Source organism: Coptis chinensis, chromosome 2 (assembly GCF_015680905.1).
Source record: "Coptis chinensis isolate HL-2020 chromosome 2, ASM1568090v1, whole genome shotgun sequence".
In the NCBI taxonomy this organism is placed as follows: domain Eukaryota; kingdom Viridiplantae; phylum Streptophyta; class Magnoliopsida; order Ranunculales; family Ranunculaceae; genus Coptis; species Coptis chinensis.
Genome location: NC_141457.1, coordinates 64,834,179 through 64,906,267, shown reverse-complemented (window position 1 = coordinate 64,906,267; position 72,089 = coordinate 64,834,179). Strand labels below are relative to the sequence as shown.

General features: G+C 36.6%; 4 protein-coding genes and 2 long non-coding RNA genes across 6 annotated transcripts; 3 read left to right on the top strand and 3 right to left on the bottom strand.

Moving 5' to 3' along the window:
• Window positions 1-3,450: 3,450 nt before the first annotated feature.
• On the top strand, window positions 3,451-4,709 carry LOC147517176 (uncharacterized). Its single transcript, XM_086593505.1, has 4 exons — window positions 3,451-3,876; window positions 4,157-4,252; window positions 4,547-4,576; window positions 4,662-4,709. The coding sequence occupies exons 1-4, from the start codon at window positions 3,451-3,453 to the stop codon at window positions 4,707-4,709; spliced, it is 600 nt and encodes a 199-aa protein (XP_086449631.1).
• An 18,102-nt stretch (window positions 4,710-22,811) lies between these two features.
• Window positions 22,812-24,040, bottom strand: LOC147517175 (14-3-3 protein 7-like). Its single transcript, XM_086594655.1, has 3 exons — window positions 23,736-24,040; window positions 23,166-23,253; window positions 22,812-23,061 (listed from the first exon to the last, which is right to left on the bottom strand). The coding sequence occupies exons 1-3, from the start codon at window positions 24,038-24,040 to the stop codon at window positions 22,948-22,950; spliced, it is 507 nt and encodes a 168-aa protein (XP_086450781.1). The 3' UTR covers window positions 22,812-22,947.
• Window positions 24,041-49,082: 25,042 nt separating this feature from the next.
• Window positions 49,083-51,880, top strand: LOC147517174 (uncharacterized). Its single transcript, XR_015211361.1, has 2 exons — window positions 49,083-50,340; window positions 50,440-51,880. It is a non-coding gene; the product is annotated as an uncharacterized LOC147517174 (long non-coding RNA).
• Window positions 50,631-53,843, bottom strand: LOC147517173 (uncharacterized). Its single transcript, XR_015211362.1, has 2 exons — window positions 53,677-53,843; window positions 50,631-53,429 (listed from the first exon to the last, which is right to left on the bottom strand). It is a non-coding gene; the product is annotated as an uncharacterized LOC147517173 (long non-coding RNA).
• A 1,796-nt stretch (window positions 53,844-55,639) lies between these two features.
• Window positions 55,640-56,290, bottom strand: LOC147517172 (uncharacterized). The gene is made up of 2 exons (XM_086593503.1): window positions 56,143-56,290; window positions 55,640-56,055 (listed from the first exon to the last, which is right to left on the bottom strand). The coding sequence occupies exons 1-2, from the start codon at window positions 56,288-56,290 to the stop codon at window positions 55,640-55,642; spliced, it is 564 nt and encodes a 187-aa protein (XP_086449629.1).
• Window positions 56,291-59,684: 3,394 nt separating this feature from the next.
• On the top strand, window positions 59,685-63,035 carry LOC147517171 (uncharacterized). Its single transcript, XM_086593502.1, has 4 exons — window positions 59,685-59,787; window positions 59,895-60,163; window positions 60,290-61,123; window positions 62,742-63,035. Exons 1-4 carry the CDS (start codon window positions 59,685-59,687, stop codon window positions 63,033-63,035), a joined length of 1,500 nt encoding a protein of 499 aa, XP_086449628.1.
• Window positions 63,036-72,089: the final 9,054 nt, after the last annotated feature.

Here is a 72,089-nt window from a genome sequence, read left to right as displayed (position 1 = left end):
ACGTCCACTTGCTTGATCACTATGCCATATCCTAAGCGAGAATTTAGGCCCTTTTTGGATCGATATAGCCAGAAATTCAAACCTATGAATTATTTTCCGCTAGTCGCCCCTTTGAGCCTTTCTTTAGCCTTCCATAAACCACAATTCCTTTACCCTATGACAAAAACAAAAACAAAATAAAAAAAAAAAAAAAATCAACCTACCCAATTTAGAATAAGTCTGAGAATAGAATGAGTGAAGAAAGAAGAAGAGAAAAACCTGTGTAAACAAAAATTAGTTAGTTGCTTCAGAAAAAGAAAAGAAGTTTCCATCCAAGGAAAAGAAAAAAAATATAGAAATAAATAAAAACTCCAAAAATAAAATAAAAGGGAGTCAAAAGCCAAATAAAAGAAAAAGAAAAATATGGCTAAGGATGGAAACAAAGTATAGAAGCAAAAAGAAAATAACAAGGTTTTCTAAGTTACATAATATGAAGACTCTATTATCTCGGACTTGTCCTTTTGAATATCCATTTCCTTCCTTCTTAAACCATCTCCTAATCCCATGAACACCTAATAAAGACCTCTAGCTCAATTAGGAATAGGTTAGTGTGATAGTAAGTGGCAGATGTGTTTGATCGCCTCCCAGCTTCCTTGTTGTCATTGAGATTGTAAGGTAAAGTGTGCCCAATGCACACCGGAGTAGCTTAAACTTGAGTGGAAAAATCGAGTGGTTTTGTCTTGACATTTATGTGAGGACCTACTTAAGGACGCTTATTCGAAGTTTTTAAACTAACACGCTAGGCATTTCATAGTATTACTCATAGTATATATAGTTGTATCATAGATGATTGATTATTATGCATATATTAGCTTAGGTTTTGACTTGGTTATTCTTATTCATTTGCTAGTGAGATGTATAGATAGTTGGGACATGAATGAGGAAACAATAGTTTTATTTCTTAGTCGTTGTAGTATAGTTGAAGTTTGTGAGTACCTTCATCGAAAAACTCTCACGAGGCTATAACTCGGCCCACTTAGGGAATTCCTAGTGGTTTAAGGCCTTGCCTTGCATATGGTCAATGCAATCGCGACTCAAATAAACGGTGAGTAGATAGAACTCCATTTTGGTCACTTATTCTAATTTCTCATCTTTGCTTGAGGACAAAGCAAAATGCTGTTTGGGGGTGGTTTGATAAGAGCCCAAAACTGTAGTTTTAACCCTTTAACAAATCATACTTTTGGACCAATTATGTGAGTAATAATTAAGAGTTAACACTGATTATGTGTTTTTATGCATTTCAGGCTTCAAAGTCCATTATGTGCAGAAATGTGCCACTTTAGTGAGATAAAGGAGAAAAGGTCGGTTACTAAGGAGTTCCGTGATTAAAGGCCAAGATTCAAGGAGATAAAGCCTTCCTAAAGCCCGGTCAAAAGCTGAAAAGTCGACACGGGCTGAAACAGATACAAGTCAGCAGAACTTCCGAAAGCCGTATCTTTGGACTCAGACCTCGGAATTGGGCCTACCTTATGTCAAAACGACCGGCTCGGAAAGAACTTTGCAATGGTCTAAGCCTTGACCCAATCAGAGGAGCAGAAGTGGTCGAAAGCCAACTGCAGCTGAAGAGGCCTTTTTGGACTGAAAGAATTGGGTTTTGGGCCTGATTCTCTGGCCCAAAACATGGCTCCAAGCCCATGCACGATTTTTGGATCTGAAAGTATAAAAACTAAAGTTGAGCTCTTTGTTAATGGTAGCTAGTTAGACCTAAAATAATATAGATAATTCTAGATCTGTTTTCATTAATTAAATTAAGCTTTAGTTCCATTTTCAATTCTTGTTTTAGATTAAGTCTTTGAATCATTGTTCTTGATTGATTAGATAAATAAAATAGTTGTTTTATCAATTTCTAATTGTGTTATTTCAATCTATTAGATCTAGTTTTAATTATTGTTGGTTACCATCTCTTAGTTGTTAATTAGAATTTTAATCATTGTTTAGTTTAGATTAGTAATTTTCGAATCTTGATAATATGTTTAGTTTAGATTCATATGGAAATGATTGTGGAATGATTCAAGGCTAAAACCTCCATTAGAGGGGTTGATGAAGCCTTGATGAAAACTTGGTGGTATAGTGTAGAAACATTGTAGAATCTATTCCAATCTAGAAGGTCGTGATTCGCCATGAGAATGGGTGGACGACCTCACATGCTATTTAGTACTCGGTAGAAATGCCATGAACACTAGGGATTATAACTCGAATTTCTTGCCGTAAGAACGTAAGAATCGAGATACAAGAATCTATGTTAGGCTATTAAGTTGGATTCGAGGTGGATTCAATTCCCCTCTAATCCTTTATCTAGATTCAAAACAATCATATTTCCATAGCATTAGTAGTTTAAAAGTCAATTAATCAAATTCAGTAAGTATCGTAGCATATCACCTTCGTAAAGCTCTCATTGACTTAAGACCGACTAATTAGATTAGAAAACATTCCATGCTAGAGCACTAGGAGTGGAACGAACTTCCTACTCCACTATATCTCATAGACTTGAGAGTAGGAAACTTTGATAAATATAAGCATCATAAGATAGTTTTAGTTTACTTACGTTTTGAGTTTCATCGTTCATTTCGTAGGTAAGCTATTCAATTTTATCATTTATCAATGCTGATGGTGATGAGGAAGGGGAAGGGGAAGGGGAAGGGGAAGAGGAGGATGCTGATGGTGATAAAGAAGAGGAAGGGGAAGGGGAAGAGGAGGATGGTGAAAGTCTAGTGATGACGATGAGGAGGGGGACAAAAAGGATGATGATCTGGAGGAGGTTGACGACGATTTGGAGGAGGATGACAATGAGGAAGAGGATGATGATGATGATGATGAGGAGGAGGAGGAAGTGGTGGAGGAAACAATGGAGGCACCGGTGGTATGTCCTGTTCAAAATTTTGTGAGAAAATTGAAGAAAGACAAGGAGTACCAACTAGGCACATATGGTGGTGCCCCGACTAGAGTGCTAGGATGTGTCAAGGACCAGTTGTTGTATGACTATGTTGTGCACGTTGCTCGCGATGTTTAGGAGGGGCAGATAATATTAAAATTAATTAGTACTTTAACTTTATTTTTTTTACGAAATTAAATCTTCTCCTCATTGACTCTTTGTTATCTTTATTGTTTTAGGAGCGCGGAGTTTTGAAGTGTGGTCATTACCTAACCAAGTTAAATCAATGGAATCTGGAGTCAGAATTTAAAAACTCTCCTAGATTTGAAAACGAGCTCAGAAGGACGGGTTTGTATGATCTTGTTATGGGAGTATACGAGCATCAGGATTCAGTGTTGGTCTCTGTGTTTGTGGAGAGGTGGCATCCAAAGACCAACACATTTCATATGCCATTTGGGGAGATGACTATCACTTTGGATGATGTCTACCAACTCCTAGGAGTCTCGATAAAAGGAAGAGTCGTGTAAGGGAACATTGATATGAAGTTGGAACAAACTCAGAATATTCTTAACCGTGCTCTTAATATATCGTTAGGAGTGATTAAGGAGGAGTTGGAAGCCACCCACTTCATATCAAAAGTAAGGTTACAATTCCTGAAGCATCACATGGTTGGGAAGGTGCATGATAGTGTAATTAAAGTAAAAGGGGGTGTGAAGCAGCCGTCGACTTTGGTTGAGGTACATCGTGCTATCAGAGGTTATGTGTTATTCTTTTTTGGATGTACTCTCTTCCCCGACAAGTCTGGGACTGCAGTGCATGTTTGTTACTTGAGGTTTCTATTGAAGTTTAGCGAGATCAAAGACTATGCGTGGGGTGCAGCAATACTTGCATACTTGTATCGTGGTCTTGGGGCTGCCACAGGTGGCAAAGTCAAAGGCATTTCAGGCTATTTCAATCTCTTACAAGTTTAATTGTGTGTGTATTTTCTCATCTAGGCATGGATCTATGAGTACTTCCCGTGCTTCAGGCCAATCCCAAACCTGGAGTATGAGCTAGCCTTGATGTCGTAGGCACTCAATTGCCGCTCCGCATTATGTTAACACAAAACATGCATTGCAGTGTTTTCGAAAATTTCTTAATGAGACAACTTGTTTGATGGTAAGTATATGGGCTTGTTTAATATTTATTGATTAATTGATGGTTGGAGTATGTGATTACTGATTTATTCAACTTCTCATATGACAGGTTGAATGGTGGCCCTACAACAATGTTAGAGCTTTATGCCCGGTGGATGATATTGTTTATTTTGAGGGCTTTATATGCTTTTTTGGTGTCGTGGAGGTTTATGCTATTTGTAGGGCGGTCCGTCAGTTGGGTCACCTACAACTTATACTTGCCAATCCTCCATAGCCAAATGTCGCGACGAGAACTACCAACGGACGCGTGTATGAGGTCAAATGGAATCTTGCTTCAGCATATTGGACCACATGGGAGAATCACATGATCCAACCACAAAATCGAGGACCCCCGGCAGGTTATCCATGGGAGTGTGAGTTTGGCTACATGGAATGGTATGAAATGAATACTCACATTCGAATGATAAATCCTTAGCTTCCTATTCATTTCTCCCTGCAGACATTTCCTAGTTCCCTAGGAACTCGACTGGTAAGTTTTGTGCTTTTAGAATTGTAGTTCCACTCTTTTAAAACTGTAAATGCTAAATTAGGTTTGCATTTAATTCTTTTTACAGATCAACGTTCTCGACGAAACTACTCTCATGCTTGAGAAAGGTCTGTAATTGGGTGGGCCTGAGATTCCCGAGTAAGCAAGGAGATTGTTCCATGAAGCGGAAAACTTGACTCAGTGCAAGTTTATTGGTGGGCGTTATTGTCATGATCGTGTCTAAAGTTGGAGCTTTGAAGTTGGATTAGGGTTTTGTATATAGATTAGGGTTTAGTAGGATTAGGGTTTGGTTAGGGATTAGGGTTTGAAGTTGGATTAGGGTTTGGTTGGATTAAGGTTTGAAGTTGGAATTTGAAGTTTGAATTTATATGTTTGAAGTTATTTTATATGAATTTCGAATGTGAAGTGATGTATATGAATTTGAATATGAAAATGTGTGTTTGAATTTGAAGTTAAATTTGAATATGAATTTGAACTTGAATTTGAGTTTGAGTTGGAATATGGTTTGATGTATATGAATATGGTTTGATTTTGAATGTGAATTTGAGTTTAAATTTGAATATGATTGTATGTATATGAATATGAAGTTGATGTTATGATATGAATTTGGTTTGGATATGAAATGAACTAAATAAAATAGTAAATTTGCTTTGATTTTGGTCCAAACGACCCACCTAGGTTGTACATCACTATAGAAAACGACCCCCACATATCGTTCATAGACGAAACTGGTCTTAACGACCTCTTCAGATCGCTAGTCTATAGAGCCAAACGATCTGCTGGGGTCGTATAGCTCAACTTGAAGCGGTCTGAAGAGGTTGTTTAGAGTGACTCCGAGTGGTCTGCCAAGATCGTTTAGAATGATTATGAGCGGTCTGCCAAGATTGTTTAGAGTGAAATTCGAATTCAACGTCAAATGTCAAATGTCAAATTCAACGTCAAATTCAAATTCAAATTCAAATTCAATGTCAAAGGTCAAATTCAAATTCTACTTCAAATTCAAATTTGAATTCAATGTCAAATTCAAATTCAACGTCAAATGCCAAATTCAAATTCAATGTCAAATTCCAATTCAACGTCAAATTTAAATTCAACGTCAAATTCAAATTCAAATTCAACGTCAAATATCAAATTCAAATTCAACGTCAAATGTTAAATTCAAATTCAACATCAAATTCAGATTCAAATTCAAATTCAACATCAATGTCAAATTCAAATTCAACATCAAATTCAACGTCAAATTCAAATTCAAATTCAAATTCCAATGTCAAAATTCAAATTCAACGACAAATTCAAATTCAACGTCAAAGTCAAATTCAAATATCAATGCCCACACCAATAGAATTTCCTATAGAACTTAAAGATTAAAACATGCATAAATCAACATTAGATAACATTACGCAACAAAATACGTAAAATCACTAAATACAAAACACATCAGAAGATGTCTTACTTACATGAACAAACAACATTAGACATCTTTTACATGAATAGACAAAATGGAGATCTCTTACATGAACAGACAAAATAGAGATCTCTTACATCAACAGACAACATAATTTACATACATCAAACACCTAATTAAGGGTAATTAAACCAAAACCATCCAGCCAATGCCCACACCAACCAACAAACTCACAATTGAGAACAACACAATTTTGGCAGTAAAAATATTTTTTTTCATTGAATCATTTTTCTTCTTCAATTCTTCAATACTTTTTAAAAGTTTTTTTTTTCCGTTCTCCGAATACAACTAATATTTCCCTGATATCGGTCATTAAGTATCTCCAACGTTTCATTGCGACGTTGAAAATAACTCAATGTATTAGTGCGACTCGGCACATTAGTGAAGCGCAGCTCATCAAGATGATCCCAAGATTCAAGTGAGATGTGGCCACGATCTTGAGATGATCTCGCGAGGTGATGGGGTCGTCTATGGCAAATGTTTACGGCATGGCGGGGTCACTTGGCTTCAATACCTACATGATCTGATGGGGTCGTTTAGGTCTAAAGACTAGCGATCTGCATGGGTTGTCAAGGGCAAATATGTTTGGAAACAATTTCTTCAGATCGTTTTGAACACTTTTATACGACATGACTGGGTTGTTTGGAGCAAAAACTTGCAATTTTCAACTTCAACTCAAATGAATATGGATTGAATGTGAATTTGAACGTGAATTTGAACCAATTTCCAAATTCATTTGGGGACCCAATTCATATACATAACTTGAAATTCCAAGTTTATATTAAAATAACTTCAAATTCCATACATTCGTATACATCAAATTTTATACCAAAACCAAAACCCTAATCCATATACAAATAGGAGCTTCCCCCTTCTTTTTTTATTTTTCTCTACTATCTCTAAATCACCTACACCTACTACATTACTCTAATCGGCATAATCCGCTTGTCGTGTCCATCCCCTCTACGGATAGATGTCGAGGTTCCCCTTCCTTTTTTTTCTCAGGCAGGTCGCCTCGATCTGAGCTACTACTCCCGCCACTAAACAATTTCTTCGCACTTGTGTAGATGATTTTCGCTACAAAACAAAATCATAAACAAGTATTAGTAACTAAAAGTTTCAATCTAATAATATGAAAACAAGCTTCATCGATAAAACGAATACGAAAACAAAACATAATCAATTAGAGAGAGTTTCAAATATTAACAGGAACGACGAAACAAAACAAGACGGGTTTCAATGGAACTTTCAGATATTAAGAACATCACCAATGGGATTGTGTAAAGCATTTTTAGTGTAAATCTAACATCGGCCCACACTTTTAGTTTAAAAATGTGTAAAAATGAAAATAGTTTTACACATTTTAACTCAATTAGTTCTAACTACCCACTACTTAAAAAATGGCCCCTTAAGTTTGGGACATTCTCATTATTTTAAACCAATAGGAAGCCAACAACACTTCTTTTTACACATTTTGCAAAAAGTTACATTTCATTGTGTAAATCTCTTTTAAAAACGCATGTGGCTCCTATGTGGAGCCTATATGGCTATGTAAATTTACACAACCCATTGGTGATGCTCTAACAAAAGAAATTTAACAATACGTCATTCTAATTTTATAAAATTTTCAGCAGAGTTTCCTTTGTAATTTCAACATTTCAAATACCTGACCCTGTCATAACCTGAAAATCAAAATAATATAATCCTCATAGATCAACCCTTCCAAGCTATATATCTAACCTAACTTTATACATGACAGTGATAACATATAACAACTATATATAGTTTTCTTTTCAAAATGTTGATCATGTATGTGTTGAGTTTCCAAATTTCCAACTAATCAAAACAACAACCTATGCTCCCAATCGGGCACAAGGAACTATGTATAAAAGACTTGGACCTCTGCTCTTGAATGATTTCTACTCATTGTGGGCCAAGATAACACAAAATTGATGAACTAATATCTCTTCCAAAAAAGTTAAAATGTTGTGTAATGAAGTGGACACATTGTACCCATGAAGGCATGTACTTTGGCAATTCTCAGCCGATATGGTTTGACGATATCGTCAACTCATCTCGTTCATTGACATAGCACAAGGGTATAACTAGGGTATGATCTAATCACTCTCTGTCTATAATTAGTCTTTTGATGCCCCACTAACAATAGCTATGTAACTTGTTGTTTGGTTTTTATCAAGGTGATGCACTTATGACAATATATTATGTGGCAGTGTGCAGGTAATGGGCAGTCAAAGGTTTGGAAATCCATACTTCAATGACATATTAAGATCAGCCAAAACACCATTGGCCAATAGCTTTAAAATGAGATAAATCCAAAAAATGCCAAGCAATCTATAACTAATAATAAAACGTGTACCTTCTTCTGTTTGCACAGTAACATCATTGTTCAATATCTTATTTGCCTGAATCGAATTCTCAATCTGCGTGATCTCATTTTTAATAGTAACAAACCTCTCTAGCACTTTCAGCGTACTAACAAACTGTACAAATCTACACCAAAAAATACATATTCAAAACTTCCCATTCTTTTTTCAAATACATTAAATCATTACAAACAATTTTAAAAAAAAATTACCTTTCCAAAGTGCCTTTAGTAAACCAAGATGAATCAGGTAAAGGTGGTCGTAAAGTAATGGAATAGCCTCCCTTGGGGATCTGTTCTTTTGCATATTTAAGATGTGTAATGAATGGTTCAAATAGTCCAGAAGCTATTTTCTCTTTCTTATTACTTCCAGTAAACACAACAAGATCACACCTACATAGTACAATACCACAACATAAACAAGCGTAACTACACATGCACTGGATCAAAGAATGTAAGTAAGTACCTGGTTCTGGTTGGTGTAAGTTGAAACAGAACATAGGCAAGACGAGTTGATGAATCCATAGTTGTGTAAAGAAAGAGAAAGTGGGAGCATCACCAATGAATCCATAGTTGGTTTTGGTTATGGTTTGAGTATCGCAAGTTTGAGAATTTCGATTTGGAGTACGTACAGTGGGAGCGAAGGTTTCGATTTAGTTTCTTGATTTTGGTTTGTTTTTGGGAGCGAAGGGTTTGAGGGTTTTTGTTTTTGTTTTAATTTCGACCTTAGATTTTGAGATGATCTCGCGTAATTGAGTGGGTACGATTTGGAGGGAGTGGAGGGCTTAAACCGGGAGTGGTCATATCCCCAAAAAGCACAAAATCGTAAAAATTTGATTCTATTGGTTGAAAATAAAAAGATCGATTAAAAAAGACACTCACACATTTTCAAGAAAGTAAAATAATAATAAAACTAGATGAGTGAGAACTTACCCTAACTAACTAATCTTATTGAGAGAGAACGATATCTAAATCATAGAAAAATCACATTTTTTTATTCTTTTTTGAGAGAGATATTGAAAATAAAGTAATGGCGCATGCAAAATAAATAAGGGACATTAAGGGAGATCAATGAGTGTGTGTATACATAGCAACTCATCGAATTGGGGTTAGATCTTGGCTCTACCTTGGATCCATCCTCTTCTTGTAAGTTATATAATTTTTATACATATATAGATATATAGGGTTGCACTAGATATGATGGCTTGATTTAAATGATGAACATGTTATATTTGATCTTAAAATGGAGGTATATCTATTTGTTAGGAGTTGAATAACAAATAACAGCTATGATAAATAATATTAGTAGAAGTAACTCCAGAACAACTCTCTTGTCACTCTAGCCTTAACATAGAATATTCTTACAATGAACTTTAGTCATGCTACAACACAACTCTTTTGAATTCTCCCAACCTCTATGCTTGAAAGAAACTATGGAACGTTTTCATTCCTATTCCCATAATTGTTGTTGTTGTCGTTGTTGTTGTTGTTGTTGTTGTTGTTGTTGCTTTTTTTTTGGAAGATGTTACCCAGTAACAAATTATGGTTATGACAAAGTTACGAGTTAAAGGTAACTTCAATTTAGCTCTATTGTCACTCTAGCTCTTCCTCTGCTTTTCGTTAATTCTCTAAAACAAATTAACAAACTATCTTTTTCACTACAAATAAAATTTCATCTTGCTTACTAGCACGCCATACTTCTCTTATGGATGAAGTTTAAGTCCAAACTTTTTTTTTTTATGTATTTTTCTCCCTAATCTTTTGTCTGCTCTATTTTTCATCAACATTTCCACATTTCTTCTGTTAGAGATCTATGTAAAAAGGTATCTTGGAAGGTTTGATAGTATTGAGACTTGCTTGTCCTTTGTATGCGCTTACTTCCAGCTTCAGCCTTAGTTTGTTCTTGATCTTTCTTCTTCTAGTATTGTTGCTACAGTTCTGGTGTTCTTGGCGGCGATGCCTTGGTTTTGGCATCCTACTTTTATTTTTTATTTATTTTTTCAAATGGAAATTTTACTGATAATGATAACGAATTTTATAAATAATTAGGACAAACGTGCAACAAGCTGCACCACAAGTCCTTTCTGAATGACAAATCCTAGGGGTGTGCATAAATCTGCAATAACCGACAAAACTGACCGACCTGACCCGAACCGAGTCAAACGAGTTGGTTATCCATTTAGCATCGGATTGAATCAATTTAAAAATATGAAAAATCGACTATGTCGGTTCAGTTGTCGGTTATTATTTGTAAAATCCAAAAGTAACCGACCCGACCCGCCATCTGCTATCTGCTGGATACATGGAATAATATATATTCTCTTATAGTACACCACACATCAGTAAAGTAATAAACTAATACGGGACCCAACTAAGGTTAGCACGTTCGATGGGTATACAATATATACAACCCTTATCAACCCCAACTAATAAAGTAGATAGAGACAAAAAAGTGAGAAAACTAGAAAAGTACTGAGAGAGAAAACTGTATGAACACCATTGACCATTCCATTCTCAATTCTTCAGTTCTTCCATACGCCCATACCCAAATACCAACTAAACAATTCAAGGTTAAGTATCTTAAGCAAAACAAATCGTATGAACAAAACATTGCTGCTCCATCAACCTTCTCTCCAAAGGAAACTAGTAATTTTCAGTATTTGATTTGAATTACAAAGTGATTGCAGCTGATTTCTAAAATTTTCAATGAAACAATAATTCTTTCAATTCTATTAAAAAGCAACAAATTGGTCTAGACTTCAGAGAGAAGAAGATGTATTTATTGGCTTTTGGAGAGTTGGTTTTTATTGATTTTAATGGAGTCAACATCTGAAGAGAAGAATAGACTATCATTTTGGAGTTTTCTAACTTTTCATTGTCGGTTTAGATCGGAAATCAGTTAGGTTGGAGATTGGTCGGGTTGGTTTCGTATCAGTTAAGTCATGGGTATCGGTTCAGTTCGGTTAATGTTGTATATAAACCAACAGGGTCGGGTTTTACCCAAACCCTACCCGAACCAACCCGTGCACACCTCTAGCAAATCCTATCCTCCTAAATACAAACTCGTTAGAACTAGTTGTCATTATGTTGCAGTCCATAACTTTCTGCAATCTCTTAAGGAGCTCAACAGATTGTTGTGCCAAGAAACCAAAAGTGTCGAAACTGAACGGAATGAAACAATGTTGGCTCTACAAATCTCCTCGTGTTTCTCAATCTTCCCTGCCGCTGCTCTATTAGCTGCTTCTCCTACCTCAAAGACTCCATTGCCAACCCCTACCAACAGAGAGGCTCCAGTTACATCAACACATGCATGCCTCCCCTCAAACCAACTGCAGATCAATACATCCATAGGCCAAAGTGTCGATCTTCCCTTATTCAGATCAATGAGAAAATTCACGGGAGCCTCTTTTTTTCACTTGTACTCCAGCCTTCCAAACTGCATCACATAAAATATCTCTGACATGATCATGTCGGTATTTGAAACCTGGAAAATGTCTACAATGTGCTGCATGGTCCCCGAAAGAATCTAGTATATTCTTTTTTGCAAACAGAGAATAGACCACCATCAGAGTATAAAGGAATCATGAGATGGTACCGAATAATAGAACGATACTCCACCGGCGACATACACTATCCAAGTCCCTCCATCGGAATAGCAAGTAGAAAATCCTTTGCGTGTTCTGAATGCAAGCATCCAATGACTGCTATCTGACGAGCAAATAACACAAACTCCCTCTCAAGACCAACAACAATCTTACTATAGAACGCTTCTGCCAAAACTTTTTGTGGTTTTGAGGGGACGGTAGCATTCATAGCCATAGAACTGTGGTCAAAATTGGGTAGATAGAGACTCAATGTATTGCTAGCAACACCAAGAATCTCATCCAAAGGAACTGGGCCACAACTCTTAAGAATATGGTTATGAAGCTCAGAAGTCTGACAACGGGAGGCCACAAAAGCAAAAATAGAGACATCACCAAGACATAATGGGAGTGTCGATAAACGCCATTGCAAATCACCGAAGTCAAGACCATCAGAAACCACAATACTTTGGAGAACACTGCGGAGATGCCGATCAAAAGTCTTAGCTGCCTCTCTGGAAAGAGATAATAGACAAGTATGAATCGCAAAGACCAACTTAGAGAGCCCATCCCAAGCAGGTAAAAGCGCTAACTTACATTATGGATCTTCTAATACAACTAAACGGTCCATCAAAGTCATAACATTTTCAACATGCTTGCGAGCAAGGCCCATGACAAAGGATGAATTAGTGCTGACTGCACCTCCAAGCAACCTGACCCCCTACTGAGGACGGGACAAATCTAAAGGAAAGAGACCCAGAGTGGAGCAACGTGGATCTAGTGATGGCCAAAATATCTAAGTTTTAGCCACATTAAGAACCAGCCCGTAAGAAGGACCTTCTTCCTAAATTATACCCAAAGCTGTCGCCACTTGTTCTGTATCTCCGATCAGAGTCCCATCATCTAGGTACCAAGCCTATAGCAATAACTAACAACTGGACTGGATCCATAGAATCATATCAGGGGATGCAACACCAGGGCAAAGAGAAAGGGACCCAAAGGGTCGCCTTGTTAGACCCCAGTGGCAGACCATATGTAGCCATCTCCTAAATATAACCTCGCAGGTTGACAATATAAGTACTCAACCCAATGGGCAATAGCTGGGCAGCGGATACGAACCTTTCTCAACATGGTAGTCTGATAAACCATGTTAAAAGCATTTTGAAAATCTACAAACAACATCGAAAGAGAGGTACGATTTCTGTTAGCATACACTATACAGTTGACAACATGCAAAATCGCTTCTACTCTACCAGCAACACCAACCCCATACTGAAAATTCTATAAGTACCCTACCACATCTTTGGAAACTCCTTTCATTGCAATCTTGGAGACCAGAGGCCGCCAAACCATGCCAACGGCTATAGGACGAATATTATTATCCGACTTAAGAAGTGGAGTAAGCGGAGCACTCACAATGAATTCCGCTAACGGCTATGGACATCGTCCCTATAACCAAAGATTCACCACAGGGGTTAATGCATCTAGTAAATAAGATGATATAGCTGCTGCAGCACCACTCATGGCATCCAACAAATGCTGAGCTCGAAGACCATCATGACAACAAGAAGTACCTTTTGGAAACGACCTAATACATGACAATAGGGCGTCTCTCTCTACCACTAAAGGGGCTCAACAAAAGGAATAGTTGGTCTTACCGGTGGTTGTCACATCGGGTGCTTCTCCTTTAATGCATATATGGTCTTCGTAGTATTGGAGGTAACTCCTGATGATGACAACACTTTTACCACTGTAGCAAAATGTTCATCAATAACTTTCTGCAAGCATCGACACACATTCTGAGTGGGGACAGATCTCTGGGGTGGCTTGATTGAAGAAGACTCTATTACAGACTCAACAAAATGTTCATCATCATTTTTTTCTCAATTGCACAATTATGACTATTGTTCTATACAAAGTTTGATATATTGCATTTGTAAACAGAGGTATACAAAAGAAATAGAATAAAAATAAAAATGATGAAATATTTTGAAATTTACAAAATAATATGAAACTTTGCAATATATATAGCGTTGATAAATTGATCCACCACTGCCAAGTCATGTTGAATCACCAACCTCGAGAGCTCCTACACCACCAAGGATGAGCCAAGATGGACCACCACTGCCAAGTCATGTTGGAGCACCAAACCTAGAGAGCTCCTGCACCACCAAGGCTGAGCGATGATGGACCATCACTGCTGCAATAGAGATGAATGCAAATGAGCTTGTTGTTTGGGCTTGGAGATTGGCATGCCTTATGTTGCATGTGCTTTTCTTCCACATTCCTACTCACTCTGGTGGATCTAAAGAAGTATTTGTCAAACCTTAACTTTCAAAATAATATTTTACTTCTACAACTGGAACATTGATTTTTGTGATCTTGTGTATTGCTTTTGGAATATATCTACTTCAACTTTGTTTTATTGTACCTATAGTAGCTCAGAGAGTCCTGGATTATGAGGAAGTATTCATCATGTTCAAGCACGTACTTGATTTTGGAATCAACGTGGTTTTGTCAATTTTGTATATGAAGCTCCTTGTGGTTCTACTCTTGGACACGAGCTCGTTAATTGTTGGTTTGCTAGTTAATTGATCTTCTTTGTGTTTTGTTGGTTAATTGTTTTGCTTTTAGATTCCTAGGATTTTCCAACTAAATTCTTCAGAGTTTGATGTTTGTTTCTTGTCATTTGTTGCGTACTTTAATTTGTTTTTTATCTTTAGAAATTAAGATCCGTTTGATTTCATATTTTTAAAGTATGAAATCTTTTAGATGTTTTAAAAAAAATGTTATGAGTGAAAGCAACTTCAATTTAGCTCTCTTGTCATTCTAGCTCGATTTTCTTTTGCTTTCCCTTAATTCTCCAAAACAAACTCTCATTTTCATAAAAAAAATAAAATGCTATAGATTAGGTTATAAACTCTCATTGTCACTTTAGGGATATATGTTATAAAAACGCGTAAACAAACTCAAAATTGTTAGGGCATTTATTAGTTATAGATTATGTTAATTTTTTGTAGGTATGATCTCTTAACTATTCTAAACATTTTCACAACTAATCAAAAATTTATAAACTTGCCAAATATAGTGTCAAAAATCATGAAAATGACCCGTCCACAATTAGTTAAATTTCTTAATTTGTTGACTACATTTGATGGGGTTACAAGCTTCAAATTTGAATAATTTTTGGTGACAATGTTTAAAGTAGTTGGAAGATTATATGTACAAAACATTATCCAAATCTAAAACTTAGAAATGTCGTAACAATTATGAGTCTGTTTACGTGTTTTTGTAATATATGTCCCTGGTCTGTGCAACATCAAGGAGTAGTCTTACAACATGAGTGGAAATTATAGTCATGATACGTTGCCGATTAATGTAGGAGCGGTGGCAAGCAGATACAGTTGCCAAACAACCGAAGACCTAAATGATTGGATAAAGTATATGGTGGTACCGATTGCTAGAAATTTGGGTTTGTCTTCTCAATTAGGGAGCATGGATTTGAGAAAATTGCTTTGGGGATCTGTCAAAAGGAAATAGGGAGGTAGAAACACATGCAGGGGTAGAGGTCAGAGGTCATCGATCAGGCGGTCGAACTAAGGGAGGTTGACGATGTTGATGTCAATTAAACTGGTTTCTTGGAATGTAAGGGGTCTTGGTAATCTAGAAAAATGTAATAATATATGGGTAATAATGAATGAGCACAAGTCTTCAATTATTCTTTTACAGGAGACAAAAATAGGGGAGGAACCAAATTTGTTGCTCCAAGATTTGTGGCATCATTCGTGGAATTTCACTTGTCTACCAGTAATCGGATTCTTCGGGGGGATCATGATAGCATGGGATTCAGATGTTATAGAGGTAACTAACTCACTATGTGGAGCTTACACCGTGTCAGTGGAATGCACTCTAAAACCGGATAGTTTCTCTTAGCTTTTAACTAGTGTTTACAGTCCCAATGATGATGCTTTGAGAATTCATTTTCTTAAGGAACTGGAGGACGTAAGGTCGTGGTCACTGCTAGCTACCATGGTGTTTGAGTGGAGATTTTAACCTGTGCAGATTTGGGCATGAAAGGGTTAGAGCTTGTAGAATCTCTAAACCAATACAATTGTTTGATGAGTTCGTTTCCAGAAATGGCCTCTTGGACAACCCTTTGAACGGAGTGGTTTATACATGGTCAGATTGTAAAGCCTTAGTCGTATTGATAGATTTTTAACTTCTTTAAATTGGGATGACCATTTCCCACACACAAAAGAGTTTGCCCTCCCAAAGTATATGTCAGATCATAGAGCAATTAGTTTGGACTGCTCTCGCTCTAAAAGGGCCCCCTCCCCCTTTCGATTTGAGTTGATGTGGTTTGAGGACAGTGACCTAATGAATCTTATGGAGGAATGGTGGCTGTCGTTTTCTTTTGATGGGCTCCGAGCATGGTATGGCGGTCAAAATTGAAGGAGTTGAAAAAGAAACTAAGAGTATGGAACAAAGAGTGTTTCGGTAGAGTGGATTTACTTATCAAGAGCAAATCCCAGGAGATTGATGACATTGATTGCAAAGAGGAAAGCTGCGTTTTAACCCCCGATGAGGAGGTGCATCGTGCAAACCTCAAATGCGAACTTCATGAGCTAATGAGAAGAGAGGAGATATTGTGGCATCAGAAATCACAAACTAGATATTGTAGTTGTGGTAAGTTCAAAGTTTATTTGATTGAGGTTCACCATAAATTATTTAGAACTTGGATGAATGGGAGTTTTGAAGGAGAAAATGCATAAATCTTTAGCTTTTAGGACTTGTTTTGTTAACTTTATTGTATTGAATAAAACTTGAAAACGCTTTGTTGATTGAATGATTGAAAACACAAACTTGAAAGAAATAACTTGATTGAAATGAAGAACAAAAAGTAAAACAACTTGAATGTAAATAACTTGAAAAATAAGTCATACACTACTCCTACATGACACTAGAATAAGTCTAGGTGCTTTCTCTCCTCCTACGTTTTGGTTCTTATACCCAAACTTTTACAAAAGTTTAATTTGCCCTCTCTCTCTACAATCAAGACACCTCACCATGGTTGCTTTATGCTTTTCCTTTTTGATTTTTTGCTTTTGCTTTTTCATTTCTTATTGATCAAGCTAGGTTTAGAGCAAGCCTTCTTTTGTATCAAGGTCATCCATCGTTAGTTTTTTGAGTTACAGACGTGACTTTCAGTTATCTCGTTATAAGTCCTTGACATTTGACCATTGACTTTGACTTTTTCAGTACTTTTTCATAGCAGCTTCGAGTCTTCATAATAAGCGTAAATAAGACTCCTTTTGGTGCTAAGATGCAGCTTTTATGACAAGTGGTCTGAAATGCTCTGTAACCTTAAAAAGCCAATAAAAGGTATGAGTTGTCTTTTTATTATGCGTAAGAAGGGTTATAATGCAGTAATATAAGAGTAATAAAACTTATATTTAGGAGCTGATCACCACCCCCAAATAGCATTTTGCTTATCCTCAAGCAAGGATGAGAGAAAAAACTAAGATCACAAATGAGTGATTTATTATTTATTATACTAATCTCGTTTTGCGGAGTGCGTTTGCATTAACCATATGCAACAAGGCCTTAAACCACTAGGAATTCCTTAGTGGACGAGCTTTAAGCATCGTGAGAGTTTTCCAGAGAAGATACTCACAAACTTCTTCTATCTAGTACAAAGGGTTTTGTCTCCTTATTTATTCTCAGAAGTTTATACATCTCATTAGCGAGGAATAAGGACAAGCTCCTTTGAACTTATAATAACATATGTACGGTAATTTAATCATCTAAAGATAAATGTGCAAACATGAGCAATGAAATGCAAAAACAGAGTTGTTTCTTAAACTTTTGGAGAACGTCCTTAAGGTGGGTTCTCATAGGGATGTGTTAAAACACAAACTCTCTGATAGATTCACTCAAGTTTCTTTCTCTCAAATGCAATTGGCATTTATATTCCTCACATACACGAAGGACGCCCAAAGGAAACCAGGGTCGATTGATCATACTTGCCACTTACTATCACACCATCCTATTCCTAATTGAGCTAGAGGTATTTTATTATGAGTTACGGGGATAGGGTGATGGTTTAAAAAGAACAAGGAAGGGGAAAACATATATCTGATAAGTTGAGAAATTGGGTCTTCAAGATGCTTGTAACTAGAGAAGAACCTCGTTTGGTTTTTTGCTTCCGAATTGTGATTCATTCTTTAGCCCTTTGGCTTTGTGACTCTATATGATTTTGAAATTTTGGGAGTTCTAACTTTACTTTTGTTTATGATATCGTCTCATTTTTTATTTTGAACTTTTGAGAGATTCGATTTTTGACTCCTTTGATTTGTGTGTGTGTGTGTTTTTTTTTTGAGTTTTGGTATTTTTTATGGGTCTTTCTTTCCTTCTCTTTATTTTCTTTTCGAAGCAACTAATTGATCTATTTTTGTACAAGGTCTTCTCTTCTCTTTTTCTGATATCCATCCAATTCTCAACTCGTCAGCTGGATAAGCTTTTTATAGTATGTTGTAACGGGCCAGGAATTTGTGGTGAAGAATAAAAAGGCTTTTAGAAATTGGTGAAGACTCAAAAGGAGTAACTAGAGGAAAAACTATCTTTTTGGGGTTTTAACGTTTATTTGGCCATATCAATTCAAACAAGGCATAAATTCTCTCCTTAGATATGGCGTGGTGATCAAGCAAGTGGACATGTGGTCTTTTCTATTCAGACATCCTTTGTGTCATCACTCAATAATCATTCAGATGAGGCTTTTGGCTAGATTCTCACAGGATATGGAACTTAATTGTTCTAACCTTGGTCTCAGCTTGGAAACTCACTGTTATATATAACAAAATGTTTATGCATGCCATTCATGAAAAGATGCAGAAACTATTGTACGTATATTAGTCTAAGTTCGAAGAACGAATTCGTACTCTTTTGCTATAATGAGACTTCTAAACTTTTTATTCATCATGGAAAAAGGAAACAAGACTTTTAATACTAAACAGAAAAATATTTTTGATTTTTTTTCAAATTTTTTTTTAGAAAGGAAGAAATATAATACTATATCTAATATAAGAAATGTCTAGTTTTCGCAACATGTTACTATACCACCCCCAAATAAAAATATGTTTTGTCCTCAAAGTATGAAGAGATAAGAAAAGAGATTACCATAGAAACATAAGCAAAAATGATGATACACTTGTATTCCGTTCTTCATGATGAAAATATGCCACCCCTAAATAAGTTTGGGGCTTGGGTTGTTTGATATAGAACGAGAAATACATGGTTTATTGTACTAGGGATAATTATTCTACTATGAACTTTTTGGGTTTTTGTATTTTTGAAAACATATGTAATGCAGAAAAAAGAAAAATAGAAAATTTTGGCACGATGTATTTGTATTACCTTCTACTCATATACCAAATTTCACAAGAGAAAATCTAACATGCATACATGATTATTATTACACTAACAAGTGCGAAATGTAATGTATGTAAACAACTATCTAAACATATGTGTGTGTGTGTGTGTGTGTGTGTGTGTGTGTGTGTGTGTGTGTGTGTGTGTGTATGTGTGTTTTAAGAGTAATTGTTTTTCTCAATCAAAATGTATCTCTAATCATATAGAGAGTTTGATAATAAGGTAAAATTATAAGTTGATCCGGTATCATTTTAGGTATTCGGGCTTATAATTTTCACTTTTATATCCTCAGGTTTTGAAAACTATGTAGAGATGTTATACAGATACTCATACCCAAAAACATTGATTCTTAACTTAAAATTTTTAAAACAAACCATAACAGGTGATCTTAGGCAATTTTCGTGTCGGTTCTTTATTGAACCCAATCCAGTTAGACTTTGGCTTTAGTTATATGTGTGTTGGGGGATTTACTGCACAAGACGTAATATGAGGGTTTATCTAAGTGGACACTAGTAGGTGGTGGAACTAGGTCTCTTTGGTAGTTGTGGTTAAAATGGGATGAAACCAATGCTCTGTTCTGATTGTTGTAGGTACCTTGTCCTTGTCTGAATGTATTTGGTGGTTGACATGATCGGTGAATGAACCCTGGAGGTGGTTGGGTTTGTGTGTGTTGCCTCAATGGTGCATTTGGTACATTGAAAACACAGATTTCTTCTGGTTGAAGTGATGATATCTTGTTGAGCAAGGGATAATTGGTATCTATATGGTTTAAACTGAGACAGAAAGTGCATGGTGATATGGGAAACCCTTAGTAACACATAACTGATTCTCAAACTGCCCTTAGAAAAATGGAGATTGCATACTTCTAAGGGTTGGTCTATGTGGAATCCATTGCCCGTTTTGTTTATGCAAAAATCACATCATGTACTATTGATGTATCGAGAATCTTTCATAATAAGAACGAAGAAAAACAACTATTTTGAAAAAGAAATGTAAAAAAGGAAAAATAAAATTGTATACTCACTCCATAGGGTCACACTTACTCAAACAACGAGTAAAAAGTGTTTTACAAAGAATATGCGAGTTATACGTGGACTAAGGTTACATCACTTACAACCACACACTCCAAGAAGAGGGCCCGACTACCTTAATAATGTACTCCAATGGAATGCATTGAGAAAACATAATATGAATCTTTTATAGTCAGATATTCAAGACTATATGTACGTGGGGTCGTTTTAAATCAGATTCCTTAAGACTATACATATAAGATGGATGATATGTTGTTAACTATATACTAATAGTCTAAACAGTTGGGGATCAATCTAGAAAAATATATTAAAGCATTTACCCCCAAATAGACACTACAAGAATACTGAGTATTAGCCACGGCCATTAACCGTGGCTAAAGAGCTTTTGCCACGGTCATTAGCTGTTGCACGACCGTGGCCAATGCGCCTGTGGCTAATCTGTTGCCACGGATATTAGCCGTGGCCAAAACTTGTTTTTTGCCCACAGTTCTAAGCCGTTCCAAGGGCCGTGGCAAATGACTCTTTTGCCACAGCTAGCACTCGTGGCTAATGCTTAAATGAGCCGTGGTGGTTTACTTTGAGTATCTGGATGTCTTGTTTGGCCACGGCTGAAGGCCGTGGCAAATGCTTTCAATTGTTTAAAAAAAAATTGTTCCAGCACCTTTATATCACACTTGCAGGTTGCAGTTCATATCATAAGATCTACCATTTCAATAAAAACCCCTGAGAATCATAATTCTCCACAATTTAAATTTTCATATACAGTACTTAACATAAATATTTTTACATCAAAGCAGGTCCAATTAGGAATCCAAACTTACATAAAAAAAGATAATACTAACTACTCTTTAAGAAATTTGAAAACTATTAAGAATTCCCAAAAAAATGAAAACATCACCATTTATAGTGCCTAAACTCGGTAGACTGCATTCCTAACCATCTAAACAACACCTCAATTGTGTCGGATCAAAGTCTGCATACTTATGTTCACTTGGTTGTACCTCATCATCATGTATCCTACCTTAGAGACTAGGCTTTGAAGACTTAGCTACAGCCATATAAAAGCCAACCATTAGAACTAAAACGACACACCATTCGCACAGAAAATTGTGTGATATATCAAATATTAATTGAAAGAGAAAGCACTAACCATTACGTGTTGTAAAACGTTGTACAAATTAATCCCTGCCAAACGCTGCATCGTAATTAGTCATTAACTCCAACTTCTTTGCTTCTAAGAAATTGCTCATTCTAAGAAAAGTATAAGTAGAGAAAGTACTAAAATAGTCACTAGAAAATCATCCAACTAACAAAACACATTAATGTTGAAGTTCCATCAAAAGAAGACAGATTATTTAATCGGATACATGAGGCAAATTATTTAATCGTATACATGAGGTACGAACATATGGTAATCATGAACTCATACATTATCTAAATAAAAGCTAACTAGCTTACACATTCAATTCTAATTAAAACAACGTTCAAGGTTTATAAATGTTCTAAATACTTACCTGAAGCAAGCTTCACTCCTAAGAAAACATCTACATTGGTATTTGACTTTGATATATGGCTAAACCCAACTATCTTGAATTATTGCATGAATTCCTGTCAAACAAGAGTACAACAAAGCTTCACTTCTAGCACCACTTCCAGTCCTCACTACAAGTACCAGTCCACTATATGATTTTATGTTGATCTTTTCACTGCCAGCACCACTTTGGTATAAGGAAAAACCCAAAGACCACCCTAACCAACCCCTAAGTGTGGAAACCACCTGACTAGCCTACCCTACTATTCAAGACAAACAATATTGAAACTCACATTGTCTAGAACTATCATGCGGTCATGGTTTCATTGCGCAATGCAACTGTATGAGATACTAATCATACGAAGCAAACACAAAATATAAAGGAAGAAACATGACATCTGTCGTGATGGATGTTAGATGTTGTTAAATATTAGCAATGAAAAACAATTTGAATGAGATGCTTACCTAGCAAAAAAAAAAAAAGTTGAATGAGAGGCTTCACTTTTTCACTGAGTTGAATCGCGTCGTACGTATGATCTACTATTGTATATCCTCCTCCATTCTACAAACAAACATTAACAATAACAAATTTCAATCAAATCAGAAAATGATATATATATTTCATAGACTTACCGATCCAGAAGAGAAGAATCTAGAAACAAAATGTTTCTTTGTTAAGGATGATGTAATTTGCCGAGATACACTTCGCCACATTTCTAACTACTGTCAATCACCACCAACCTTTTTTTTTTTTTCCCTTTATCTTAGTTTTTCGATGAAATAAGACAATGAAGAGAGAGAGAGAGTGGTACAAGACTTACCATGTCTTTTGGAATCGAGATAATGATATAAAATAACAAACACATCCTGACAATTGTAAGGGAGAAAAAATCATTATGTTAACTGCTAGCCATGTGAAGATCGGGAAACAGATTTACCTCTCAGGGGAATTCAATATTTCATAGTAGAAAATAGAGAAATTAAGGGCCAAACCAAGACGAATTGGGTGGGTTGGGGAAAGATCTGTACTTGCAGTGTTGGAAGCAGCCTTGACAAGGTACAACCACAGAGGAAATGACAATACATTAAAGGTGTATTAAACATCAGCTTAAGAAATTAATGCTTCATTAAAATGTCATCAAAAGGAAATACCTGGTAGCCCTTCAATGACTGGTTAGCAACATCCTTCCTATCTTGCTCAGTCTTAAACTCAGCAAGATAGCGGAAGTAATCACCCTTCCTGCATTGAAGTTAACACAAAAACTGTTACCATATTTTCCTCTAACCAAATCAGAATAGACTGATTGCTTGTCAACAACCGTATGTCCTACTTTGACCAAAGGGATCTAGTATATTGTGCAGGCCAAGATTAATGTTCAAGGATAATCCCCATTCAAATATTAGGAAACAACTTGCTTACCTTCTTAGTCTAATAAATCTTTTCTCCCAATCAACCATAAACATTAACTCAAAGTCTTAACATCATTTGAAGGGCTTCTCAAGTGTTCCTTCTAGCTATTAATAAGGACAAACTAGGGAATTTTGTCTATGTTTAAGATGTGTCGCATCACATAGAGGACTATATATTCCTAGTAAAAAAGGGACTGAGTGATTAACAGGTGCAAATAATATATAAGCTAATGCATAATAGCTTATCCATACCTAATCAGACCACCAAAGGAACTGATTCAACATAAAATATATGAAACCAAAAAGACTCACATCTTGTAGTAGAAAATAGTTGATTCTCCCAAGGTGGCAGAAGGGATCAAGTGTTCATTTATGATGGTCAAGATGTCAATGCAAATCATGGACAACTCTTCCTCCACCTTACTTCGGTAATTCTTAATCAACTTCACATTCTGTTCATTTCCTTTCGATTCTTCCTTCTGTTCAATTGAAGACATAATGCACCATGAAGCACGACAAGCACCGATGACATTTTTGTAACCCACAGATAAGAGGTTCCACTCCTCCACAGTCAGCTCTAGATCAAGCTTTGCAATTTTCTTTGTACATTCCACCATTTCTGTACATTTTCCACATGAGAGTGTTAGAACATATATTAACGTTTAATAATCCCAAACGTCCATAAAAATAAAAATAAAAAACACAAAACCCATCTCAAATCCTTTTTCGTTAAAAAAACAGTGCAACATACGAAATCAAAACAAAACCTATAAGTGAAACAGAATTGCAAACAAATCAAAGTTTTATAGCAAGAGTGATTTCAAGGCCAAATTGGTAAACCCTAACTGTAAAAAGTAAAATTGTGAGAGGGCAAAGGGAGACATGAGGAAGAAGAAATGGGGGAGTGAGAAGAGAGACGACCTTATACCCACTTCTTCTTGCCGCCCATATCTGTGATGGCATGAGAGAGAGAGAGAGAGGGGGAAGAAAATTGAGAGAGGTTTACCTATTTCTATTTGGTCGAATATTTCGCAGTGATACATTTCATTTCGCGCTTCTTTACTTTTCAAGAGATCAACAGATACAAAAACACAGATTTACATCAACGGTTCAAAGAAAAAGAAACATGATCGTGGACAAAAATTTACCTAAACTCAAACCACCCACGTAATTGCCCACAGCTGCTAAAAGCTTTAGCCACGGCTAAAGACCGTAGATACTCTGCCACAACCATAGACCGTGGCTAAAGCTAACTTGTACCTATGGCCAAAAGTCATTTTTCTTGTAGTGAGAATGAGATGATGTATGTGGAGTATAATATGCAAAATGATAAGAGAATGTTTGGGTAACCCATCATGGAACTTACGCAATAACCCGTCATTTTTGAATTGTTCAAAAAAGTGAGAGGTTGGTATTATATGTCCTTCATGAGGCTCAAATGATGGGGAATAGGACAGACCAGGTTTCTCAACTACTGAAATAATGGACTCTTGTGTTTCTATATTGGGTAAAGTCTCTTTACTGGGAAGGTTTAGAAAATTGTGAATGATCTCAAATGCAATTGGCTTAAGTGCGAATTTGAGGTTTCTTTGAAATGGTTTCGTGGTGCGTGATCAACTCCCAAATGTGCGTTTCATTACCCGTATATTGTTGCATTACAGTCCCTCTTATGCTTAACGAAAACACAACTCATAGCTTTTATTGCCTTTTTCATATTAAGGAGTATTTCAGACCACTTATCATAAAAGTTGTATCGTAGCATCAAAAGGAGCCTGAATCAAGCTTATTATAAAGACCAGTAGCTGCTATGGAAAAATGCTGAAAAAGTCAAAGTCAACCGATCAAAGTCAACGGTCAAAGTTAAAAGTCAAAGCCTTCAAATCAAAAGACTAGAGATGGAGGCCCTTATCTCAAAATATGATGACTTTCTCCCTAAACCTACCTTGGTCAAGAAGAAACCAAAAAATAAAAGCAAAAGCAAAGAAGTGTGAGGTGTCCACCTTGTAATGAAGAATGACAAATCTGTAATTGGCAAAAATAGGTGTATATAACCCAAAAGCAAGGGAGAAAGAAACCATCCATTGTCTTAGGATCCAAACCATTTGGTATGTTTAATTTCATGTCTTGTTTTTCAAATCATGTTTTTACTTTCTTGTTGTTTTAGTTCATTTCAATCTTGTTAGTTTCTTTTTCTTATTTCAATCAATCTTGTTTACTTGTTCTTTGTTTCAATCTTGTTCACTTGTTCTTATTTCAATGTTTTAATCAATCTTTCCTTTCATGTTTTCAAGTCATTTCAATACAACAATCAAAGCTTTCAGGTTTTCATTAGCTTAGAACCATTCGAATCTATACAAGAGTCTACCTTTCTTCTTCACATCTCCCTCACTCAAACTCTAAACAATTTAGGATGAACCTCACTCTTAAACAAACTTTTTGAAGTATACTCACCACTAGTTATAGTTTCAGTGCAGTCCTCAGAAGTTGGTGGATTTTTTTTATGAATGGAGGTTGGATTTTAAGAGGTGTTAATTTGGGATGGTGATGGTTGGGTGGTGGTTTTTCACATGATCTCGAGGACTCAGAAAATTCTTCATCTAATTTTGGCGTTTCCACAAGATTGTGGTTCATATCTGCAATAGTAAGGATGTCACAAATTTGTTCCATCGATAAGTCTTTAATGGCCAAACTAATTTGAAATCCACTTTCCACCATAGATTTTATTCCCTCTTTTCCAAGCACTTCATTTTCTTTGTCCTCTCTGCCTAGATCTTCATAAATTTTCTCAATGCTACTTTCCAAATGTGTCGAGTCTAATACATGCTCTTGAGTTTCTTCTGCTAGAGTTTTCTCATTTATGGGTGATGATGCATTAAGGCATGTCAGAGAAATTGTGACTTCGGGCATATAATCATCGGCATAATAGCTGGAATTCTCACTATATAGTCAGGTACATGTTGATGGTGATTTGATTGGTCATGAGTATCAGGATGGGCTTTAACAATTGGCTTTGTTATAGTAATACCTTGTTTCTCTTTTCGGTTGGGTTCTAGACTGGTAAAAAGAATATTAGTCTCAGATGTGGTATCATTTGAATCGGATTGGAGAAAACATAGGGTAGTTGCTATTTGCTGAGTTAGTATTGTTTGTTTGGCCATTTCCTGGTAGAGTTGGTTTGTGATGGATGGTGGAGTGGGATATGAATTTGATATGGATGGTGATGTGAATGGTAATGGGTTTTGGGTGAAATCGTACTCTGACTGACCATATGGATACATAAATGGTGGTTGATTATTTGTGGTAGAACTCCATGAATTGTCGGCATGACTGGAAAACTCTTGAGTGTATTGGGTACTTGGGATGTTTGAAAATTGAAGTTCATAATTGTACGGATTTCCCGTAGTAGACTCGAATTCAGTATTTGATGGACAATGAGATAACCAGTGGTAAGGACAACCACAAAAGGAACAAGGTTCTGGGTTTGTATTGTAATTCCATGACGGTTGTGATGCATATTGATAAGACATGAATGCTCAATCAATGATGATGCACAAACAGTAGAAATTCATTTTTTTGGATTTTTAAAAATATTTGCTTGGTCTATAGATTACTATGCCCTGTTCAAAGGAACAATTGGGCGCGAGACTAGGAGGGATCTACTACACGGCTCAGAAGAGTAAGCAATCACTTCACCAAATGGTGTGCTACCAAGAATCTCACTCATGATGAATTTGGGGGAGGGGAGTGAGGAAGGTAGTTGGTCTACCGAAATCTAGTAACTGATTACTCTAAATCCACGTGACTATATTTTTGTCATTTTCTGGAGTAGCGTGACTACTTTAGGCTCTAGTTGATTTATTTTAATTCGTTTGTTTGGTCTAGTGCTTCAAGAATCAAGCAACGTTCAATTTATCTACATTGGGGAATGACTTCCCAATGGTTGTTATGTGGCTCGGGTTCAACCTTATGCGTGAATTGAAATTGCAATGCGGAAATTAAAATTCAAACAATCACGTAAGCATTCTTGAACACACAAGGTATCCTCTAACATGGGCTTTGAGGAGGTTTAAAATTTACCCCTCAAGCCATGCTTACACGCTGCTTAAGGAGAAGGCGACGTTGGTTGGCGCGTGATCAGAGAATCAGGCCCAACTGTTCGAGCGTTCCCTGTTCTAGGTTACAAAAAAGGCCCACTTTAAAAACCCACAATCCTGGTTTTTAATAATTAAACAACTTTGCCTTCAAGAGCCCAAAACATAAAAGTAAACTAACACTACTACTAAGACTAATAGATTAACTAGATTAGCTAGCTAGATTACCTAGATTAACTAGAGTTAATCGTAATTAGAGTGTTGATTACCAAATTGATTCAAAGTGCGCGAGCGTATGATTCACGACTCGCCACACTTGAACTTCCCAAGGCAATGAAAACTCCAACTCTTGGTAAGTTTCACAACTTCAACCAAGTGCTCAACTCATGTTCATTCACATAATCAATCAAAAACTTTTTTTTTAAATCTCTATCTATTACAAAAAAGTCCACTGATTTATACTACTATATTACAAAATATGGATCTTTAGTTACAACCACACATAAAAAATGAACAAACTGTGAAAAAACGAGATGCAATTGTCCTGAGGTGGCTGGGTAGTTACGCGCAGGCCTAGGTGCAGTTGTGCGGGCGGTCGCCCAGTCGGTTCCGACCAAGTTTGCTCGTCTTCCGATAGTAGCTTCAACTCCTCTCCAACAGTTGAATGCCAAACCTGGATTTGAAATAAAACAGATCAGTATTGAAAAATAATGAAATATATCAACAAAAATTTAAAAAAAAAAAAAAAAAAAAAGAAATGAAAAGGGTAGAGTGATGCTTCCCTCCTTAGATGCTCAACCAAGCATCCATGTTCCTTCAATCCATGACGGCGGTACCATTTAAAGCTGTAGTTGTGGTAAGTTCAAAGTTTATTTGATTGAGGTTCACCATAAATTGTTTAGAACTTTAATGAATGGGAGTTGTGAAGGAGAAAAGGAAGAAATCTTTAGATTTTAGGACTTGTTTTTGTTAACTCTATTGTATTGAATAAAACTTGAAAACACTTTGTTGATTGAATAATTGAAAACACAAACTTGAAAGAAATAACTTGATTGAAATGAAGAACAAAAAGTAAAACAACTTGAATGTAAATGACTTGAAAAATAAAATCCTACACTATTCTTACATGACACTAGAATAAGTCTAGATGCTTTCTGATAAGCACCCAAAATTGTAGTTTAAACTCCTTAATAGTACTCTACTTAGGCCAATTATGTTTATAATAAATAAGAGTTAGTGTTGTTTACGTGTTTTTGTGCAATTCAGGACTTGAAATTGATTAGGTGACTAAAGACACCACTTTTGCATGGAAAATGAGTCAAGTTGATTTCCAAGGAAGTGGTACATTTAAAGCCCAAGAATCATAGAGAAAATCCTTTTTCAAGCCCAGTTAAAGCTGGGAAGTCAAAGTCAATCTGGGTACAAAAAGGACAGAAAAGTCAATAGAACTTCAACAGGCCGTATCTTTGGACTCGGGCCTCAGAATTAGGCCTACCTTATGTCAAAACGACCATCTTGAAATAAGCTTACCAATGGACCGGGCCATACCCAAATCAGAGCTGTAAAAGTGGACAAAAAAGGCACAAAAGTAATTTCAATCACCTGTAACCCTTTTAGACTTAACCTAATGGACTTTGGGCTCACTTTAGAGGCCCAAAGTCCCCCTTTTTAGCCCATGCACAAAAATGTAACCCTAACCCTCTCCTATATAAAGAGGGTTAAGGTTAAACAGTTTCTCTCCTTCCCCTCCTTAGTTAATAATTAGTTTAGTTTAGTTTTAATTAGTTTTACTTTCTTTAGGTTTAGAATAATTTAGTTTGTAGCCACCATTAGAAACCTTTCAATAAAAACTTGTTTATTCAATTCTTCTTTACTTTATAATGTCTCCTTATTATTGCTTTAGTATAATGATTCCAATGACACTAGGCTAAACCTCCGTTAGAAGAGGTTTATGAAGCCATGTGAGGATTATTCACCATTAGTATTTATTATTTTGCATAAAAGAACTTCAAGTTCTTCGTTATGAGTAACTAGAGATAGAGCTCATAACGGAGAACTAAAGTATAGAGCCACCACCAAAGAGATTTGTGGTGGAGCTACACTCTCATGCTAGTGAAATCTCGATCCGATAGGACTAGGTCTTCACTAGGGATCAATACAAGCGATTCGATACTAACTAATAGTCAATCGAATCGCGTGACGGATTAAACCCCTTCTAATACCTTTATTCATCATTTAAATTCACTGTTTTCACCTCATAGCTACTATTTTGACTCTCATTAGTAAAACATATTTGCACTTTAGATCCATATCCAAGTAGTGTACAACTAGAGTTTTATCTATAAGTTTTTCCATCATAATTTACTGTTCACGATCTCATAATTCTACTGTTCATCAGCATCACAAAAAAATATTATTATCAATGGCGCCGCTTGCCATCTAGTTCGTTTACATTACGTGTGTTTAAATTACAAAATACTGTTTTCACTATTCACAAAACACACACTAAAACACTGTTCGTACTTTTTTCGAATTTTTCTACTACTTTTCGAGAGCATATAAGTTGCTCAACCAACTCCCTGCCCTCCTGTGACCTGACCCTAAAAATTTGAAACCTTAGTTTTAAATCCGCCGCCACAAGACCCTAAAATTGACTTCACCACCGAAGCGACCCACCTTCCACATATTAAAACGTGACCCCAATAATATAACTAAATTCTAAAAAGCGGCGCCGCCCCTAACGCTAATTAGCTTAAATTAATTTTTTAATATTATTTGCAATCTTATCTCACAAGTACAGTATAGTACTCGTATGCTATCAACTACAAAATTTAAAAAAAATATTTTTCTTCATTCTAAACTGTGTCTAGAAAACTGAAAGAATTTGGGGTTATCTAATTAAGGAATGTGTACGCACATACAACCTCTCTCAAATTCCTAAGTGACCTGGCTGTTGGTTTGATAAAAAAATACAAAAAAATTAATTAATTAAATTTAAATTAGAAAGCCCACTACCAAAGCCCGTTTTACTGACCTAACATCAAGGCCCAACACGTAGCCCATAGTATAAAAACCTTTTCCTAATTCTTAAAATTTTTTAAACTAATAAGGTTAATCTTTTTACAGAACTTCACAATCCACACCGAGTACCAGGACCAGTACTCATATAATTGTTCAAGTAACATAGACGTGCTTCAAGATTGTTGAAGACGCTATTTATACGCGTAGCAAGGACGCTCTAGGTAACACCTCTATACATCTTCGAAATTACTGTTAGAGGATTATATTTCTAGTAATAATCAGGTTATTTTTGCATGCTCGTTAGGAATTGCATATTAGACTTAAAACTTGGATGAGATTAAGATCTGATACGCATAAACCTGCCATATTAGTTTATCATAGACGCAGAAATAATCGCCTATCTAGAAATTCACCAATCACCACACACACACCACTTACACTACAATTGTAGCAATGGGTGAAGAAATAGCAAAGAGACCTCTCTCTAATTTCTATAAGGCTTTAAACGATTGGCCTGAGTCCTGCATAATTCTTGCAGATATTACGGGAGATTTTAAAATTCCCCCAATATATTTAATCTGCTACCTGTTTTCCATGGATTAGACCATGAGAAACCTTATCAACATTTACGTAGGATACAACAAGTTCTTACTACATTTCATCATCCTAATGTAAGACCTGAACAAATAAAGGTCAGGGTGTTTCCTTTCACCCTAGCTGACAAAGCGGCTACTTGGTTAACAGCACAAAAGCCGAACTCTGTCGACACATGGGAAAAACTAGTAGAATTATTTATGGAACAATTTTTCCCACCATAGAAGACTGATGAGATGCTACAAAATATTCATTTCTTTCGCCAAAAGCCTCAAGAATCCTTTTTTGAGGCTTAGAATCGTTTCACTTATCTTCTTGTAGAATGTCCACACCTTAATCTGGGTAAAGACACACTAGTATGTGCCTTCTTCAAAGGCTTATCCCAACATCATAAATAAACTTTAGATATCATGAATGGAGGTAATTTCCTAGGTAAAGAAGCCACAAATGCTTATAACTTTCTAGATAATCAATCAAAGAAAAGTAACAACTGGGGAGGTAACGATTACTCCCGCTCCATTCCTTCTTCTACAACTAAGGCTACCAGTATGTTTGAGATTAAACAAGATCCTAAACTTCAAACTTTAATTGAATCCTTCACTCGTAAGGTAGATGCCCTTTCTATTAAAAAATAAGAAGAGAAACCAACTCCCGTCATGAACATAAACTCTCTTCACTGTAATTTCTATTATAGTCTTGAGTATTCTGATCATTATTGTCCTCTTGCATATGGACAACCACAATCACAGCCAGAAGATGTCTGTGCTTTTAATTATATACCTAACGCACCTTGGAGACAAAATCTTAATTTTAGTTGGCGTAATAATCACCAACAAGCAGCACCTCCAGGTTTCAATAATCAAAACGTTAGGTTCACCAACAATTACAATCAATATCAACCAACGCAAGGACAAGGGCAAGGTAATAATAATAATAATAATAATAATAATAGAAGTTTAGTCCTAGTTAATAACAACTATAAAAATCCACCCATTAATAATCAACGTGAGATAGTTCCTGCTACACAACCCATGGTAACTTAACCTTCCTAAACTGATAGATTTGATGCATACATGCAAGCTCAACAACAGATATTACTAGCCATCCAACAATCCATCCAACAGTTAGCCCAAGAAAAACCACAACAAAAAGGCGTGTTTCCAGGTCAACCTATACCTACTCTAAAATCAACAAACACAGCCTTTTAATGAAATGGTAGATCTAGTAATGAAAATATAATACAAGGAGAATTAAAGGCCGTAACTACTCTCCGTTCAGGAAAAGTGATTGGCAACAAAGTAATAATGCCTAAGGATTCCCCACAACAAGATAAAGAAAGTTTACTAGATACCATAGTTGAAACTAAAGATCCTACCATGATAGAAGTACCAGTTAAACCTCAACCTAAGGAGAAACCGACAACAGTTAAAGAAAAGGGTAATACTCCTATTGACCCTTATGCTAAATATAGAGAAAAACCACCGTTTTCCCAGAGACTAGCTATGCTTAAGAAGACCGATAATTTTGATGAGATTAGGGAAGTTTTTAAAAATTTAACTATAAACCTACCTTTCCTCGAAGCCATTAAATGTCTCCCAACACATGCTAAGTTTCTTTGTGCACCACAAAGAGGAAAACAAACATACCTAAAGAAGCCTTCTTAACATAACAATTTCTCTCTTTATTTGAGTACAACGGAATCATTAAGTACAAGGACCCAGGTTGTCCCACTGTATAATGCACCTTAGGCGATACTTTTATAACAACTGCTCTTCTAGATTTAGGGGCGAGTGTTAACTTACTCCTATTTTACCTTTATAAACAACTAGGTATACACGATCTAAAACCGACTAAAATGACTTTGTAGTTAGCCGATCATTCGATTAAGTATCCTAAGAGCGTAGTTGAAAATATTCTTGTTAAAGTACAAGACTTCTATTATCCAGCCGATTTTGTCATTCTAGACATAAAAGTCGCCCACGACTCTGTTCGTATCATCTTAGGGCGTCCTTTCTTGGCAACTACCAATGCCCTCATTAATTGTCATGATGGTTCGATGTCCATTTCCTTTGGAAATCTTGCTGTTGAGGTAAATGTTTTTAAAATGATGTAACAGACACCAGACATGACTATAGATGGTGAAATTAGCATGATAGAGAACCTCGCTCAAGATTATTTTAACAAAACCTTTCCAGATAATCATATGCACCAATTTCTTTCCTTTGGCAGTACTGAGGATTCTTACATCCAAGAAGTACATGCCCTCTTATAATCTACTCCCATTCACGATCTAGCTCCTGAGTTTGAAGAACTCATTCATGAATAAATCTGTGTTTTAGAGGAGGAAAATCCTCTTGATTCCCTCATTCCCACTCCTCCTACCTCTGAGCTTAAACCTCTTCCCACTAAGTTAAAGTACATTTATATTGATCAGGATGGCACTCATCCGATTATTATATCATCTCAGTTATCTGCTACTGAAGAGGCAAATTTGATTAGGGTTATTCGCGAACATCGTTCTACGATTAGTTGGTCTTTAGACGATATTAAGGGTATTGACCCTAGCGTATGCAAACATCGCATACATTTGGAGGATAATGTGAAAACGTCCCCGTGAGCCACAATGTCGTTTGAACCCTGCCATGAAAGAGATAGTTAGAGCAGAAGTTTTGAGATTACTCGATGTTGGTATTATATACCCCATCTCAGATAGTGAATGGGTGAGCCCAGTGCATGTAGTCCCTAAGAAATGAGCTGTTACAGTCATTCGTAATGCCGATGGAGAGTTAGTTTCCACCCGAATTCTTATAATGTGGCGGATTTGTATTGATTATAGGAAGCTTAAGTTATGACACGTAAGGATCACTTTCCTTTACCCTTTGTCGACCAAATGCTTGAACATCTAGCAGGCCATACTTACTATTATTTTTTAGATGACTGCTCTTGCTATTTCCAGATTATTATTGATCTTGATGCACTATACCAAAACAAGACATTCCTAACAGTCAGAAACCGTTACTAAAAATATTTGTAACGGTTTTTTTGCGTCACAGTTTTGCCGTTTCTAATTCGTTATTAATATTTGTAAAAACCGTTACATAATTATTTATTGTAACGGTTTTTACCATAACTAAAAATATTTGCTAACGGTTTTCTTTGCTTAATTGTGTTACTCTTTTCTAACAATAGTAACGGTTTTTATAGAGTTAGTAACGCTTTTTGACCGTTACTCTTTTCTAACAACAGTAACGGTTTTATAAAATTAGTAACACTTTTTTGTGTTACTCTTTTCTAACAACAGTCACGGTTTTATAAAATTAGTAACATTTTTTTGTGTTACTGATTTATAGAATTTGTAACGTTTTGGTAACGGTTTTGTTGCTTCGTAAGTGTTACATATTACAAAGCTTAGTTACGGTTTTCCACCGTTACAAAACTATTTCATATGTAAAAAAAAATAATTTCCCCCAAAACCACCCTTTCTGGGAGACTACTGAGCCTACATAAAGATGCCCCCACTTATTGGGTATAATCGTCCATAACATAAACAAGAAATCTCACAAATACATCCAATCACATAATCTTTTATTAAAATAATATCACAAAAACGTCTTTTCATAAGTAAGACTTGCCACGAATGAAATACACATTGTTTTCCAAATCAATGGGACTTGTCCTTAAACTCAAGCACTCACGTCATTTGTACAGAACTCCCACCTTCAATAGTTGCAAGCATCAGGGGATGACTTTGGGATGGTATCATCAAAAAAGTCCCTTTCATTGTATACACCAATAGAAATAAATAAAAGAGAGTCAGGTAGTAGAAAACAAATATGTATAGATATATACTTATATATATCTTATTCTTAAGTAGTAGCTCCTTATACTCAAACTTCAGAATTCAAAAAAGAGAGTGGCAACAGACTAGTAGCAATAGAAGCATAGTATAGACACGAAAGTTTATGTACCGCCCCAAAACCCTATAACCTTGTCACCTTGATGAAAAACATAAAAATTTCGGCAGAATCTCCTCTGTATTTTCAACATTTCATAGACATAAATCCTGTCATAACCTAAAAATCAAATAATATACTTTCATAACATATATTAAAACCTCAGACTTCGGTCGTAAACCCAACTACTCAAATATTTATTGATTCGTAGAACCAGCTACTTAACCATCTTGACCAATGCCAGTTAAGTCAAATAACCAATCCTCGAATCATAAGGACACTATAAATTATATACCAAAATTAAAATGAAAACAACATATACATCACTTCCACTTATATCAGTGTTATACACCTCTATTAGTTCCAACCATAGATACCACACTTCGAATATATATACACCATACATTCACACTACTCATATGTAAGAACTCATCTTCCAAAGCAAAACTCATGAATATTCCAACACCCGCATACACTTGTGACATATGAAACGAAAGAAAACCATACGAGGACCTTACCTTTCATTAACTGCTAGGTCTCCTGTTGCTGCTCTCCATCTACGTTCCAATACATCACCAAACAGAGATGCATCCGTTCAAATATACAATGAGACCCTTGAATAGATCTATTCTTGGACCAAAGTGAATAAAAGAAAAAGATAAAAAAACAAACATTGTATAATATTACCAGATACAAGCCTTCTGTACTCGAAAATGAAAAGAAATTTCGCACAAGGGGCTAAAGGCTTGTCAGAATTTATCCCTAATAGATATTTCAACAACTAGGTTAAGAAAATTCAAGTACAAAACTCAAAAACACAATGCTAATTTGCTAATAAAGATTGAGAAAACCCCATTGAAGAAACATCACTATATCTGTAACTATCACTATTTGTAGGATCAACACCCTACTTGTCCTAAAAACTGATTATGTCTCTGCTGGAACTGAAACATTTCTATATATTGTTATAGTTGTTGAGAAGAAGATAACTCGTTAAATCTACCACCACAGCCCATCCAATCTTGTTAAGCACCACCAAATAAAGAGAAGCCAACCAAATGATATGGATGAGCTTGAACAGCCATGTAAAAGCAATAAGAATAATATTTACCTTTATCTGAAAGTGCTGCCAAAGAAGCCAATTGACTACAAGCTGTGACCTGCATGTTACAAGCACCCCACATTGAGGCTATTATGCTACTAGTCAAATGTTACACAAGCTTCTAAAAAGTCTAGAAGGTAGGAAAAATAACAAAAATGGATGTAAACTATAAACTTGATTACAAATGGATGTATGTATTCACCTCTGCTAAAAGCAAGTTATTGCAAGACAACTTACTCCGCTTCTCCTCACAGGAAGCTTCCTCTAAAGCTTTTCATTAGACCATATATTTTTTATCTCTTGCCCATAGCCTAAGACTGGTCAGAGGCTCAGAGCCCATAGCTAGTATAATGAGCTTGTGAGAAATTATCACATTACACAGAGAATATAGTCCATTCAGGGACAAACATCGATAGTTTATTACCCTATTTCAAATAAGTAAATAGAATTCAATTCACACAAAAGAGATATTACTTGAAAAGAAACACAGACTTGGAGTCTTGGGCTAGTGTTTAAATTACTGCTCAGTTGTATCAAGGGTCGATTAATGGTGTGAGATCTTTATGACCAATTGACTCCTGCATCCTGACATAGTTTAAGTCCATTTCAAAGTGAGATGACCTAATGATGTCATAAAAATAATAACAGTAAAACAAGGTCAGACCTAGTCTCACAGCAACGCATTTTAATCTATCTCACAGCAGCACATTCTTGATACACGAAGAAACAAGGTCAGACCTAGTCTTGAAGGCTGCCTACATCTGAATAGAAGTGCACCTATATGTCTGTACTTGGAAGGATATTCAAACAAAGAAAAAGGCCCTAATTTGACGGATCTTCTTCATCTCAATAACATTGATATAAGCATGAAATCCTCAATAAGCTAGATTACGTTTTCATGACACCCATTTATCACAATTTTCCTTTTTGAAGGTAGAAACAACGAAAAGTGTAGCTAAAGGCATTTTGTGCTGCACCATACATAGCTATATGGAGGGAAACATACAAAGAGTGAAAAGTTCAAACAAGATAAAAAAAACTAACATTTTTCTGGTCACCTAAGTTAAATGAGTCTACACCACATAAATTCTAAATTTCTTGAAACCTTGTGATCAATATAGTCCTCTAATAAGACAAATGATGTGTGTACACATGTAATTTTCTGCAACTATAATACATTAGAAGCAATTACTATCACTAACCACATTCTGCCAACTACCCCATAGACCGTTCATCCCAATTTGCTGACTATAGAGAAAACTTTAAAATGCAACAAAGAGATATTATACGAAATACCTTAAGCTTAGGCACAGGTCCAATGAGTTCATTAGAAGATAAATCCCTGAAATGTGAAATGCAATACAAGAACACCCATTAGACAAATCCATGACATATATGGCTTAGCAACATGCACATGCTGAAAAAAAGTACCCTCACGAAGGTCAAATGCAAGTGTTACAGTTTATGAATAATACACAATGAGTCCTTTCATGAATATACTTGAGCAGCAGATTTGTTATTCAAAACCTCTACTTGCATTGCTTCATGAACAAATCTATATTTCATAAGAAGAGGCCATGTATCTTCAAAATCTATCTAAACATGCTTATGAATAGAAAACATCTAGATCAGTGGACTGGACTGCAGAAAAAAATTAAAGAATTAACACGACATTCCTAAGTTTTTTGCTAAGTTTCATACGTTGTTTGTCATTTGGGTGTGGACATTCCTTGAACAAACTAATTAACACCACAACTAACAACCCATTAATAAGAACAAAACCAACAATGAATGAACTTACATAGACTAAACAATAAGTGATTTCGAAGTAGTAAGAAAAGGTTACAGAAAAAAATACCTTCAACGAGTCACTACAAGCATAATGCTTCCCCATAACAATTTTCCCCCACTCAAGTTGAGCACCCCAAATATTCAATTTCAAAGACATTAAAACTACCAAGTTCTTATCGATCAAGACTGCTACAAACAAGTGGAATCTTGAACATAGTGGGTTCGAACAACTTAGAGATGTGAGAATTTTGCTACCAAAGGAGGCTACTACTATTAACTACTACCACCAATGCTAATTGCCAAATCAGAAAGAGTACCAACATCAAACAAAAGGAGGGAAATACTGTTGCTAATGTTAACCATCATGCTAGCCCTCCAATGAGCATACACTTGTCCACACCAAAGAACTGGGTGAAACATATCTTTAAACACTTCAACGCCGACTTAATGAACTCTAAACCATACTCAATTGTATCCTTCACTCAAAATTCAGGTAGTACATGAACTAAATTACTTGCATTAGAGACATCAATATAAGACTTTTTCTGTGGGAGGCAATTGCTCAATTCGATTCTCGAAAAAACAACATGAAATAAGCTAAGGAGAGGTTCTATATAATAGCCAAAAAAAAGTGAACAAAAAAAAATCATAGACGTCCACCATAGACTTTAGTAGCATGATAGCTTAAGTTTCGTAAACATAGCTGCTACCGCTATTCCTAAAGTGCAAAGAGATACAACAACAATTTCATCTACTCACAATTGGATCTCTATACAACCTATCTCAACTTAACACTCACAAATGCAAGTTCTCTCAGGCAGCATAATTACTTGTTACCTCCACAGTCCACACTTTTCAATAATAGTTCCAAATCAACACAATGAACAAGGAGGTAATTCATTGTAACTAGATTAAAAATTCATAAAACAATAATTACTTGAGACTTACATTATTAGATTTAAAAATTGGATACACCAAATAAAATGCAAAACTAAGCACCAGTAAACATGAAAATTTTAAACTTATCTAATCCAAAGCTAAAATTAAGGTCCAATCAAGAGCTTATTATTGATATATATGGAATGTACGTGGCTCTACAACCCACCACCAAATGTATGAGTCTCACTCGTATTTGACACAAGCACATTAAATTTACACTCAATACTAGTACTAGTAGTAGTAGCAGAAGAGTAAAAATAACCCAACAAATTGAAACAGAGAACTAACAACACCCAAAAACAATTATTTTTTATGCCTGATTCTTATGCAAAAGTAAAAATCATAAGTCCTAAAATCATCCCCTTTGCAGACAAGAACAATCAGACTACAAGATAGTAGTTTCGCTCGAAGAACATGCACAAATGCAAAAATAAAAATCGTACCTTTTGCAGCAACTCAAACCGAACTTGGACTGAAACAAACCGAGTAAATCCCTAGATCATAATGGATTAAAAAGTGAGAGAGATAAGTTAATTAGTGTTATCGAAGAATTACCAAACCCTACATAATTGAAAGGAAGAGGAAGGGGAAGGCGTACTTACAAGCGGCAAAGAAACAAAATTTCAAAGAATGAAACAGATTTGAGAGAGATTGAAAGAAATTTGAGAGATTTAGTTGCGAGAGATCGAAACAGATTTGTGAGAGAGAATCGATTAAAGATAGTTTTTTTGTCCATAGTTAAAGAGTGAATACGTGAAACTTCAAGAGAGCGCGAGTTTTTAGTTTACTTAATTCCCAAATTTCTAATTTTTTTTTGTGTTTTTTTGTTGTGTTCACGGTTTGACAATGCATATATTTTGTAAGAAAATTCCAAAAAAAATGTTAGAAATTAATTCAATTTTAATGGAAAATCATTGTAACAGTTCCTCATAATTGCTAACGGTATTAAAGTGAGAGGAACTCTCTTATGCTTAAAAACTATTACTAATGAAAAAAAGCGAACGTTACTAATTCCCTGTTTTGGTGTAGCGGTAGTTATATAGTACTAGAAGTTATAAGTATTGTAAAAGAAAAAGTAAATAAATGAGAAAACTAAATAAACAAATAACGACTTAAAAAGGAGAGACAGTTATATAGTTATGACCTTGAGGTGCTCCAAATTGATCTACCTAAACCAGTAGTTCACTCCAACAAAACTTATACTACCAAGTTACTGTCTGAGTATCTGATGACAATACAAGACTATGACAAATGCTAAAGAGCTAGAATTACAAGTGAAGAGGTAACATACCACATCTTTGATCTTAGCAAGATTGCTTTCCTTTGTGGTTATCTCTGTTTCATTTGTTTGTAATTTGTTTGAGACATCAGCTACTTGTCTTCTTTGCTACCTACTAGTCTTTGCACCGAAGTCATTAACAAACCCTCTTGTAACAAGAGGTAGAAACAGTGATGGCTCAAAGGATTAATATATATGGCCATCTCGATATATTAATATCCTCCCGAACTTAATTACACTGAGAAGATCTTACAGTTTAGTTTAAAGTGAGTGGATCTGTAATTATGTATACAGTAGCTTCTACCTTGACCCTACCGAGTTACTAGATAGGAACCACAAGCTAGCAAATGCCCATTCCAGCAGGGCAACTCTGAACACACACGCTACTATATCTTTAACTTTTAAAGGGGGTGGACTACATGAGTAGAAGAAGTGTGTTCATAACTTCACATTTTTCTTAGCTGTTCAAGGACTAATCCTACATTCTATCAGCTACGTCAACTTTCAAATACCATAGAACTCACAAACAAACTTCACTAGTTCCTTTCGCACTTCCATCCCTTCTATTTATGATTCCCTAATTCTACACTTCACTCCATTTCTACCCTAAACTAAGTAAGTATTCAAAGGCTCTTAATGTTAATCGTTTAAATGGAGTGTTGAACTTGATACAGTAGCTTCTAATTTGAGCTTATCAGATCGGAGACACAAGCTAGCAAATAACCACGCCCAGGGCGCAACTCTAAACATCCATGCTACTAAGCTAACTTTAGAAAAGTTACCAAATGAGCAGAAGAAATTTGTTAATTATTCAAGGCTATATTTTCCCTAATATCTCTATGAACAATCCATAGCTGACAAAGCCTCACTAATCATACATTCAAAGTCTTTCAAATGCTAATAACAATTGAGCCCCATGTTATAAAACCCATAAACACACATGCCCAACTAGATATAACATAAAAAAATCAATACTTTATTTCGTGAACATTAACAAACAACTATTCCTAGTAAAAATACCAATCATTTATCAAATCTGACCTGGCATAAGATCGAAACAAGATCTGCGAAGAGTGAAAAATAGAAAAGATTAAAACTGTTGAACAAAGTTCAAACTTTCATCAAACAATTTAAAAATTCAACGAACATTAAGAGATAATCAACAAAACAACGAACCTATGTTCACAAATCCCTTACCAAAATTAGTTTTCCAAATCAGAAAAGTTGAGCGTCACATTGAGAAACCTAACTCGTTCTCAAACCGAAATCTGAAATCTAATTAAACCATTGGTATATAAGCACAAAAAGTAAATAAGAGAATTGAAGAGGAAAGCACAAAAATAAAAACCTAAATTTTCTAAACCCTAAAAAGAGAAGAAGAAGAAGAAGAAAGAGACGAAGAACTAACAAAAGAAGAAGAAAAAAACCCTTACCTTCGTTTTAGATGAGGAAGTGCTGGTTTAAGCCAACCACTTCGCCCTCTCTGAAAGTGAGAGAGAGGAGTGCGGGATTCCAACCTTCGGTTTTAGACTGTCTTTTATTTTTCAGATTTTTTTCTTTTTTATTTTATTTCTAACGGTATCCATGTGTTAGTCAACCATGACAAATTAATTTCGATAATTATCTTAAATTAAGTAACGGAAAAAGTGACATACTAACTCCTTATAAACGTTAATAATTGTGTAACGGTTAAAAAACGTTACTAAGCGAAAAATGAGTGCGTTACAAAATCACCCTTTTGGTGTAGTGATGACCAAAAGAAAACTACATTCACCTGTCTCTTTGATACGTATGCATATAAAAGAATGCCCTTTGGCCTTTGTAATGCACCTGGTACTTTCCAGCGTTGTATGCTATATATTTTTAGTGACATTGTGGAGAAATTCATGGAAGTATTTATGGATGATTTTTCTATTCATGGTCATTCCTTTGAAGATTGTCTTTTAAATCTTTCTAAAGTTTTGAAACGGTGTCAGAAAAATAACTTAGTCTTAAACTGGAAAAAATGTCATTTTATGATCACTAAAGGCATAGTTTTAGGTCATATTGTTTCTAAAAATGGAATAGAAGTGGATAAAGCTAAAATAGATAAAATAGTGTCTCTGCCTATACCACGGACTATCCGTGACATTAGGGCCTTTCTAAGCCATGCAGGTTTCTACAGACGTTTCATAAAAGATTTTTCAAAAATAGCTAAGCCTTTAACACAATTGCTTTTAAAATATGCCATTTTTTTTAATTATGACTGCAAATAAGCTTTTGAAACTTTGAAATCCGCTTTAACCTCTGCACCTATCATATAACCACCATACTGGTCAAAACCTTTTGAACTTATGTGTGATGCTAGGGATTATGTCGTTGGTGTTCTGCTAGGACAGAAGTTAGATAATAAATCCACAGTTATTTTATGGTAGTAAAACCTTAAATGATGCTCAACGTAATTACACTACTACTGAAAAATAATTTTTAGCAATTGTCTATGCCTTAGATAAGTTTCGTCTCTACTTAGTTGGTTCCACGACCATCGTCTATATAGACCATGCCGCGCTTAGGTACCTTCTCACGAAGAAGGATGCTAAGCAGAGATTAATCCGTTGGATTTTTCTCCTAACTGAATTTACCTTAGAAATTAAGGATAAAAAAGAAGCTGAAAATGTAGTTGGAGATCACTTATATAGGTTAACTAATGAGGATGACAGTAATTCCGAATCGATATCTGACTCTTTTCTAGATGAGCATCTTTATTCAATTTTTTCTACACCTTAGTATGCAAACATTGTTAACTTTTTAGTGTCTGAGATCATTCATGATATATGGACTAGGAGTGAACGCAAGAGATTTTTGGCCAAAGTTAAGTTTTATTACTAGGATGAACCCTATCTTTTTAAATATTATGTGGATCAGATAATTTGTCGTTGCATTCCCCAGTGGGAGCACAATGAAGTCTTATCCTTCTGCCATGAACAATCATGCGGGGGTTATTTTAGTGGAAAGAAAACTACCACCAAAGTTCTTTAATGCGGTTTTTATTGGCCGACCTTGTTTCAAGATGCATATGCACACTGCAAAGCGTGTATTAGATGTCAACAACTTGGGCCTATTACTTAACATAATATGATGCCCTTAAATCCCATTCTTATAGTAGAGATTTTTTTATGTCTGGGGTATTGATTTCATGGGCCCATTTTCTGTTTCGCATGGTTTTATTTATATTCTTGTAGCTGTAGACTATGTTTCTAAATGGATTGAAGCTATGACTTGTCGTAATAATGACCATAAAATTGTAGTATTTTTTTATGAAGGAGTATATATTATCACATTTCGGCGTACCTAAAGCCATCATTAGCGATGGAGGAAAATATTTTTGTAATAGAGTTATTGAAGCTTTAGTCAAGAAATATGGAGTTACCCATAAGGTGGCGACTCCGTATCACCCACAAACTAATGGTCAAGTAGAGGTGTCTAATAGAGAAATTAAAAAAGATTTTAGAAATGACAGTTAATCCTGATAGGAAAGACTGGTCTAGACGCGTGTAAATTGCAATTAAATGAGCTTGAAGAGATCCGTAGCGATTCTTACGATTTAGCGAATGATTATAAAGCTAACATGAAACGTATTCATGATAAACATATTTTGCGTAAAGAGTTTGACCTTGGTCAAAAAGTTTTGCTATATAACTCACGTTTGTATATTTTTCTTGGTAAATCAAAAACACGTTGGTCCGGACCTTTTCTAGTTACTGATGTCACTCCTCAAGGGGTAATTACTTTGGTAAATCTCAAAGACAACAGTACCTTTCAAGTAAATGGGCAACACTTAAAACATTTCCACGAATTACGTTCGCCCGCTTTAGATGAAGAAACCCTTCTACAAGACCCTGTTTATGAGGATTGACCTCTATGCTTGGTGTACTTCCTATCCATATTCTATATTTTGGGAGTACTCCATTAAGGTAACCGGACCCTCCTTTCGGAGTGTGTGGTTGTAAGTACTGGATCCTTAGTCCACGTTCATGTAATTCACGCATTCCTTTCTTGCACTTTTTCTCATTTTTTTTAGTAGTGTTTCTCTATGGAGTGATTTACATTTTTACTTGCTTTGTTTGTTTTTAGCTTTTTAAAAATCCTTTTCATAAAAATTAGAAAATATAAAACCCATAAATATTAGATATATTAGAAAGTCTAGGGTATCTTACTTTAAAAGACATTCTTTTTCACCACAACAAAAAAAAATTCATCCTATTCTAAAATTTTGTTTGGGGGTGGGTAATCACCCCACCTTGTTATCTTAATTCCTATATTTGTTTATGCTACCCTTTTAGTCATATAGATTCGTGTGACACAATCTAGTCTTCTAGATTTTCCATCGCCCACATAACTTATGCCATTTATACATTTTGAGGCGTTCTTCCACCATTTCATATGTCACCCACGGTTAGATTTGAGTTTTTCCTAGATCATTAGATAGCATTTTTCATGGTGATCATTTTCATAGCTCATTCACAAAAATTGGACCACAAACAAATCAGGAATCTTAGTTTTCAGTTTACGAGGCAGCAAGACAAGATGGGTATTATTGAAAAGATTTGGGCTTGGGCCAAAATTTATTTTTCCACCCAACCCACGATATTTACACCCCACAGACCATCCCATTGCAACTCGAGCACCGGCCCATTCATTTCATCTTCCCAACCAAAATTAAACCTACCCTAAATCGATCCTGCGCGCACCGCGCCTATCGGAAACTGAATTCAAGCGCCCCCATCGAAACAGACCTTCACCAACTTTTTACAACACCTTCCCCTAATCATCCCCTATTTAAACCCTCACCCATATTCAAAATCCAACCATACAAGGGCCCGACCAGTAGAAATCATACCGGAATTCGCATTTAATACGGAGATATTCCAGCCATTCTACGGTATGGAGATGTGTGCTAGTGGGTGGGATAGAATGTGGTACTCTACTGAGAAGTACTACCATGAGGATTTGGTGTTGAAGTTTTATCGGAATAAGAGGATACTTCCTTCAGGGAGGATGTTTGTGGATTTGGATGGAGCTCACATGGATGTGACTCATGATTTGCTTGCTACCATCACTGGAAAACCCGCTAAACAGGTCATCTTGACCTTACAGAGATCCCAGTTTGATGGAGTGCATTAGTTAATGCTAGAGACGCTGCTTGATGGTCGATACAATAATTGTTCTCACTGTGCCAGGCAACAGTCGTTGAGGATTAACCAGCTGGCTGTGACATAGTGGCTAGGGAAGAACCTCTGTAGCACTTCGAAGCTGAGTGACATCAGCTTGTCATTCCTGCACATTCTTTGGGTTCTGCAGAACATGAGGTATGATTTTTGTCTCATTGATTTTATACGGGAAGATCTTATGGCTGCAGGCCTGAGCACTACATCCCTACCTGTTTTAGTTACTAAGATTATGTTATCTTGGGGTTGCGTGTTTGAGTCACCTAGGACTCATATTAAGCTTTACTCAAACACAAAAGCGTATAGTGACTGTGTCCAAAGGCATTGGACACTGCCTGAAAAGATAGCTGATTGTATGGATCAAGATGAGGATGAAGATAAATATCTTGTTTGTTTTGCTTAGAATGCTATGGATCATGCTTCTTCTGATTTTGCACATTTTTCACTACTCCATAGCGGGATGCGTACACTTTATGATCATCAATGAAACCTAAATACGCTCTATGAATCGATATAGAGGCGTCAGGGTTCCATTCAACGTGATCACCGCAGCTTAGAGCATAACATTCGAACCATATCTGATAAGCACGCCGACATGCTTAATTCGATAGAGAATATGGAAGAGGCGCAGGCAGCTTTTCAGGCAGAAGTCTTGAGACGTTTGCCTCAGCCAGGAGGTTCGCCTTCTTCTTCTAACTCTAGACATGAGCGTCGTCATCGTCGTCCGTCTGATGGTTTAGGACCTTCTTCTTTCCAGGGATAGCTTTTTTTTTTTTTTACATTTGTTGTGATGAATTTGATTTAGAATTATTTCTATTTTGTAATAACTATTTAATTTCCGTACTTGTTTTAATTTCAATACTTTAGTTTAATTAATTGTTAATTTCATTTTTAGTTAAGTAGTTCGTATTTATTTGTTTATTTGATTATTCATCTATGCACGTATTGTTAAATTTAATACATGATTAATTGCATATTTTTATTTTACCATATAGTTTTTGAGTTAATATTCAGCATGTTTAGGTAATTTAATTTATCAGTGTCATGAACCCCCTCCCCAATTGTTTGGGTAGTATATTTTAATATATGTGAACGTATGAAATTGCATGTCTTAAATCACATTTATATAAGTTTTGGGCCAAAATATATTAACCATTGGGCCTTGTTTAATTTAATTGGGATCCACAATGTAATTAAGTACCTGATACTTCGAGGAATTTCAAAGTTTTGCGGAATTTCATAAGCTAATCTAATAGAGAAACCCATTATATGCAACCCATGGGCCTTGTTTCATTCAATTGGGATCCATAATTTAATTAGGAACCATAAATTTTGTGGAATGTCAAAATTTCAGGGAATTTTAGAGGCTAATCATATATAGAAATTCCAAAAATTGAAATAGAATGCATGTGTAGGAAACTATTCCAAAAATATATTTTTTCACATCTTTTATTTTAGCAACAATCTGGCCTTAGACTTAGCAACCAAACACTATAAAAACAATCTCTAAGCATGTAGTTTCATAACTAAAAACACTAAACACATCGCTGCATCTCAGAGTTCGCACGCGCCTCACACAAGACCAAACTTAGCACGCACCGCGCCCACCCAAGGGTTATTGCAAGCGAGCACGCCCTCACCGCAAGCTTTCAGGCTCGGATTTCCAGGTTCCACTTTTCTAACTTCCAGTACTTTAATTCATTACTCGGTTGTATGTCTACTCCAAAAATTATACTGGAACAGTCTTTTAAGGATCTTTATCTCAATTATAAGTACGGTGCATACTTTGATGATATGATATTGGAGCACCATTGGGAAACCCTACTGTTAAGACTTGATCAAATTTATTCTCCTACACTTACAAAATATTTTTATGAGAATGTTGAATTCTATACACGCTCCCCTGGAGAAGGTGGACTCATCGTGACATTAGATGACAAACCTTGTTTACTGACTAAGTACTTAATTGCATATGCCTTAGAAATTCTAACTGATGCCCCACATACCGAGCTTAACTATATAGATGATAATGACAACCATTATGATTGGGTAAACTTCCACGAGACATATGGTGCTGGTATATTTCAAATAGAACACCAAGGCCAACGTAACGTATCCTTAGGAAGCATGGCCCTCAATACGGGCCTTGCTATGCTTTTCCTTAAGCTTAATGTCCTAGGAGATTGGCATTTTAAATATGCGGATTCCCGCGTATGCCACGCCTTCTTTGCTTTAGCAGAAGGGCATTGGTATTATGATATATCCAAAACCATAGTGGATGGTCTTGCAAGAGTACAGACTATTAGGCATTAGTACCTTCTTATGTTAGTCAGAGTCACACATATAATGACATTCTTTTTCCCCAAATTCTGTACACGTTTCACTAATTGGGTTAAGGTTGATACAATGCGCACGACCAATGCTATAGTCCGTTCTTTGCGTGCTATGGTTTGGCCTGGCTGGTGCCTACAACCTCACCTAGTAGCCCCATGCACCCCGTCCGACCAAATTGAACTAAATAGGTTGGCTAGGGTAGATGAAAAATAGGATGAAGGCTTAGAAAGTAGTCATAGATATGCAAGACTTAAAATAGCCTCATTCCACAAGTGAGGAGCAAACGGAGGAAAATGTATGATTTGAAACAACTATATATGGTAATATTTATATTTATTGTTAGTGTCCGCTTATGTCCCAAGCGGATTTTATTTCCTTTTATCTCCATAATGGATGGAACTCATATAGGAGTTGCGTTTGCATTTTATTATTTATATTTGTATCATTTAACTTTCTTTTATACGTGCTCCCATTTCCAAGCACGTTTCTATAGTACTCTCTATCCTTTATTTTCATTTCATACTTTAGGGACAAAGCATGATTCTGTATGGGGGTGGTATAGAAACACGTTATAAATGTTTAAGCACATATTAAGTTGTATATTACATATTATTTATCGTATAAAAAAAAAAAAAAAAAAAAAAAAAAAAAAAAAAAAAAAAAAAAAAGTTTATACTATGCACTTAGGATAATGGTATTATTTCCTTTTCCATGATGATATTAGTCTAGAAATCTCAAGTAGCAATAGAATTAAGCGTAGTTATTAGAAAGTTAGGTTAATACGTAGGTAATAGTTATTACATCTTTTCATTAACATCTTGCATGAGCATGTATGAGTGTACTTGGCAGTATTTTTCTAAGACCTAGGTTAAACTACTTAATTCTACATATCCTGTGAGATTCTAGCCTAAAAACCTCATATGAGTGAGTAGCTGAATGATGACACAAGTAGACATATAATCTGAGTAGAGAAATCACACATATATTTGCTTGATCACCATACCATATCCTAAGCGAGAATTTAGGCCCTCTTTGGATTGATATAGCTAAAAATTCATACCTATAAGTAATTATCCGCTAGTCGCCTTTCTGAGCCTTTCAATTAGCCTTTTCGCAACCACAAATCCTTTACTCATCTTTTAAACCAATAAAAATAAAAATAAGCCTATCCATCTTTGAATGAGTCTGAGAATAGGATGAGTAAAGAGAATAAAGAGAAAAACATGTGGAAAACCAAAATTAGTTAGTTGCTTAAGAAAAGAAAAAAATAAAAGAAGTTTCCAAAGAAAATATATATATACAACCCCGCTCCTAGACGGATGTCCGTTTACAGACTTTACTTAAAAACCGAAATTTCAAAATATAATCTCGCAAAGGGTTTTCTCAAAACTCTCTCACTCGCTCCCTCTCTCCTATTCTTTCTCCAAACATAACATAGAGTGACCTGTCTCCCCCTCTATACTCTCTCTTTCTCATGGGTTCCTCTTTTCTCTATTTCTCATCCTAAAATTCTAATTAAAAACGAGATTGCAAATTCGTGTGTGAAGAATGGTGGAGAGATTGAAGAGAAACAAAAAAAAAGTCATGTGGAGAAGGAGCAAGAACAGAAGATTGTTTCAGAATTTATCTCTTGGTTTTTGGTTGCTGTCGACGATTACTGCAGATTCATATAATTTATCTCCTAATTTTGGTGTTTGTTATTTTGGTTGGAACTATGAAATCTGTGAGATGATGAGTGGTTATATTCTGTTGTCGTTGTTCGCTAATGTAATTTGGAATGCTTAGATTGATGAATTTAGAAAAGAAGTGTTAGTTTCTAATACCTTTATTCTAGAAAAATGTTCTTTTGATTGTTGCTTTATTCTTGATGTGTTTCGGGGTTGATTTGGGGTTTACAATGGGCCATACATATAAGAAAACAATTGGAGTAGATTATCTGAGAAAGAGAACACCTAAACTTCGGTACACTTGCATTTGTTGTTTCTCAGTGGTTATTCTAGAAACAATGTTACTAGTTTTATTCTAGAAAATTGCTACTTTTTCTTCTTGTAATTTATCTCAACCCATTTTATTTGGTCCTTCTCCTTTTGGTTTTCAATGTTACTAGTACTTCTCTCTGTTTTTGTTTTATTTAGTTTTAAGTTCATCAATGTGTCTTCATCTTTAATGATCTGGTCAGTGGGTTTTTTTTACTGGCCTGTACTTGTTTCACAGTCCATTTTCAATTAATATTTGGGTTTGTTTTGTTTGTTTGGTCTAGTGGCTAGGGGTTCTTGTTACAATCTGAGGTTCTCCAATGGAGATCCTGAACCAGGTAGATGTAGAAGAACAGATGGGAAGAAATGGCGGTGTTCAAGAGATGTTGCGCAGCGACACATGCACCGAAGCCGCCCTCGTTCAAGAAAGCCGGTGGAACTACAAACTAAGATCAACAATAGCAATATCACTAGCTCTATTCCACCTACAAAACTCTCAGTAAAAACCACTTCTCATCAACTTAGATCTCCAAGACCCTATCCTCAGCCTTCAGTGTTTCTTTCAAAACCTGATCTCAAGGGCATTCCTTTTTAAACAATGGCCACAGTTAGACCTTACAAAGATTCCAGGTTACATTAAAGTTTATATTTCTGTTTTCTTGTGTATTAATCTTGTGTATTTTGGTAATTTTTACATTTGGGTTTTCTTTTTTGTTATTGTTGTTGCAGGTGCATGGACTAGATGCTCAAAGGACAAAATGTTTCTATTCCAAGCAAGGATTTGCGGGAGATGATGCAAGCTAAAGGGAATTCGAGTACGAACACCACATTTCCGCAGCATTATCAAGAGAACAACAACTTGAGCTCATTTACAGATTTTAGCTCCAGCTTTGGGGAATTGGAACCCAGCCTCAAAGCGATCCGTGTTGCTTGTTTCTCAACCTTGAATTAGAATCTTATAGTCCTAATGAGAGACAAATGCCGAGACAGTTCATAGATGCTTGGTCAACTGCAAGAGATAACCGAACAGGGACCAACAAATCCTTTTTTGATGATAGTGGCAAACTCTCACCATCAACTCTTTTGTTGTCAATGTCAGGTGACAATGGAGTTGGGGAGGACACTGATTAGATTCAAATGGGCCTTGGGATTACTGATTCTGAATTTGATAATAGTGGGGGAAGCAAATCTCAGCCATTAAGTTGGATGACACCAGTTTCATGGATGACTTCGGCACCTGGTGGACCATTAGGCGAAGTCTTATAGTCAAGAACAACTATTTCACAAGTGGAAACCAAGTTACTAATGTGAGCTTCTTCGGATTGGCTCAAGGCAATGCAAGAGGGGCAGTTGCTTCGGCAAAGATTGCAGTTTACAAAGTCTGTTGGGAAGAAGGATGTGATGCACAAGATATTTTGTCTGCTTTTGATGATGCTATTAGTGATGGTGTGGACACACTTTCAGTCTCATTAGGCGGAGAGAAGTCAGATGACTATTCAATTGATCCAATCGCCATCGATGCATTCCATGCCATGCAGAATGGGATCCTCACCTCACAGTCTGCTGGAAATAATGGTCCTGAACTAGGATCAGTTTTGAGCATTGTTCCTTGGATCCTAAGTGTTGCAGCGAGCAACACTGATTGAAAAATCATAGACAAAGTTATCCTCGGTGACAACACCACTTTAGTGGTGAGAATGACTCGTTGCATTTAAGTATACGTAGTTCTGGTTTTTCCAATTGTTACTATACTGTTTGGTCGTTTGTTTTTTTGTTTGGTTAGGCTGGGAGAATGGAAAACCGAAGTTGTGGCAGTGACAATGGCATGGTAGTGGCAACGGTAATGCCATGGTAGTAGCAAGTTGAGTATTCTGGATGCTCAACTTGAGTGGGGGGAAGTGTTAAGTTGGTATCGTTGGTAGCATTTGGAATTGGAAGTTGGCAGTATTGGTAACATTTGGATTTCCATTGGTCCATCCATAGAGAAGAAGGCACTGTAAATTTCTCCAGTAGACATGTCTTCAGTAATATATTTTCAGTTTTAGTAATGATTGGATGAATATGATGTTGCCATGTTGGTACGTTCTCATCTAAGTTAGGATTTGAAGTAGTAAAAAGTCAATAATATGATTTCCTATATCTTCTCAAGAGTGAAGCCAGTTATCACTTTCATCTGTTAAAAAGTTGTTTTTGTATAATAATCAAGTTGTCGGAAAATTTATGACTTGTTATTATTTTTAGCTAATAATCAAGTGTGTAACAAAAATCGCACCAGCAACAAAAACTACTGGCAAAGACAGTTTGAATACCAGCTTGTACTAACTGCTAGAATAATGTTGAAGTATATATATCAAATTCAGAATGGATATGATACATTTGCAGCACTTGAAAGTAGTCTTCTTCAATAATGTTTGGACAAATAAAAACTAGAGCTGCGAGACCAGTAAATTTAATGTCTCAATTTCCTTTCCGAGATCAATCTGTTTTCAAACACTTCAAAAGCTCTCATGAACACAAGAAATAGAAGTTTCACTCATCTAGGATGACACAGAACACCATCACCACAACTACAAGAGAATAACCTCTTTAGGCGGACTTGCTCCAAGTATAGAACCCGCACGTATTGCCATTTGGACTGGAAGACGATCATTCTGAGCAACATGATTACAGGCCTCTTGAGAAAGCTTCTTGCATTCAATGAACTTGCATAGCTTCTTAAACTCATTTTCAGTTAGCATTGGATGAGCCTGAAAAGAGAGTTACAAGAGATTTCTGTTCAGATTGAAAATGCACTAGGTGTTAGGACTTAGACCAAGGTCCATGATTTTGAGGGAGCCATTTCTGAATACATCTCAAGTGTCAACACTGATCCCTGAATCAAGCGAGATGGTTCTCATTCATCCACAAAAATCAAATGTCTCCTATAAAAAGGAAAGTAGATTTCCTACAACCAGAGTTCAGAGACACGACTTAACCAACAACGCATTGGAAATGGGCTTGTCCAGTGTTCAAAAGCATTGTAGCAAATGTTGCTAAAAGGAATTGGATGTGAGGGACATAATACACTAGCAATGGCAAAATGATCAAGAGAGGATGCAGAACGATGTGAAATACTCCACCATTTGGTAGTTCACACCAGGGACATCCAGAAAATGAACTGGCAAATTAATATGATTCATGATCCTAAAAATCCACAGATCATCTTGCTTATAACGAAATCTACTAGTCTTCTGAGTTATACAGAGGTTAATTGTATATAACAGAAACAAAAGAGTTGGGTGAGCTACTAGCACATAATGGAGGAATAACTAAGTCATCAAGGGAAACCATCTCTAACCGGAAACCAATCCTCCTTTCTAGCTCAAGCCTGCATGCAACTGTAGCAACAACCGTGATCTCCAATCTCAGCATTCCAAAGAGAAAATTCAGCGGAATGGAAGTGCTTTTCGCTGCTGGAAGAAGACTTACAAGAATTTCCAGAATCACCTTGGGTTCATTTTGAGCCATTCCGCATTGCGGGTTTATCTTTGTTTGATCCCAAACTTCATTTTTTCCAATACCTTTCAGTGACGTCTGAGCATAATGCATTAAAGACGTCATAATGCTGTCAGGAGAAACACCTAATCTTCTTAATGCAGATATCACTCTCTAATAGAAATCAATCCCTAAAACTGAGAGATCCTCGACCCACCAGTCAGTACATTCTGTCTTCAATTTCCCTGAGCCACCATCACAATAAATAGAGAACAATATATACACAATGGTGGTGATCGAAACGCATCACTGTTTTCAATATTGAACTATGTAACCAAGCTACTGGCATAACCCGCAAAGACTCGCTAATGTGTGAACTTGTGAACTTGAAACTAGTAACTACTAAAACAAGCACAAACAATGATGAACAGTTGGTTTCTTTGAAGATGCAACAATGAATAATGATGTTTGCAAAAAAAAAACTAAACTTACGTGTAATCGAGATTCGCAAAGCTTGTATATGTAAAGCCGATCACTTTTTTTTGTTTAGGCTTATAAGATGAGAAAGAGAGAAACGAGAAAACCTTTTATAGAGAAAGAGAGTACCAGGAGGGAGAGAGTCGCGGTAATATTGAGAGAGAATAGGAGCGAGGTTTGGGGTTTTCAATTTTTAGGACCCGATTTTTAAAGCCTTCGTGAGTATATTTCGCGTGATATTTCACTTTTTAGTTAAGTCCGTTTTACGGAAGTCCGTCTGTGAGCGGGGCAATATATATATATATATATATATATATATATATATATATATATATATATATATATATATATATATTCCACGACTTGATTAATTTTTTGATAATTAGATAGATAAACTAAGGAAAATAGACTATATCATTGTCTAGTTTATCAAGTGTAACAATATTGATTGAATTTTTTTGCTACGGTTATTTTATTGCGTAGTTGAACCAACAGTCGTGTATTAACATGTGTAACGCTTTAGCACGTACACATAAATGTATACTGTGATTCTTCTATCTATCAATAACTACGTGTGCGGTAAATGTGAAGAAATAGACCATTATCCCAACAATAATGGAAGAAGCTAGTATTTGCGGGAATTTCCCCCATTAAGTAGTCATGCATTATGATGGGCACCCAACTCTATAGCCAATGCTTTACACAAAAAAAAAAAAAAAAAAAAAAAACTCTATAGCTAATGGAGCCCTTTTATGTTTGGAGCTAAATCACATAATATCCTATCAACATACATTTAGTTTTAAAACAATATTACATTCTCCAAATGGGTAAGAACGGAACTTTTGGCAAAATATTCTCTATATCTTCAACATTAAATCACAAAACATGTCATTCCAAAGAAACATGTTTTGTCTTTCGTTATTTGAAGAACCAAAAATACATATATACAACACCATCAGAAAACTAAAGTAACATCCCAAAGGTTTTAAAACACTATACATATAACAAGTTACACAGTTATTTACTTTAGAAGCAAATATTACATTCTCCACGTAGAAAAATCACAACACATATTTTACAAATGAAAATTTCGACAGAGTCTCCATTGTATTTCAATATTAAATCATAAAACCTGTCATATGTAGAAATCATAAAACCTATCATATGTAGAAATATGCATTTGAAGAACCAAAGTAACAACATCGAACCAAAGTAACAACATCCCAAAGGTTCCAAAATACTATATATATATAACAAGTTACACAATTATTTACTTCACAAACTGCTCAACTCAACTTAAAATACACAGAGAGAGGGGTTAGCAAAAGTCCAAACAACTATAATATAAAAGCCAATAGCTGAAGTGACAAAATCCATATGCAACAACCATCAAAAAATGTCCTCCTATACATTACTTGTGGAAGAACCTACATAAATCCAAACAACAAAATTAAGCATGATAATGACATTAGACATTCATTCATTAGAAATATAAAATATCTTGATGAAATGAATTTGCAAATAAGATAAAGAAAAAATGAACATTTCAATGATTAGATTTCCCAAAAAGAAGATGATTTCAAAAAATGTTTGAGGCAGACAAGTGGAGCAAGCGATTCTCATCTTGCAATCGGCCTCTAAGACCAACACATTTTCCAATCTTTTGTAGTCTCTCCAAAGAGAACATAGGGCTAAATGCTAGATCACACAACTTTCTTGTGCGTGACAACGCAACAAAAGTCAAACCGAGGCTTTCCCTTTCACCAATATCTACCATAACTCGATCAAGAGTGAGCCCCTGACTTTTGTGAATTGTTATAGCCCAACACAATACAATAGGAACCTGAGTGCACTGGCATGATTCATCATTGGACTTCCAATGAGATGTTTGTGGAGTGATTGGTATTATATTTGAATCTGGACGGAACCTAGCACCACGATAGTTGTCAAAATCAACCATAACAACAAGAGGTATGTCTTATGGTGATTTGCAACCATTTTCATAAACAATATCCACAACAGTGCCCATTGCACCATTAACCAGACCATTTGCAGTGGCAAGGTTTGAACGAAGAATAACACGTGCCCCAACTGATAGACAAAGAACTTTCTCCAAGCCTTTTGCTTCATCAGATGAAACCTCAGAAGCGATATCATAATTATTTTTTGAGACAATTCGAGCAATTGGTTTACCAAGCTCAATTAGTCGGGTGAGATTGTAATCATGTGCAGGCTGTTTTGTCAGAAATAGACGCAAAACATCCTTGAAGGTGTTAATATCTTCCATATTGAGTAAGGAAATATCTTTGGTTATAAATAATTGCCAATCACCGACGATGGAAGTTCCATTACTTAGTCTGAACAGTGCTTCCCGGAATGATGCTTGCCCATTCCCTGCTTGTCGAAATATATGTGATAACCGAACACATTTCTCGAAACCAGAATACACAATTCCACCATTTGTTTGCTAAATAGACCCACCTTTGACATATAGTGCATTGTCACATATAGGAGGTAATTGACGCATATCACCAACGAGGATAATAGAGACATCACCAAATGGCTCGTTTTTTGCAAAAATATCTCGACAACGCCGATCAATATTTGCAAGCATACTTCTTCCAACCATGTTGTACTCATCGATAATGATAAGTTTGGCGTCTTTAAAGTCTTCTTACATACATCGACATTGATCACCTTCAATCATTTTGGAAGTTTCTTTCAAACCTTTCTGCTCTACAGTGATAGCGAGTTCATGATGGATGGTTGCACCTCCAATATTAAAAGCGGCAACTCCAGTAGGAGCCATGACACGTACTGCTTTGTTTGTTCTGAAGATTGCAGTAATTGAGTGCACAATTGCATTTATGAGAGTGGACTTTCCCGTACCTGCACCCCCACAAACAATCAATCGAATACATGCTCCATCTTGTAGTGCTTTAACAACCATATCATGAGCCACTCTTTGTTCATGAGATAATACAGTATCTAATACACCAATAAGAGGATCACTATTCATTTCATTGGCACCATGTAGAGTATGCACGAATTTTCTATCAGTCTCAATATTTGGATATCGTTATAAACCTTCACCCCAATTGTGTGAAATATCGAAGTCTCTCCTTCCTAATTCCATATTTTCCCCGAGGACAAACATGGGCCCCATTGCGGCAACCATCATCTACTCATCCCTAAGTAAGTCTTATGTACCAAGCTCTACCTCAATACCATCTTCAAACTCTTCATCTACTGGTTCTGGAAGAATTATCCCATGATTAGAGTCAAAACCCAAGTTATAGTATCTTTCGGACCACAATGCAAATTCTCCTTTTGCTTCTTCGAGACTTCGATAATTGTGATGAATTAAGACTTGTTGATGATAAAATGATTCCCATTTTTCAGTGTTTGGCATGATGTGACTGTCTAGCTCAAGAACCAAACGCAAAACTGCGTCAACTCGAGATGTGTGCCAAACATTCTGAAGAAAGTAGTGTCTCTTTGCCATATCAAGGAGGGAAGTATTTTCATAGTTAGAAGGTCGTTGCATATATTTTCCTACAAAGCTAGGATCTGTTCCAACAATCTCTTCATCTTCTTCCACTCTTTTATGGCGTATAGTTGATGCTAACATGCTCTTTTCGTTTACATTTAAGAGTACAAACTTTCTGAATGATTGTGTCAGTGCGTGGGTACCCCATCAGCAAGTGACATACTTCCTGTGTAGAAATATATTGTTCAAAGACACTTTTCATAAGGAGCCGCTTGAAAGCAGATCTTGCATTTTGATAAGGTCTACGAAAATCTTCAACAATTTCTTGTAAAGTATCTCTGAAACTTTTTGATGCTGGCTCAGATTTTGCGGTGTATTTACCAATGTAATTTACAACATATTGCACTGAAAGGACAGACGACCAATCAATGTTTGCACGCCAGGTCTGCAAAATCTTTCGATTGTGGAACATACTAATTCATCATTCCAGCACCCCACAAAATGATACATATTACTGTTGGGAGGCTCTTCTACAATCTTTGATTGACCAAATACATCAAAAGGGTACCTAAAGCAACATAGCATTTGTTGTGTTATTTTGTATACGCGCATACAATGACTTCCACATATAGAGTGTCACATGACCCAATTGACTAATGAAACATAGTCATCCTCATCTGTATCAAGTTGTAAGTCGAATGGAAAAGTACATGCACAAGGATGCTCTTGCAGGTTTCTAGACATGCTTGGATATGGGTTCATAGTGCAAACAAGTCTATCAAAGTATTCAATGACATTAGATATGTTAGCTGCACTTGTACCAATTCAAGTAACATTTAGATCATCCCTTAGCCAAAGAAATCCATGAACATGACCACTACCACAATTCTGCCATTCAAACCGTTACTAATGATCAACCACAGAAAACTCATTGCGTAAATAATCCCGAAAGAAGAATTCCACCCTTGCCTAAAAGAACCAAGCAACAACATTCGGGTTATCATTAATTAACTTTGCGCGTCCCCTTCTTTTATCGAAAGGAGACATCTTTTCAAGATCATTAGATGGGTCTAAAAGTTGAAATAGTTCTGGCCATTGCATATCAGCAGCACTGAGTGTGAAGAAAATGGTTGGTGCACCTAATTATTTAACCATGGCAGTCAATTCCTTCAATCTTGTATACCAATAAGATCGTTGTTTCGACCCCCACCTACGTGGAAAACGTCCATTAGTAGGGTCTCTATTTTATTCGTTTAATAGACAGGGCTAAAACCCAATTTGCAATACCATGGATTAATGTACAGACCCATTAACTCATGTGTCTAAGGCTGAACCTTAGCCACATGGCTTGCCATTAATGTACGTTGATTTATGTCCAAATTCGTTTCTTATCAAAGAGATAATTATCAGTTGAGAGTTATATTCAATCACAATCACTTAAGCTACAAGAATACTTGAGCTACAAGGAGTCTCTACTCTACCTATATAAATACCAAACTATTTTTCATACAGAACTACATTCTTGAGACTTGATCCCATCGATAATTTGGGTACGTAGGCAACCGCAAGGTACAGTCTCATCATTTTCCCGATCACCATCAATTTTCTAACTACTTGTCTACGTTTTTCGTCTCTTTCGTCACCACTTAATGTTTTGATCATATTTGGTCGAAACATAATTGGCACCATCTACAGTTCTTATTCAACACCCTCGATCACGTTCTGCGAAAGTTATGACACATACTCGACGAGCTCAAGGTCTCGATGTAATTACTGACAATCATCACGAACATGATGGTAATGTCAACTTGGCGATGACGGAATAATACCTTCTAATACTGTCGTTCCACCAATGAGCCAAATTATTCAGCGTGAGGTTATTGCCTCTGACGATTCTCCAGTATCTGATACGGATAATGTATGTCATATGTCTCACGAAGCACTTCTCCAAAAGTTAAAGACCGTCTGCAAACAGAACAACTACTATAGTAATCGTCTTAAATGACCTATTCCACTCACAGATAATGTTGTATCTGTCATACCACAATGTAACACACACCAACGACATAATAGTGTGTGGGATCGTCTAAGTGGTGAGGATGAGATTCACGATATTTGCAATAGCCATCAACGAGTTCCAAGTAATGGGCGACGAATTCCCCAACCTCCGCCGAGAAACTTACAACCACTTGGTCACGTTCTCGGTAGGCAAGGTACTACTAATATCCGTCTGACTGCACCCCACGGTCCTATAGATTATCGGCAAGTCCCAAGGAATTATAGTGGAGAACAGAATAATGGTCGCACTCATGATCAGAACCATCAGTATGGCGAAACACTTCAGCGATGCGGTTCTTATCATTCCGAACATTATCGTACTGAAGGTCCAACGTACCAATCACATTCCTCTCGACACAGTCACAATGAATCTTCATCATTTTCTTCTCGTTCCATTTGTTCCCATAGGCATCATCGCAATCATGATTATGAGCCAGCCGATATGGATCTGATGACTCCTCAATGTGTCTGAGAAATGATTAAAAAAGCTCTTCTTGATAGTGATCATTTTGAATCGACATTAGAGAATCTTGCAGTTGAAGATGATATTTTGGACAAATTTTCTCTCACCGTCCAACGTGCTACTCACAACAAAGATTTTAAACAACTTGAGTTTGATCAATATGATGATGTCGAGGCCCTATGCTTTATGTGATTAATTTCACCAACAAACTGGTTTTATCAGGAGGTGACGATGCTTTGAAATGTAAACTTTTCCCTTCTACATTAAAAGGGGAAGCATTGGTATGGTTTAGTGAATTACCCCCGCAATCTATTCATCGGTTCAAGGACTTAACTGAAATGTTTGTGAAGTGTTTTCATCATAATCTGAAATGTCCAAATGGTGTCCGGGTTCTTTTCAACATCAAGCAACAACGTGATGAAACTCTCCGTAGTTTTGTCGCTCATTTCCACCAAGGTACAGCTGAGATTTATGAACAATCCGATCTAATGGTAGTTTACGCTTTTAAAGAAGCTATCTTGTTTTATAAAGATAGGTTGTACAACTCTCTTGTTCGGGATATTCCATCTTCCCGACGTGCATTATACTAGCGAGTTTAACAATTTATCAATGTTGAGGACAATACGGCTGCTCGAACTTCTCGTGACAAAGATAATAAAGAAAATGATTTCAATGATCAGCAAAATAAACAGAAGAATCCGACTTTTGATCAACAACAACCCAGTCAGAAGCCTTCGTATAAGAAAGAAGACTCCACGAGCAGGACCGGAAAGCCTTTTACTGATTTTGAATTAACTCCACTTAATACTAAATATGCGGTAGTTTACGACAAAGTCAAGGATAAAAATCTACTCATTCCGCCGTTTCTCCTGCGCGATGATACTAAAACAACTCGCGAAAAATCGTTATGGTGCAAATTTCATAATGATTATAGTCATGAGACTGAGAATTGTCGGTCTTTGTTGGAAAGAATTGAAAAGCATGTGCAAAATGGGAAACTTGATAAATATGTGCAGAAAAAAGTGACAACTCAAGCTTTAACTATAACCGATTACAATGTCATTAAGGTTGGACATGCTGTCATTGATTCATTGTCCAATACTCAGCGGAAAAATGCTCGTCGTTCTAAAGTAAAATATCTCTCTAATTTTTACGAAGTTAACGAGATCAATTTCATGGAAGGTTTTCGCACAGAGACTATTGAAGACGAACCATTGTGTTTCACTGACCAAGATCTAATGGGAGTGCATGTTCCTCATTATAATGCTGTCGTAATAACTGAGTATATCAGCTGTATGCGTGTACAATGTATAATGATCGACACTGGTAGTTCAGCTAGTGTCATGTTTTTTGGGTGTTATCGCAGTATTCCTTTTATTGATAACTTGGTTACTTTTGAAAATGCACCTATCGTTGGTTTTGATGACACCGCTACTCATTGCGTTGGAAAGGTTTTTCTCCCGGCCACTCTTATGCAAAAAGAAGTCAATATTAATTTCCTATTGATAGATTGTAAATCCCCTTATAATGTCATCCTTGGTCGCGATTAGATTCATTATATGGAAGTTGTCGTCTAAACATATCATCAAGCCATCAAGTTCCCATTCAATAAAAAAGTCTTTAAAGTGCGCAGCGATCAACTTGCATCTCTAATTTGCCACGACAATGTTCTTGATAAGTATAAAAAGTCCGAAGTTGTTGGACGAACTATTCTTAGTTCCAACGCCTCAAATAGCAATTACAGCATCTGGGACCTTCAGTTTACTCTGCCAATAGAAATGTTGAAGGACCCTCGACCGTTGATCCACTTTTAGAAGTTCAAATTGGCCAACTCCCTGAAGAGACAACTTTTATTTCAGCCGAACTTCCAAAAGCGGAGAGACAATAGCTTATTTTGTTATCGAGGAAGAATAGTCATATTTTTGCTTGGTGAATAGAGCAAATGCCTGGTATAGATCCTTTTGTGGCTTGTCATAAACTCGACATTAATCCCAATGCAAAACCAGTTCGACAAAAGCCCCTAAAGATGGCCCCCGATAGAAAGATAAACGTGATAGAAGAAATCGACCGTCTCTTGTCTGTTAATTTTATAAGGCCTGTGACTTATCTAACATGGATATCAAATGTAGTCGCAGTGCCTAAAAAGAACGACAAATTACGTGTTTGTATCGATTTCACGAATCTCAATAAAGCATGTCCAATTCATCCGTATCCGTTGCCTCGTAAAACTGAAATGGTCAATGCCACATCTGGTTTTCAGCGTTTGTCTTTTTTGGATGCTTATTCTGGTTATCATCAGATTCAGTTATTCATTGAGGACTAAGAGTTAACTGCATTCATTACATACCAAGGAATTTACTGTTACTAGGTCATGCCTTTCGGTCTGAAAAACGCTAGAGCCATATATCAAAAGCTAGTCAACACTATTTTTTTTTATCTACTTGGAAAGACAGTCGAAGCATATATCGACAACATTCTTGTCAAATCTACAGAAGCACTTGATCATCTTACTGATTTGCAAGCTGTTTTCGACAGACTCTCCAATGTCAACATGCATTTGAATCCTGCTAAGTGTTCTTTTGGTTTATCATCTGGTAAATTCTTAGGATACATGATGACTAGACGCGGAATTGAAGCAAATCCGGATCAGATTCGGGCTATCCTTGAAATGCCTTCTCCGACATCAAAGAAAAAGATTCAACGACTTAGAGGACACTTGGCTGCCCTAAATCGCTTTATCTCTCAGTATTTTGATCGATGCCGTCCTTTTTTCCAAACATTGAAATACGCATCAATTTGGACGGAGGGTTGTGAACTTGCATTTCGTCAATTGAAAGCATACTTAGTCCAACCTCCAGTTCTTGCCAGTCCAGCAATGGGGCAGCCTATAGGTCTGTATTTAGCCGCCACTGATCATGCCGTAAGCGCCGTCTTATTTGTCAACGGTGGCGATAGTCATCCTATATTATTAGCAAGACTCTTACAACGGCTGAAACAAGGTATTCTCGAGTGGAGAAAATTGCATTGGCCTTGCTTCATGCTGCCCGACATCTTAAGCCTTATTTCTAGGGACGAGTTGTCAAAGTTTATACTGAATATCCATTGCGAAAGCTTTTTCGCAATGCCCAGAAATCAAGTCGTCTAGCAGAATGGGAAAGTTACCTTAGTGCTTATAGCATTATTTTTGAAACTCGCACCACTGAAAAAGGACAAGCTTTGGCTTCACTAATGGCTGATTTTCTCATTGATGATATTCCTATGTCCGACACATTACTAGACGAAGAAAATGTCATCAACAACACGCCATTACCTCTTGGGGGCGATGACTTGCCACACTTATCAGATGTATCTGTCGATTGTTAGATTGTTTACACTGACGGTTCGCATAATAAGTCTGGCTCTGGTATTGTGTGTGTAATCTTACAGCTGAATGGAGAAAAAATTGAGAAGTCAGTGCGTTTGGGTTTTGACGCTTCAAATAATGAGGCCGAGTACGAAGCTGTCATTTGTGGCTTGCGCACTGCTCTTTACTTGGGGGAGACTAAGTTACGATTATTCACAGATACTAAGTTAGTTGCTAACTAGTTTGGAGGATCGTATGTAGCTCGTGACGAGAGAATGACGGCTTATTTGGACTTAATTCATCGGATTGCTCAAAATTTTGAATCTATTAGTATTGTGCAGCGTCCGCATCATGATGTACGACATGCTGATTCTCTCACATATTTATCAGCGACGGTTAAGTCAGATGAGCCTCGCCAGATTACCATTGAATTTCAAAAGAAACCGAGTATCGATTTGTCCATCGAGGATTTGCGCGATATGTACATCACTCAGAGTTACTTTTTCATCCAGATATTTTCTGACGAATCACGTCATGCCAATTTGATATCTCCTGTGCTAACTCGGAAGTGCAAGCGTGATCTTGATAATCAAGCTATCGGTGTAGAGAAAACACTTGATCCACAACTTATGCTATCAGATGACCCCAATGATCCTGTCAATGATATTGTCTCGGTCCATACCGATGATGATCATGAAGCTGACAATGCTCCAGAAGTTCCTGATATAGAGCTAAGTTTTTCGTTTACGCCTTATGACGAGGATGATTGGTGTCTTCCTTATATCACATATTTACATGATCATATCTTGCCTCCCGATCATAAAGTGGGTGATCGTGTCAAAAACGATTCTTGGAAATATTGTCTCATCTCGACTTCGGACGGTCTTTCGCAACTTTATCGCAAAGGCACAAGTCTTAACCCTATGCTTCGTTGTCTCAGCAGAGCTCAAGGTTTACTCATCCTTGCAGAAATTCATTCAGACCTATGTGGGAACCACTCCTGGAGCCGAAGTCTCACTCATAGAGCAATGACACAAGGGTACTGGTGGCCATACATGCAAAAGGATGCTAAGCGTTTGTCTGAGAAGTGTGTTCCTTGTCATAAATATGCTAATATGGGAACTCTTCCAACAACAGAACTTCATCCAATCTTGAGCCCTTGGCCGTTTGCGAAGTGGGGTCTTAACATCGTCGGTCCTCTTCCGAAAGCTCCTAGCAATGTTCGTTTCTTACTCATCGCAACTAATTATTTTACCAAGTGGGCTGAAGCTATGCCCTTAGCCCAGATCCATGCTTCAGATGTTAAAAAGTTTTTATGGCGTGACATTGTTTGTCATTTTAGTATTCCAACATCATTGACTTCCGACAATGGCAAACAATTTGATGCTAAAGAAATTTGGCAATTTTGTTCTGACTTGAAGATTAGTCACAATTTCTCGGCACCGTACCATCCTCAAGTTAATGGACAAGTTAAAGCTACTAACAAATCTATTCTTGTAATGCTCAAGCGATGACTTCAACAGGCCAAAGGAAATTGGGTTAAGGAACTTCCTGTGGTTATGTGGGCTTATCGAACCACACATAAGCATTCAACGGGATTTTCTCCGTTTAATCTTGCTTACGGTACGGAAGCGGTCTTGCCTACAGAGTTGATGACTCCAACCACACGAACTTCTGCCGTGGAATTGGAGTCGAATGATCAAGCACTTGCTCAAGCCAAAGCCTTGATAGATGAGACGAGAGATGTTGGTCTTCAACAGTTAATTCGTTATCAGGCTGATATGAAACAAAAATATGATAAGAAAGTTCGACTTAAAGTGTTTGAGAAAGATGACTAGGTACTATGTCGAAATACGAGGTTGATAGATTCCGGTAAATTTGGAGAAAACTGGACAGGTCCATACATCATTGATCGCCCCGCCACCAAAGAATCTTATTTTCTCTGAGATTTAGATGGGACTATTCTCGATAAGCCGTGGAATGCATTTCATCTACGCAAGTTCTGTAAGTAGATTTTAGTTGTTGTTTTCCTGTTATCCTGGAAAAAAAAATAATAAGTACAATCTTTAGTTTGTTTCCAGTTAAGTCATTTATTTTCTGTTATTATCTTTGCATTTTTCAAGATTAGGTAATCAATAAAGAAGTTGTTCTTTCACTTCAGTTCCAATGATATTATTTTAGTTCTAGCGAACCTTATTATTGCTATGATAAAATTTGACGAAGTTACCACATTTAGCTTCATTAGTCTAAGTTTTAGCGCTTTTATGCTCACTTAGTCCGTTACTCTCGTTACGACAAAATCTGATGAAGTTACCATATTTAATTTCGTCAGTCTAAGTTTGAACGTTTATACGCTCGCTTAGTTTGTTACTATCGCTACGACAAAATCTGACGAAGTTACCATGTTTAACTTCGTCAGTCTAAGTTTGAACGTTTTTACACTCGCTTAGTCCGTTACTATCGTTATGACAAAATCTGATGAAGTTACCATGTTTAATTTCGTCTGTCTAAGTTTGAACGCTTTTACGCTCTCTTAGTTCGTTACTATTGCTATGACAAAATCTGACGAAATTACCACGTTTAGTTTCGTCAGTCTAAGTTTGAACGCTTTTACGTTCGCTTAGTCCGTTACTATCGTTACAACAAAATCTGACGAAGTTACCATGTTTAATTTCGCCTGTATAAGTTTGAACATTTTTACGCTCGCTTAGTTTGTTACTATCGCTACAATAAAATCTGACGAAGTTACCACATTTAGCTTTGTCAGTCTAAGTTTGAACGCTTTTACACTCGCTTAGTCCGTTACTATCGTTATGACCAAATCTGATGAAGTTATTACGTTTAATTTCATCAGTCTAAGTTTGAACATTTTTACGCTCGCTTAGTTCGTTACTACCGCTACGACACAAGCTGACGAAGTTACCCCGTCTCGTTTTGTCAGTTTTGCGTTTGAACGTTTTTACTCTCGCTTAGTCTACTTTTGCAAAGTTAAAGTTAGCATTGGGGGTGTTTCATTCTATTTCGTTTCAACTACATAACTCAACAACATTGTCAGTTTTCCACATATATGTTATTTGACATCGCAACGATATTCAATTGCCAACACATACTTTATTTTGATTTTCATCAACATAATTTTTAGCTCTTTGGTATACATTCCCACAATCACATCATAATTGGTTTGGGAAACTCCAATGGTTCCTTACCAGTTCTTCACTTATATAACTCGTACAAATCTTTATATTTCATCTTTTCACGTTCTAGTTCATCTCTCGTTTTTGTTAGATTCTCTGTCAATTGTCTTAAGGTCGATTCATAATGTGCCATTTGCACGTGATCTTGGCTGAGCCGCTCGTTTACATCTATCATCCACTTGTTAATTTTCTCCACTTCTTTTTGTGCATGTTTAAGTTCCTGATCTTTGGTCGCCATGAGTGACTTCAATTATATCAACTCTACTTTTAAGCGTTTGTGTTCTTCCATTATCTCATAGGCCTTCCCGAATTCTTCGTACGATCTCCGCTCTACTTCTTCTGTCTGCTCGATTAAGTCTTTGTTTTCATCTTCTAACTCTCTGTTGGTTCCGTTTAATGCTTTGTTTGCTTCTTCCAATTGTCGGTTGAGTATCTTGACTTTCTTTATTTCTTCTAGGGCATTGACTTCATTCCATACGAAACTTTTCTTCGTGGCCTTTTCATGAATTTCTTTCGCTCGTACTACTGCCGTTTTAACCTGCGATAGGAAAATATCTAGTTTGTCATCAATCTTTCAGACTTGACCACAAGTTCACAATAACTGATAAGAAATACTGACATACCTGGTTCATATTGTCGAAGATCATTGACACTGCTCTGTCATATTCTCCGATATTCTCTGTGTTTTGGTCACATTTTCGATATTTTTCGAGCCCCTCCATTGGCGTGGTCCCTGGCGATACCTTCGCTTCGTTTTCTAGACTTGATCATCTTTGCTTCATCTACCAATTTCATCGGATTAGTGTTGGACACAAATTTCTTTACCGTCCAAATGCAATAATAAAATTCAACGGTCAACTTACTGTTAACAGATTATGTGGTTTTCCTCCGTGAGTAGTATTACCCCTAACAGTACTTGCCAGTGGTTGTGGGATTTTTTGCTCCTGCATTTTGCTCTGCCGTTTGTTTTCTCTCACCAACTTTGTGTTCTTCGCTGCACTATCTTTTGCAAGTATCCCTGTTTCGTTCTCTTCCCAGCTATTTTTTTCCTGCATATACCAAAGCAAAACGATATATTACATCTCCCCGACCGTTTTACATATCTATATTTTTCTACGGTACATACCTTTTCTTCTTTGTGTTGAGAACGTCTTATATTTCGTATGGGTTGTTTCGTGCATTGTAGTCTCGTCCCTCGGGGAATCATACATTGTCGCGTCATTTGTCTCCCTTGGTCTTCGTTCGCCCTGTTTCTTGTGAAACATTTTCTTTTGTACAATTCGCTATTTGTGCTTGGCAAGCTCAGCATTAATTCTCGCTTTGTTAATTCCACTCCATCTTCTTTTTCACTATCACTATCGTTGCCAAATATTGCATTTTTGAGTCTCTTACTCCTGTTCTCCATTTCACTATGTGTCTCCCTGGACTTGTCAGGCCGTCGTTCAATATCCCCATAGTTTCTGAAATCAACAATATCATCAAAGTAGCTCATATCTAGCAATCTTTCGTCGGAACATTCATTAAAGAAAAAGCGAAGGTTATTCTTCACTTCCTTGTCCAATTTAATTTATGGTAGTATACTCGCGTTGTCTGTTAGACACAAAATAACTCATATTAGTCAACAATTTACTCGTAATACAATTTTCATTACTTATGTTTTGGTTTACCTCGAAATTTGTTCGGCACTTTAAACTCTGTCGGATTCCAGTTCCCTCGCAAGTGATAAAGAAATCTATCCCATCCGGTATATATTTTTGGGAACCCTTTAAATCTTCTGTTTGGATTCTTGAATTCAACTTCAAATTTTATATACCATTTCATCAGTATGGCTTTCGGTTGTATCAACACGAAGAATTCTTGAGCCCCGAACCTTCTGTTAAATTCATTTTGTAAACGGTGCGCTCTTGTAAAGATTAACAAAAATGAAATTGGCAGTTGTCACGGTGCAATTTGCCACCACTCCAATAATTGCGCAATTTCTTGGCTCAACGGAATTGCACTCCCGCAACTTAATTGTGAGTAAGCCATTACTACTTCATTTTCTTCGACTTTCGTTTCAAATTCATACACTTCGTCCATCTCAAATCTCTCAAGTACTAATATTTTCTGTAATTCTTTAAGTGACCATCGCCGCGGCTTCGTGTATTCGTCATATCTGTCACCTTCTTTCCACCTCACCAAGTCTACGATCGTCATCGAGTCTTCTTCTTATTGATTATCTTTCGCTCGTATAATACGGTCGTTTCTATCTGCGAAAAAAAAAATCAGGTCAGATAGCTCAAAAACTGGGTTAACTTTATCCAAATGGGGTGCACCGGGCCAAATTAATGCAACGTAGGTACGGTGCCCTTCCTTTGTTGGCACTGCATCGTATCATGTTTTTGTTACTTTCAGTTCCGAATGCACTGGGCCTAATTAAAGAAAAGGAGGTACGGTGCCCTTCCTTTGCTGGCGCTGCACCGTATCATGTTTGTTAATTTTAGTTTTTGAATTCGCCATCATCTCTTGCCACCACAAAGTTTCATTTTTTTCTTTTCACATTCGCAGCTTCCTCCACATGCACTTTTCTCTTTCTATACACACTGCCCCAAGACTTTATCTCCACAAAGCTTCATGGCAACATCACTACAGCGAATAAACATCGTGTTTGTTGATTTCAGTTTCGAATATGGGTGCCATCTTCTACAGCGTTTTCTCCAGAGAGTTTCGTGTCCTCCACATGCAATTTTCTAGCTTTATCCATGCCAACGCAAGTCTGTATCTAAACAAAAATTAATGGAGAGAGACGTACCTATTGGTCGACGCGAAGAAGGATCACAGAGTTATAAAGCACCAGTGTTGGGGATACTGTTGATGACAAAGCTGACAGCGCCGATTCTCTTGTTTTTGGTTTGCACCACGAACACGTTACTGTGCTATAGCTTTCTACGACTGTAAGGTAAGGACGTGATGTTAAGTAAACGAATGCGAAAGCATGACAATTGGACAAAAAAGATTGAATGTGGTGATAGAAATCGACAAAAACAAATCAATTAAAATACTTACCAATGCAAAGCGAATAACCAATAGAAGTGGAGACGAGATTTACATGATTTGGCGTTAGCCTAATCCACCAAGCAAAAGAGGAGAACTTTACTAATCAAGAGATAAACAAATAAAATACAATCACACACAAACGAATTCCGAAGAATTCACAAACTCTCTCTCACAAACTTGAGCATTACAAATCCCACAAACCGGTCTTGAATTTATAGAGGTCGTGGGTATCAAATTAGAATCCTATTTAGAATAGGAAACCAAAACCTTAACCGTGTGGTTTATCCAAATCTGAGTCGTATACCAACAATTCTCCACCTCGGTGAAGATTTATCCAAATCTGAGCCAATCAACCGAATAGCAAATCCCCTCTTCAATGCACAAATGTCCGAAGGACCAAACAAATAACAAATGTCCCGAAGGACCAAACACAGTTGTACCACATAGTGGCTGCCTACGTACCCTTGTTAAAGGATCAAGCCGACCATAGTTCAAACAATGTTGAAACTTGATTCCCTTAAGAGCCAAATCATCTCAAATAAATGTTGAAACTTGATTCCAGAAACCACTTTGGTTAACATATCAGCTGGCCGGTTCTCCTTGGTGTATATCTTAGTGAGTAAGATATCACCCTCCTCTAAAATTTCTCTGACAAAGTGAAAACACACATCAATGTGCTTCGTACGGGCATGATGAACTTGGTTCTTGGCCAAATATATAGCACTCATGCTATTACAGTGAATCTCGAGCTGATCCTGCATAATTCCCAAGTCATCTAACAAACCCTGCAACCAAATAGCCTCTTTCATAGCCTCAATCACCGCCATATATTCTGCCTTTGTCGTAGACAATGCAACTGTAGACTGCAAAATAGACCTCCAACTTATCGGAGCACCAGCTAAAGTAAATACATACCCAGTAGTGGATCGGCGCTTATCCAAATCACCTGCATAGTCAGAGTCCATATAACCCACACAAAGCTTACTAGTATCCCTCTCAAACATCAAACCAACATCTACAGTACCAAGAATGTACCATAGAATCCATTTCACAGCTTGCTAGTGTTTCTTCCCAGGGTTATGCATATATCTACTAACAACACTAACAACTTGTGAAATGTCTGGCCTAGTACACACCATCGCATACATCAAACTACTAACAACACTTGCATATGGAACATGAGTCATGTACTCACGCTCCTCATTGGAACTCGGAGACATAGTAACATTAAGTTTAAAATGAGGGGCAAGAGGTGTACTCACAGACTTAGTGTTCCCATCAATACCAAACTTCTGTAGTACCTTCTTCAAATATGTCTTTTGAGACAAACAAACTTTGCCTTTTGCTCTATCTCTCTGAATCTTCATGCCAAGAATCTTCTTAGCTTCACCCAAGTCCTTCATCTCAAATTCTGAGGACAAAAACTATTTAAGCTTATCAATCTCAATCTTGCTTCTTGAGGCAATAAGCATTTTATCAACATACAAGAGCAAGTAGATGAAAGAACCATCATGTAGTTTGCAAAAATAGACACAATGATCGTAGTGACTTCTTGTGTACTTGAGCCCTAACATAAACCGATCAAACCACTTGTACCACTGCCTGAGAGACTGTTTCAAACCATATAGCTATTTTTTCAGTTTACACACCAAATCCTCTTTTCTTGCAACTTTAAACCCACTTGGCTGAGTCATATAGATCTCCTCTTCTAAATCACCATGTAAAAAAGCAGTTTTTACATCGAGCTGGGCTAGCTCCAAATCATACTGAGTTACCAAGGCCAAAAGGATGCGTATGAAGGAGTGCTTCACAACTGGAGAAAACACCTCATTATAGTCAATCCCCTCCCTCTGAGCGAAGCCTTTAGCTACCCATCTTGCCTTGTAACGTAACTCATTACTTAAAGATCCTTCTTTCAATGCAAACACCCATTTCCCGCCAATTGCCTTTTTACCCTTAGGTAACTTTACAAGCACCCAGGTATCATTCTTATGAAGAGATTACATCTCCTCATCCATAGCTGTCTTCCACCTTTCTGACTTGGAGCACTGGATTGCTCCATAATATGAGGAAGGAACATCTTCATCAAGACTTTCAATAACAGGAAGTGCAGAGGTAACGTAATCGTTTAGCCAATACAATGGGGGAACATTTCTCTTAGATTTACCAGTTACAATAGGCTCATGAACCGGAGCCAAAGGACCAACATTCATCTGCTCCTCTAATGGAGCCATATTCTCTACATCATCATTTGTTCCATCACTTGTATTCACTATTTCTGTGTCTTCAACTGGAACATCAACTGACTGACTACCCATGGTTGCCAATATACTAGATACAGAACCATCTGGACTAGGTGAAGATGCATCAATCTCCACCTATTACAATACCTCTTTGGCCATACTCTCCACCTGCTGAGAGTCAGTAAACTTCAACATAGAAGCCTCATCAAATGTCACATCTCTGCTCAAAACAAATTTCTTATCTTTCGGATCCCATAGCTTATAACCTTTAACTCCACTTTTCAGACCCACAAAGATAGCTTTCTTTGCTTTAGGATCCAACTTACCATCTTTGACATGAAAGTAAGCAGGACACCCAAACACACGAAGGGAATCTTAATCCTGAGCAGGTTTACCAGACCAAACCTCCATAGGAGTTTTACCTCCAATTGCAGCCGAAGGTAACCTGTTAACAAGGTAGCATGCATAACTCACAGCCTCGGCCCAAAATGTTTCGCCCAATCCAGCATTGGACAACATACACCGCACTTTCTCTATTAGAGTACGGTTCATGCACTCAGCTACCCCATTCTGTTGCGGCGTACCTTTCACTATGAAGTGC

Excerpts from the sequence above, each read along its gene's own strand:
- LOC147517172 (XM_086593503.1), bottom strand. The coding sequence starts at position 56,290 with ATGGTTGGAAGAAGTATGCTTGCAAATATTGATCGGCGTTGTCGAGAT. Across the intron at positions 56,056-56,142 it reads CAATGCACTATATGTCAAAG|GGAATGGGCAAGCATCATTC; the intron begins GTGGGTCTATTT and ends TTCGACAAGCAG.
- LOC147517175 (XM_086594655.1), bottom strand. The coding sequence starts at position 24,040 with ATGGTGGAATGTACAAAGAAAATTGCAAAGCTTGATCTAGAGCTGACT. Across the intron at positions 23,254-23,735 it reads ACTATTTTCTACTACAAGAT|GAAGGGTGATTACTTCCGCT; the intron begins GTGAGTCTTTTT and ends ACTTCAATGCAG. Across the intron at positions 23,062-23,165 it reads AGTCATTGAAGGGCTACCAG|GCTGCTTCCAACACTGCAAG; the intron begins GTATTTCCTTTT and ends TACCTTGTCAAG.
- LOC147517176 (XM_086593505.1), top strand. The coding sequence starts at position 3,451 with ATGAAGTTGGAACAAACTCAGAATATTCTTAACCGTGCTCTTAATATA. Across the intron at positions 3,877-4,156 it reads GCTATTTCAATCTCTTACAA|GTTGAATGGTGGCCCTACAA; the intron begins GTTTAATTGTGT and ends CTCATATGACAG. Across the intron at positions 4,253-4,546 it reads GCTTTTTTGGTGTCGTGGAG|ACATTTCCTAGTTCCCTAGG; the intron begins GTTTATGCTATT and ends TTCTCCCTGCAG.
- LOC147517171 (XM_086593502.1), top strand. The coding sequence starts at position 59,685 with ATGATTAAAAAAGCTCTTCTTGATAGTGATCATTTTGAATCGACATTA. Across the intron at positions 59,788-59,894 it reads ATTTTCTCTCACCGTCCAAC|GAGGTGACGATGCTTTGAAA; the intron begins GTGCTACTCACA and ends TGGTTTTATCAG. Across the intron at positions 60,164-60,289 it reads ATGAACAATCCGATCTAATG|GACAATACGGCTGCTCGAAC; the intron begins GTAGTTTACGCT and ends ATCAATGTTGAG.